A 72089-nucleotide genomic window follows, 5' to 3' on the forward strand; every position below is an offset into this window, starting at 1 on the left:
TTGGGGCATGGACTCTACAAGGTGTCGAAAGCAGTCCACAGGGATGCTGGCCAATGTTGACTCCAGTGCTCCCCACAGTTGGCTGGATGTCCTTTGGTTGGTGGACCATTCTTAATACACACGGGAAACTGTTGAGCGTGAAAAACCCAGCAGGGTTGCAGTTCTTGACACACTCAAACCGGTGTGCCTGGCACCTACTATCATACCCCGTTCAAAGGCACATCAATATTTTGTCTTGCCCATTCACCCTCTGAATGGCACACATACACAATACATGTCTCAATTGTCTCAAGGCCTGTCTCCTCCCTTTCATCTGCACTGATTGAAGTGCATTTAACAGGTGACATCAATAAAGGATCATAGCATTCACCTGGATTCACCTGGTCAGTCAATGTCATGGAAAGAGCAGATGTTCCTAATGTTTTGTACACTCAGTGTATAATCAACATAATCATTTCCTGTTGCTGCAGGATTATTTTCCTGCTGGAGCAAACTTTAAGATCCTACATCTGTTGTATTAACACCAGGTATACCCATAACCCTCCTCTCCTCTCATCAGGTATGGTCATATTAACACCAGGTATACCCATAACCCTCCTCTCCTCTCATCAGGTATGGTCATATTAACACCAGGTATACCCATAACCCTCCTCTCCTCTCCTCTCCTCTCATCAGGTATGGTCATATTAACACCAGGTATACCCATAATCCTCCTCTCCTCTCATCAGGTATGGTCGTGTCAACACCTGCCAGCGTCTGCTGGAGACCATCCCAGACTCCCGCCTGCTGAACGAGGGGGACGAGAGAGGCTTGACCCCGCTACACCTGGCCTCTGGAGGGGGACACACCAAGGTGGTGGACCTGCTGCTTCGTAAAGGAGCCCTCTTTCGCTGGTACCAACACTAACAACATCTGTACATTAATAGGCCTACTGTTCATAGTTATGAAGACAGTTGCTCTGGTTTTTTGGCACGGATTTTCAAATCAAATCAGATGTTATTTGCCACATGCGCCGAATACAACAGGTGTAGACATTACAGTGAAATGCTTACTTACAAGCCCTTAAACAACAATGCAGTTTATGATTTTTTTTTAAAAAGCAAATATTTAAAGAGCAGCAGTAAAATAAAATAAAAGTAGGGAGGTTATATACAGGGGGTACCGGTACAGAGTCAATGTGCGGGGGCACCGGTTAGTCGAGGTAGTTGAGGTAATATGTGGGTAGAGTTAAAGTGACTATGCATAAATAATAAACAGAGTAGCAGCAGCGTAAAAGAGGGGGATGGGGTGGGGGTGGGGGGGCAATGCAAATAGTCTGGGTAGCCATGATTAGTTGTTCAGGAGTCTTATGGCTTTGGGGTAGAAGCTGTTAAGAAGCCTTTTGGACCTAGACTTGGCGCTCCGGTACCACTTGCCATGCGGTAGCAGAGAGAACAGTCTATGACTAGGGTGGCTGGACTCTTTTTAGGGCCTTCCTCTGACACCACCTGGTGTAGAGGTCCTGGATGGCAGGAAGCTTGGCCCCAGTGATATACTGGGCCGTACGCACTACCCTCTGTAGTGCCTTGCGGTCGGAGGCCGAGCAGTTACCATACCAGGCGGTGATGCAACCAGTCAGGATGCTCTCGATGGTGCAGCTGCATAACTTTTTGAGGATCTGAGTACCCATGCCAAATCTTTTCAGTCTCCTGGGGGGGAATAGGCTTTGTCGTGCCCTCTTCACGACTGTCTTGGTGTGTTTGGACCATGATAGTTTGTTGGTGATGTGGACACCAAGGAGCTTGAAGCTCTCAACCTGTTCCACTACAGCCCCGTCGATGAGAATGGGGGTGTGCTCAGTCCTCTTTTTTTTCCCTGTAGTCCACGATCATAATTGGGTCTCTAACTGTTTGCAACCCACATTCAAGTCAATCTGTAAAGATTGTCTTAGGAGTTGGGTCACCAACATTTCTGTAAATGTCCCAAAAGTCCCAGGTTATCCAGAAATCCCAGTTGGAATATTACTAGAATCAGGAGGGAATAAACAGAAAATCTGGCAATTCTTCAACCAGGATTTATGGGAGACCTGTGAATTTTGAGGAAGTTAGTAGACCATAGAAATAGAATGAATAGAACTGGTGTCCCCATTCAAGTCAATGATGGCATAATGGGTTGACTGGCGGCAATTGCAGTTACCCATAACTCTGAGTATGGCTAACTGCATACTTGGAGTGTGTCTGAAAGTGGGCGTTGCAAAAGAAGTGGGTGGATCAACAGTGATCGGTGTGACATCAGTGGGTGGGTGCTCCATTCTTGGTTAGACCGGCCATAGCCAGGTGCACCGCAGGTCAGCTTAATATTTATATAATAGGTTAAGAGAACTAACGTAGCGGGTTACATTTACATTTACGTCATTTAGCAGACGCTCTTATCCAGAGCGACTTACAAATTGGTGCATTCACCTTATAGCCAGTGGGATAACCACTTTACAATATGTTTTTTTTTTTTTTTTGGGGGGGGTGGGGTAAGGGGGGTAGAAGGATTACTTTATCCTATCCCAGGTATTCCTTAAAGAGGTGGGGTTTCAAGTGTCTCCGGAAGGTGGTGAGTGACTCCACTGTCCTGGCGTCGTGAGGGAGCTTGTTCCACCATTGGGGTGCCAGAGCAGCGAACAGTTTTGACTGGGCTGAGCGGGAACTGTGCTTCCACAGAGGTAGGGGGGCCAGCAGGCCAGAGGTGGATGAACGCAATGCCCTCGTTTGGGTGTAGGGACTGATCAGAGCCTGAAGGTACGGAGGTGCCGTTCCCCTCACAGCTCCGTAGGCAAGCACCATGGTCTTGTAGCAGATGCGACCTTCAACTGGAAGCCAGTGGAGTGTGCGGAGGAGCGGGGTGACGTGAGAGAACTTGGGAAGGTTGAACACCAGACGGGCTGCGGCATTCTGGATGAGTTGTAGGGGTTTAATGGCACAGGCAGGGAGCCCAGCCAACAGCGAGTTGCAGTAATCCAGACGGGAGATGACAAGGGCCTGGATTAGGACCTGTGCAGCTTCCTGTGTAAGGCAGGGTCGTAGAAGGTTAGGATAATTAACGTGGCATGTTAGGAGAATGAGGTTAAGGTTAGGAAAAGGGTTCGCTAAAATGCTACAGTTGTCAACAATCGACTCGTTGTGCAGCCCAATCTGCCACTCAAAACAGTTGAGTGGCAACAAATCTGCCCAGTTAGCTGATTCGCTTTCCATACACCCACTTCTGTTGACAAGCCCACTTCATTTGAACAAACATTCTACATTACCACGGAAATGATTGCATCACAATACCAGGCAGCCATTGGGACTTTACCCATGAGTTCACCAGTCAAACAGCCAGGGTTAGGGGCTCCAGTCTCCATTCTATGCATTTGATTTCTATAGTTGCAACCCCACATAGGAGGATGTCAGTGTGGTATTGTAACTAAGTCCTGCTGTATTTGTCCTCAGTGCTGTCTGTATGTCTGTCTCTCTATTCCTTAGTGATTACAAAGGGTGGACCTGTCTACACCATGCTGCGGCGGAGGGGTACACTCGGACCATGAAGATCGTCCTGGCAACCAACATCAAACTACAGGACAAGCTGGACGAGGATGGGGTTCGGACAACCTTTATGTTTCATTCAGACAACCTTTATGTTTCATTCAGACAACCATTATGTTTCATTCAGACAACCTTTATCTTTCATTGTGTGTTTTGCAAAGTTCAGGACAAAACAATTTAGCATACGTAATTCAGTTTTTAACCACCATGTATACAAAATAAAACAAAACAATCATGATATGTAGCCTAGCCTGACATTCTAACAGCAATAAGCACCCTCTTTGGAAACAAAACTATTCTTCACATACTTCTTAATGAATGAATGGATAAACGTGCCTGGTGATTGTGTTGGTTTGGTGATGATTTGAATTCACAAATGGTGTTGTTGTTGTTGTTGTGATCAGAGCACTGCGCTGCACGTGGCAGCCAGGGAGGGCCATGTGGCTGCAGTCTCACTGCTGCTGCGGAGAGGGGCGGAGATCACCCTCAACAAGAACCACGCCTCCTTCTTCCACGAAGCACTGCAACATGGGACGAAGGACGTGGTTAACTCCATCATAGACAGTGACAGGTCGGTCCAGAAGACAAAATACTCTATCGATCCAGTCCACGGAAATTATTTATAATGTTCTTGGGTCCTTCCAGATAAAGATATGTTCATGTGTATGTGTTTGCTGTTTGTGTATTACAGATGTACTCACATCCTGAGGACGTTCAAACATGAAGCTGGCCAACGTTGTCCAGTGTTGGACCTGGTTGACTTGCTGCCAGAGTCTTGCAAGGTTTGCTCCGACTTTCTTGGTAAAATAGGGGTTAGTGATGATACGTTCGAGCATTGACTTTTTTAGGTAGGTGAAGGAAGAAAATATATTGAGAAAAGAGAGCAACGTAGCAATATGCCTACTGTATGTAGTTATCATGGGTGTCCTGAGAACAAATATATTATATCCCATTGCTGAAAACTAGAAGTTCAAGTTCTCAGTCAACTTACTTGATAAAATAAGGGTTCATGATAATATGCTTGTGCGTTGACTTTTGCAAATACATAAATGTGGAGGAAAATCCCAAGTGACCATTAGGTTAACCAGGTGATTAACCAGGTGATTAACCAGGTGATTAACCAGGTGATTTCACCTCATCTCCCTGTACCTGTTAAGCGCCTGCTGGACCGCTGCATCAGAGAATCAGACGACGACATCAAAAGTCCTGATTACCACGTGAGTATATTCTACACATTTAATACCAGGGATGCAAAATGACAGCAACTTGAAAGAAATTCCCTGGTTTTTCCAGAAATCCTGGTTGGAGGATTCCATGTTTCCCCTGCCTATTCCCTCTAAATTCCGGGAATCTTCCAACCAGTATTTCATGGAAAACCTGAACAGTTTTGGGAAAGTGAATGGAATTTTGCAACCCTACTGTACGATTGCAGTTTGGACATTTCTTACAATTTCAAATGTTTAAATTTTTTTAAATTTTGTGTAGATCGAGTACAATTTCCAGTGGCTTCAGGCTCCAATAGCACTGAAGAAGCATGCGAAGATTAACAAAAGCCTGAAGATCCAGCCTCTGGCAACTCTGAATGTAAGAACAATACACGTACATTACACTATTTTACCTCAGCTTTACTGTACAAAGCAAGCCTATACTGTTCAGAAACAGTGAGCTCCCGTGGCAGCGAGAGATCTAACGAGAACGAGTTTCACCTCGCTGTAAAACTGCCCGGTGAAGGTATATTAAGACAGAAATGTCGGGGGTACAAAAGATCCATTAACTGTTGGAAGCATCAAGATCACCAGTGTGCTGGAGTTTTCTTTTTAATTAAGAGAGAGATTATTATCCGATACAGTGATCCAAATAATCGCCAACCTGTTATTCTCTCTCTCAGGCCATGGTGAAATACAACCGCATAGAGCTCCTCTCACACCCCGTCTGCAAGAAATACCTGCAGATGAAGTGGTCAGTATTCAGAGTAATCTAGGACCCTGTTCCATATAGCAGGGGTCGGAACTGAAATTATTTCCCCAATCGTTTCGTTTTGAACAGAACCACCATTTTGTTCGTTCCTTTCCACTGTTCCGACCAGCAAAATAAAGTTATGAACTGGTTAGAACCCAAAAAAAAAAGTACAGGTTTAAATCAGTCCTTTTAAATCTAGGAAATCATTTTTTAAATTACATTTAGCTCATTAAACTACCTCAGCCAAGCTAGTTGTTTACATGCGTGATGGACAGACAAGTGTAGCCTATGGCGCAAGATGTGACTGACATTTTGAGGGTGGGTAGAGAGCGAGAGAGGGTTGAGGAGGAGGCTTGAAGAGCTGCGCATCTTGTTATGACATGTATTATCTGAATTAGGTCCACAGAATTATACCTAGGAGGAGTGGCTTCTATGGAGGAACTTTGAATGTCCTTTGAGCTAGCGAGCGAACAAGCTTGAGCTAGCTAACTAACAAGCTTTTGTGTGCAGAGCGGCACCAGAATTAAAAACACCTCTTACCTTTTTGTAGTTAATAAACTAGGACTATAGTATCCTTAACTAGCATTGAAAAAGTTAATCGCATTCTTCTCTAGCTAATAAAACATCTCCACATCTTCTGAATCACGATTATAACGTCAGTACAGTAGCCTATGCTTCGGAGGGGGGAGGGGCAGTTAGCCTAAACACGCACACACTGGCAAAGATTTTCAATTTGCAGGCAGACACTGGTTTTGCATAGGCGCTTTATTTCAATTTTTTGCGTGACTTTATGCCTGGAACGTTTTATTTATTTAGTATTTAACCTTTATTTAACTAGGCAAGTCAGTTAAGAACAAATTCTTATTTACACTGACGGCCTCCAAGAGGCAAAAGGCCTCCTGAGGGACGAAGGCTGGGATAAAAAATAAAAAAGTAGGACAAAACACACATCACAGCAAGAGAGACGCCACAACACTACATAAAGAGAGACACCACAACACTACATAAAGAGAGACACCACAACACTACATAAAGAGAGACACCACAACACTACATAAAGAGAGACGCCACAACACTACATAAAGAGAGACACCACAACACTACATAAAGAGAGACACCACAACACTACATAAAGAGAGACACCACAACACTACATAAAGAGAGACACCACAACACTACATAAAGAGAGACACCACAACACTACATAAAGAGAGACACCACAACACTACATAAAGAGAGACACCACAACACTACATAAAGAGAGACACCACAACACTACATAAAGAGAGACACCACAACACTACATAAAGAGAGACACCACAACACTACATAAAGAGAGACACCACAACACTACATAAAGAGAGACACCACAACACTACATAAAGAGAGACACCACAACACTACATAAAGAGAGACACCACAACACTACATAAAGAGAGACACCACAACACTACATAGAGACACCACAACACTACATAAAGAGAGACGCCACAACACTACATAAAGAGAGACGCCACAACACTACATAAAGAGAGACACCACAACACTACATAAAGAGAGACACCACAACACTACATAAAGAGAGACGCCACAACACTACATAAAGAGAGACACCACAACACTACATAAAGAGAGACACCACAACACTACATAAAGAGAGACACCACAACACTACATAAAGAGAGACACCACAACACTACATAAAGAGAGACACCACAACACTACATAAAGAGAGACGCCACAACACTACATAAAGAGAGACACCACAACACTACATAAAGAGAGACACCACAACACTACATAAAGAGAGACACCACAACACTACATAAAGAGAGACACCACAACACTACATAAAGAGAGACACCACAACACTACATAAAGAGAGACACCACAACACTACATAAAGAGAGACACCACAACACTACATAAAGAGAGACACCACAACACTACATAAAGAGAGACACCACAACACTACATAAAGAGAGACACCACAACACTACATAAAGAGAGACACCACAACACTACATAAAGAGAGACGCCACAACACTACATAAAGAGAGACACCACAACACTACATAAAGAGAGACACCACAACACTACATAAAGAGAGACGCCACAACACTACATAAAGAGAGACGTCACAACACTACATAAAGAGAGACACCACAACACTACATAAAGAGAGACACCACAACACTACATAAAGAGAGACACCACAACACTACATAAAGAGAGACACCACAACACTACATAAAGAGAGACACCACAACACTACATAAAGAGAGACACCACAACACTACATAAAGAGAGACACCACAACACTACATAAAGAGAGACACCACAACACTACATAAAGAGAGACACCACAACACTACATAAAGAGAGACACCACAACACTACATAAAAAGAGACACCACAACACTACATAGAGACGCCACAACACTACATAAAGAGAGACACCACAACACTACATAAAGAGAGACACCACAACACTACATAAAGAGAGACGCCACAACACTACATAAAGAGAGACACCACAACACTACATAAAGAGAGACGCCACAACACTACATAAAGAGAGACGCCACAACACTACATAAAGAGAGACACCACAACACTACATAAAGAGAGACACCACAACACTACATAAAGAGAGACACCACAACACTACATAAAGAGAGACACCACAACACTACATAAAGAGAGACACCACAACACTACATAAAGAGAGACACCACAACACTACATAAAGAGAGACACCACAACACTACATAAAGAGAGACACCACAACACTACATAAAGAGAGACGCCACAACACTACATAAAGAGAGACACCACAACACTACATATAGAGAGACACCACAACACTACATAAAGAGAGACACCACAACACTACATAAAGAGAGACACCACAACACTACATAAAGAGAGAGAGACACCACAACACTACATAAAGAGAGACGCCACAACACTACATAAAGAGAGACGCCACAACACTACATAAAGAGAGACACCACAACACTACATAAAGAGAGACACCACAACACTACATAAAGAGAGACACCACAACACTACATAAAGAGAGACACCACAACACTACATAAAGAGAGACACCACAACACTACATAAAGAGAGACACCACAACACTACATAAAGAGAGACACCACAACACTACATAAAGAGAGACACCACAACACTACATAAAGAGAGACACCACAACACTACATAAAGAGAGACCTAAGACAACAACATAGCATGGAAGCAACACATGACAACACAGCATGGTAGCAACACAGCATGGTAGCGACACCACATGACAACAACATGGTAGCAGCACAACATGACAGCAGCACAACATGGTAGCAGCACAAACATGGTAGCAGCACAAAACATGGTACAAACATTAGAGAATGTTATTGACCGGTTCCAATGCTTTTAAAATAACGTTTCTGTTCCGGAACAGTATGGATCACCTTCGTTCCAGGTTCCGTTCCTTGAAAAATGTTGTTCTTTTTCCGGTTTTCGGTTCTGTTCCCTGAACCGGTTCCAACCCTTGCTATACAGTACACTGATTTTTGACCACGGCCCATTAGGCTTTTATGATTCTTCTGTTCCCAACTGCAGGGTGGCCTACGGGAGCGCTGCTCACCTTCTGAACCTGTTCGTGTACCTGCTTGGCCTGCTTCCTCTCACCCACCTCATAGTGAGCCTGAGACCCAGCCTGGACTACACCGGCCCTGACAACACCACAGTTGTCGCTATGGTGCCCATTTCCTTCAGAGAGGTACCGCACGCTGATACTCGCTGCATGGCTGTCAGATTCCAGGTGCTGTGGGCTCCGCTGTGATGGTATGCGTGTGTGTCAGGAGGAATTGTAATGAAAGGAGCAGATGCTTTTGTGTTAACAAACAAAAGAAAGTGAGTGCATGGGGGAGACCTTGCCAAAAATGGATTGGCTAGTGAATAACACAACCTGTATCAATTTACTAGTGGGAATAAAAATGACCTGATTCTCACAATCGGCCTTAGTAAAGGTCTAGTGGTCAAACAGTTCAATGGAGGTGATTTGCATTATGCATTCGCTTGTATATTGTATATAAACAACACACTGTTGTAGAACAGGGTTTCCCAAACTTGGTCCTGGGGACCCAAAGGGTTGCACATTTTCGATGTTTACCCCGGCACTACACATCTGATTCGCTGAACGTTGCATCTGAACGCTGCTATAGAAAGACAGATTCCGTTTAGTCAAGGTTACAGGTTATTGAGGCGATTCGTACAGTACATTACAACTGTCCCTATGTATTGCACTATATATGCGCCATATGGGATGCAACCCGCAGGTCTCTGGTTAGGGCCCTTAGGTCTCTGGTCAGGGCCCGCAGGTCTCTGGTTAGGGCCCTTAGGTCTCTGGTCAGGGCCCGCAGGTCTCTGGTCAGGGCCCGCAGGTCTCTGGTTAGGGCCCTTAGGTCTCTGGTCAGGGCCCGCAGGTCTCTGGTCAGGGCCCGCAGGTCTCTGGTTAGGGCCCTTAGGTCTCTGGTCAGGGCCCGCAGGTCTCTGGTCAGGGCCCGCAGGTCTCTGGTTAGGGCCCGCAGGTCTCTGGTCAGGGCCCGCAGGTCTCTGGTCAGGGCCCGCAGGTCTCTGGTTAGGGCCCTTAGGTCTCTGGTCAGGGCCCGCAGGTCTCTGGTTAGGGCCCTTAGGTCTCTGGTCAGGGCCCGCAGGTCTCTGGTCAGGGCCCGCAGGTCTCTGGTTAGGGCCCTTAGGTCTCTGGTCAGTGCCCGCAGGTCTCTGGTCAGGGCCCGCAGGTCTCTGGTCAGGGCCCGCAGGTCTCTGGTCAGGGCCCGCAGGTCTCTGGTCAGGGCCCGCAGGTCTCTGGTCAGGGCCCGCAGGTCTCTGGTCAGTGCACTATATAGTGAATAGGGTGCCGTTAAGGACACAGCCAGTTTGCCTTTGACAAGTTTGTACTTTTCCACCTAAAATATTTGTGATTATTGTATATCATCATTTTATGTAGCCGACTGCCACAGCAGCAGAGAGTTAGAGTCAGTTCATGTGCATTGTCGCTGAAGTGCTTGCTACACACATGCAGTAATGTAAGGTTTGCTGCAGTAGTTTGTACATCGTATTTACTATTTCTAATTGCTACTAACCATCTTTTGCATCTCTATGTATCTTTTACCGGAAAACGGTTACATTTTTTTATTTTTTATTTTACCTTTATTTAACTAGGCAAGTCAGTTAAGAACAAATTCTTATTTACAATGAAGGCCTACACCGGCCAAACCCGGACGACGCTGGGCCAATTGTGCACCGCCCTATGGGACTCCCAATCACGGCCGGTTGTGATACAGCCTGGAATCGAACCAGGGGGTCTGTAGTGACGCCTCAAGCACTGAGATGCAGTGCCTTAGACCGCTGCGCCACTCGGGAGCCTTCTTCCCTTGATTTCCTTTATAAAGTGCAGCCAGGGATCGAACACCAGCCTGCTCTTACAACCGTCTCTGTTTCCACTTTGTATAACTAACTTTACCTGCGATATTCCTAACTCTATCAACTTCCGCACCAGCTCCTTCTCCCACCAAATAAAACTGACGTCAAGCTCCATTTAAGGGCATATTGTGACCAGAGTGTACCCCACGAGGGCACACATGCGCAGTTGTTACCCATCTCCACAAAATAATTATATAAAATAATCGCAAATGTTTTAGGTGGAAAAGTACACATTTCCTGACTCAAAACCGATAGTACAAAAATAGCTAAGTCGGCCGCAAGCTTTCAATAAAACAATGAATTTGTCCACAGTCGCGGATTTGTGAATCATGCATTCACTGACAACGGAGCAGAGCGGGGTCCTGCATCCAGCAATGTCATGAGTCACATGACCCGTTTTTGCAGCTGTCTCAGTTCTGCACTCCAGGGAGAGAGAGAGGGGGAGAGGGCAAACTCGTACTGAACTAGTTTCAATACATGGAATCACTTGAGAGTTTAGGTATTTTGGGTAAACTTCTCCTTTAAATCTGAAGACCTTTGACCTTTGTTGACCTTTGCCCCACAGCAAGGCTCCTTCCTGTTCAGCTGCATGGTGATGAACATTTATTCCATGGGGAAGGAAGTGATGCAGATGTACCACCAGGTAGACCTTCAGTTCAGGCAGACATACAGACCATCGCTGTTGATGGATCAGGGGATCTCTTATTTAGACCTGTGACCACAGTAAAGATGTGCAAAAGACGAACGTTTACAACTGCAATGATACAGGTTACTGGTGACTGGTGCCAGTTACTGCCTGTAACTTGCTAGTTGCTATTTATTGGTGGTGTCAAGAACATTGTAGGGCTTTTATGCAGAAGGCGCTGGTTAAACAGTGGACTATCGTCAGTTCTTCCGTGTGTGATCAATTGGGCTAATACAAAAGCAACAATCTTTGCAGCAGGCTTCATAATTTGAATACTCACTCAGCTCAAGTAAAGTTTTGTCAGTCTTGCATTAAAGTCAATTGGAGGCTCGTTCTAAAATGAGAGTTCCAGCCGTGTACCTGTTTTCTCTCCATAGCGTTTGAGTTACTTCAAGGACCCCTTTAACTGTCAGGACTGGGTGGTGGCGGCCATCTTCTCTCTTCTCTTCGTCATCCCCCTGTACTTCAACGCTGAGGGGTCCTGGCACTGGCAGGCTGGGGCAATGGCAGTCTTTCAATCCTGGATCTTCCTCCTCTATCTGCAAAGGTATTTACCAACTGTCCAAAACAATGTAGCTGACATTCCTCGGTCTAGACTCTAGACTGACAATAATGTTGTTGTTTTTTTGACTGTCGTTTTTTGACTATTGTAAGTGGTGCACAAATCAATGGAGTTACTTGATTGATTGGTTGACATATCAAATGTTTTTAAAATCCTTCCTGCGTTTACTCTGTCCAGGTTTGAACACTTTGGGATCTACGTGGTGATGTTTAACGAGATTGCGAAGACATTGTGGAAAATCCTACTGCTGTTCCTCTTTCTGATGCTGGCTTTCGCCTTGGTCTTCTACGCCCTCATGCTCAACCAGGTGAGAAGAGACATCAGAAACACTGGTCCCACTTTAAATGACACAACGTTTTTTTAAAGGTCAACTGCCCTTGACAACCAACTTCTCCTTTTTGATAACGGCCTCGATGTGGCATCGATATGAGTCAGAAACATTTATTCTAGTGTCAAAAATTGACTAAAAAAGTGTAATAGGATAATTTTGGTCATAAAGTCAGCCTTGTCCAAAACTGAGTTCTGTAAGTGAGTTCATCACGATTTACTGGAGGGTTTGGGATTACTTACATACCCACTTTTGCCAACGATGACCAATTGCCAAGAGACAACACGTTGTCAAGTCTGCATAGGGGTGCAACGCACGCATATTCTCTCGGCAAATGGTCCTCTGTAGCTCAGCTGGTAGAGCACGGCGCTTGTAACGCCAAGGTAGTGGGTTCGATCCCCGGGACCACCCATACACAAAAAAAATAATGGATGCACGCATGACTGTAAGTCGCTTTGGATAAAAGCGTCTGCTAAATGGCATATTATATTATTAAATAGGAGTGAAAATGGGCTTCCATAAACTTGGTGGAAACTTCCAATGCATTTCAACAATGTTGCCAGATGACCAGTAATGGATTACATCCGACACGGTCAGTTCTGCTGCCTGTCAACCGTCAAACCACTGGTGTTTGTGAGTACGTTAACTAAGTACATAGCTGGTACTAGCTTGCTAGTAGCTACTTTTGGTTATACAACATTTGATAATGCCAGCGAGCCAAGCTAGCTATGATACCACAGATGAAAGGAGAATGATACTGTAGCTAGCTAAATACATCAAGCTAACATGTAATGTGATTTAGAATGTCAGAGGAAGATGTGCTTAGCTCACATTAGCTAGATGCCATGCTAACAACAGCTAACTGTAGCCCATTGGCATTTAGAGTCAATACAGGTCAGGCACTTGGATACTATATAGATTGCAAGCTAATCATAGGATGTAGCCAGCTTGCTTTAAATCATTTTTCAACTCGAACTGGCTAGCTAATGTTAGAAAGTTATTTTTCTCGCTATATGTTTATTGAGTGATTATATATTTGATTTCATTCACAGGCTATGTACGGAACCTGGTGGGAACCCCTCTAGCATATCAGGAGCTGCCCAAGAAGACTGAGGCAGTAACCAGACACCAGACCCGCTTCAGAGTAATGGAGGACACCTGAATCAGGTTGGTCACATTTTGATCTGGTCAATGGTCAAAATACTATCTGTCCTGGAAATTACCTAACCGCCACTGATAATGTAATCAGTGCTGTGTGTGTGTATATGTGTGTCTTGTATCTTGTAAGGAGGTGCCCCCTTCCACTGTGCCAATGGACTACTCCAGGGCAGAGTGAGTTATGCCAACCAGTCAGTGCCATGCTGGCACGTGTCCCTTGTGAATTAGCTGTGAATCAGGATCTCTGATTGGCTATGTTCAACCGTGTATTTACTGTTGGTCTCCATGACTGTATGGTGACAGCTGGGTCGGATATATGAGGCTCCTTCATGACCAGTATCTGCTGTGACGAAAGGGGCCTGAAGCTGATCTATGCTTCCATGCCCATCAGGCAAACACTTCAGAAGGGACAAAAGGCGATTACTAATAAGCCGTGTTGTGTTGGAGACCACCTAAAGCGAGACCGATTCAAGACCAAGACCGGAGGGAGGGGGGGGGGGGGGGGGGACTAAGTCAAGACCGAGAGGGGGACGAGACGTCCGAGACCGAGTCAAGACCGAGAATCGAAAAATGCGAGTCCAATTCAAGACCATGACTGTAATTTTGTAAAATCGTCACCATAATAAATGTTCAAAATGTCCAGTATTTCTGTGTCCATATTTCAGAAGAACATTTGGATTCTTTAGACATTCAGAATGGTAAAATAATGCATGCGGAGGGTAAATTGAGCCACTACAAGTTGTTACTAACCCAAACACAGTGGGGAACAAGGAGGGCCTTCTACACTTTCAGAGAACGGCTAATGATTTATACAATTATACAAATTATTATATTATTTTCAATTATGTTCTGATTTAATCTCTTCAGTTTTTGTTAGAAAGGAAAAGGTTAACATTAAAGAGAAAACAAATATCCAATCAGGATTTTTCTTTGGTGGTCTCTGGGGAGATAAATCTAACTAGCTAAGTCAGCCATTGGCTAGGCCAACAGAAGCTTGATAGAAGGCATCTGTCATTCAACTGTTTTAGGGCAAAATGTTGGAGTGAGTGGAATCAGCCAATCACATTGACTTGAAATGGCCAACATTTCGAAAGGCCAACAGGTCACTGTGCAATAGAGAGCAGTAGTTTTCCCACGGTCTAGCTAGCTAGCTTTTGATGTAAGCTAGTTTGCAGCAGGTGTTATCGAAGAGGATGTTGTTGCGAATTTGTTAGCTTCTCCCTTTTCAAGAATAACTTCAGCAAGAAGTTAAGTTTCAAATGATCATCATCTGGTGAGTGGAACTTTGTTTTTTATTGCAGCTCACTTGCTGTTGTTAGCCATCTCTTGGAAAATAACTTGTGTGTGAAACATTGTTGCATTTAAACTTCAGATCACCGGTTACTTTGTGTGCTAAACGTGAAATGTGTTTTTGGGAAGTAATAGCTGTTTCTATTGGGAAATGTTTAGCCTAATGGTTGTGTTTTTGTATTCTTGTGATTGGGATCCACTGGCTTATTGTGTCTGAGTTGATGGACTGCTGTCTTTCCATCGGCCCTTTGCCTGGAGAAGTGGGTCCTGTGTGAAGGAAACACGGCCTATGTGAAAAATCTTGTTTTCCTATAGATTTTTCAGATATTCTCCAAACACTTTTTCAAATAAAGAAAACGACAAAGATGTTTTAAATCCACAACAAGCTTAAACCACATCAGGAGATCATTTTTGATGTGATGTTTTAAATCCACAACTAGCTTAAACCACATCGGGAGACCATTTTTGATGTGATGTTTTAAATCCACAACAAGCTTAAACCACATCAGGAGTTCAATAAATTGTGACAATAAAATAACAACAAAACTTATAAGCAGTAGAATGGCAAAAGTCTTACTAGACTTGATAAATATCCATCAAACAGGGTTTATTAAAAATAGACACTTACAAACAAATAAAAAAACATGTTTCAGTTCAATACAATACGCAAAAAAAATCTAGATTTATCAATAATGGCTGTTGATGCCGAAAAGGCTTTCGACCGTCTTGAATGGCCTTTTCTATTCAAAACTTTGGAAGCTTTCAACATTCCAGCTGAAATAATACATGTAAAACATATATATTGTGTTAATGTCCAAAAGCTAAAATATACACAAATAATACATTATCTGATGAAATTGCTTTAGAAAGGGGCATAAGACAGAGATGTCCCCTCTCCCCCTCCTATTTGCCCTGGCAATTGTACCACTTGCAGAAAGAATGAGACAGGACCCAAACGTAACAGATATCAGTATTGGTAAACATTAATCTAAACTAAACTTATTTGCAGATGATCTCCTGATATACCTGACCAATATTGAAAACTCAATGCCCCCTCTGCTAAAGATATTTTCAGAATACTCTAAAACCTCAGGATATAAAATTAATGTGGGAACAAATGAAATAATGGCAATAGGAAAATTAAAATAATAACTCATCTGACGATCTACAGATATCCTTAAGTGGACCACAACAAATATTAAATACTAAGAATAATTAATACAGTGGGGGAAAAAAGTATTTAGTCAGCCACCAACTGTGCAAGTTCTCCCACTTAAAAAGATGAGAGAGGCCTGTAATTTTCATCATATGTACACGTCAACTATGACAGACAAAATGAGAAAAAAATATCCAGAAAATCACATTGTAGGATTTTTAATGAATTTATTTGCAAATTATGGTGGAAAATAAGTATTTGGTCAATAACAAAATTTTCTCAATACTTTGTTACATACCCTTTGTTGGCAATGACACAGGTCAAACGTTTTCTGTAAGTCTTCAAGGTTTTCACACACTGTTGCTGGTATTTTGGCCCATTCCTCCATGCAGATCTCCTCTAGAGCAGTGATGTTTTGGGGCTGTCGCTGGGCAACACGGACTTTCAACTCCCTCCATAGATTTTCTATGGGGTTGAGATCTGGAGACTGGCTAGGCCACTCCAGGACCTTAATGCTTCTTACGAAGCCACTCCTTCGTTGCCCGGGCGGTGTGTTTGGGATAATTGTCATGCTGAAAGACCCAGCCACGTTTCATCTTCAATGCCCTTGCTGATGGAAGGAGGTTTTCACTCAAAATCTCACGATACATGGCCCCATTCATTCTTTCCTTTACACGGATCAGTCGTCCTGGTCCCATTGCAGAAAAACAGCCCCAAAGCATGATGTTTCCACCCCCATGCTTCACAGTAGGTATGGTGTTCTTTGGATGCAACTCAGCATTCTTTGTCCTCCAAACACGACAAGTTGAGTTTTTACCAAAAAGTTATATTTTGGTTTCATCTGACCATATGACATTCTCCCAATCCTCTTCTGGATCATCCAAATGCACTCTAGCAAACTTCAGACAGGCCTGGACATGTACTGGCTTAAGCAGGGGGACACGTCTTGCACTGCAGGATTTGAGTCCCTGGCGGCGTAGTGTGTTACTGATGGTAGGCTTTGTTACTTTGGTCCCAGCTCTCTGCAGGTCATTCACTAGGTCCCCCCGTGTGGTTCTGGGATTTGTGAACATTTTGACCCCACGGGGTGAGATCTTGCGTGGAGCCCCAGATCGAGGGAGATTATCAGTGGTCTTGTATGTCTTCCATTTCCTAATAATTGCTCCCACAGTTGATTTCTTCAAACCAAGCTGCTTACCTATTGCAGATTCAGTCTTCCTAGCCTGGTGCAGGTCTACAATGTTGTTTCTGGTGTCCTTTGACAGCTCTTTGGTCTTGGCCATAGTGGAGTTTGGAGTGTGACTGTTTGAGGTTGTGGACAGGTGTCTTTTATATTGATAACAAGTTCAAACAGGTGCCATTAATACAGGTAACGAGTGGAGGACAGAGGAGCCTCTTAAAGAAGAAGTTACAGGTCTGTGAGAGCCAGAAATCTTGCTTGTTTGTAGGTGACCAAATACTTATTTTCCATTATTGTGATTTTGTGATATTTTGATTTATTGTGATTTTCTGGAGAAAAAAAATCTCAATTTGTCTGTCATAGTGTACCTATGATGAAAATTACAGGCCTCTCTCATCTTTTTAAGTGGGAGAACTTGCACAATTGGTGGCTGACTAAATACTTTTTTCCCCCACTGTAAGTGACAACAAGATATATATATATATATAAATAAAGATAATTAAAAATAATAATAATTAATAAATCTTACAGCTAGAATAAACCTCTTTAGAATGGCATGGCTGCCAAAGTTTTTGTATTTATTTTAGGTAATACCAATTACCGCATCGAAGACATTCTTTAAACAAGTATACTCGGTGATAACTTACTTTATATGGGCAAATAAAATTCATAGAATAAAAAGAAAAGTTAAAACATCTTCCTAAGTCTGAGGGTGATTTTTAACCTTCCAACCTTGGTATTGTACCAACTCGCTACCCAAGGCTTTTACTTGTGACATATAGTTAAATCCACTAAAGAGGAACAATGGGTACATATTGAAGATGCGCATGCTCATCCCCAGAATCGTTTTACGTGTCTATTTTCAAAAGATAAAGCTTAGAACATTAACAACTTCACAGTTAAGAACACTTTAACAATATGGAAGATAATGAAACATATTCTACAAGAACCAAAATCACTCCCTTAAAACACAACCTTATGGAACAATCCTTGGATAGTTTTTCAGAATTCACTGATAAATTGGTCCACGTGGAAAACTAAAGACATAGAAACCGTATATGACTTGCTAACAGGAAATATATTTATTTCCATGACAGAATTAAAAAGTAATTTTGGACTGACCGATGTAGATAGTTTCAAATAAAACTTAACAGTTACATATCACATTATTTCTATTTGAAATATTTTGGACATCATAGCAACCTTGAGGGAATCCTATTTGAGTCAAAAAAGGATGCTCATATGATAGGGAAAATATACAAAACCTTGCAGACAGCATATCCAACTGACAATCTCTTAAAAAAAAAATATATATATATATATATATATATATATATATATATAACTATTGGAACCAAGACTTAAAAAGAACTGATGGCACAAGATGGAGGGCGTGTTGGAGCATAACTAACTAAATTACAGTTAACTAAAATGTACGCTTAATCCAGTAAAAACGACTGTATAGAATGTATTATACAAGATACAAAATTCACAATTTCTACAGCACAACGGCAGAGTCATGTCTTAAGTGTAAAACTAATAATGACTCAATAATCCATGCTTTCTGGGAATGCTATGAAGTCCGGAAGTTGTGGGCGGAGCTAGAAAGTTGTCTGTCAGAAGTATCACAATCCGTCTGTCTGCATATTTCAAGACATTGCATACGGGGGTGTAGTGAGATAACCAATCGGCTGGATGATTCTCTGCTCATCATTCAACTAGAAAAAACATATACTAAGAACTAGGAAATCAATCAATCTGCAATCATTAACACAATGATTTTATTATTTTAATATTGAAATAGCATGGGCGACCGAGGGAAAAAAACAATTGTACAATTTAAGGCCATGTGGCAAACAACAATGCAGACACTAGTTATGGAGCTGTGAGCAAAAAATTTTCTCAATACTTTGTTACATACCCTTTGTTGGCAATGACACAGGTCAAACGTTTTCTGTAAGTCTTCAAGGTTTTCACACACTGTTGCTGGTATTTTGGCCCATTCCTCCATGCAGATCTCCTCTAGAGCAGTGATGTTTTGGGGCTGTCGCTGGGCAACACGGACTTTCAACTCCCTCCATAGATTTTCTATGGGGTTGAGATCTGGAGACTGGCTAGGCCACTCCAGGACCTTAATGCTTCTTACGAAGCCACTCCTTCGTTGCCCGGGCGGTGTGTTTGGGATAATTGTCATGCTGAAAGACCCAGCCACGTTTCATCTTCAATGCCCTTGCTGATGGAAGGAGGTTTTCACTCAAAATCTCACGATACATGGCCCCATTCATTCTTTCCTTTACACGGATCAGTCGTCCTGGTCCCATTGCAGAAAAACAGCCCCAAAGCATGATGTTTCCACCCCCATGCTTCACAGTAGGTATGGTGTTCTTTGGATGCAACTCAGCATTCTTTGTCCTCCAAACACGACAAGTTGAGTTTTTACCAAAAAGTTATATTTTGGTTTCATCTGACCATATGACATTCTCCCAATCCTCTTCTGGATCATCCAAATGCACTCTAGCAAACTTCAGACAGGCCTGGACATGTACTGGCTTAAGCAGGGGGACACGTCTTGCACTGCAGGATTTGAGTCCCTGGCGGCGTAGTGTGTTACTGATGGTAGGCTTTGTTACTTTGGTCCCAGCTCTCTGCAGGTCATTCACTAGGTCCCCCCGTGTGGTTCTGGGATTTGTGAACATTTTGACCCCACGGGGTGAGATCTTGCGTGGAGCCCCAGATCGAGGGAGATTATCAGTGGTCTTGTATGTCTTCCATTTCCTAATAATTGCTCCCACAGTTGATTTCTTCAAACAAAGCTGCTTACCTATTGCAGATTCAGTCTTCCTAGCCTGGTGCAGGTCTACAATGTTGTTTCTGGTGTCCTTTGACAGCTCTTTGGTCTTGGCCATAGTGGAGTTTGGAGTGTGACTGTTTGAGGTTGTGGACAGGTGTCTTTTATATTGATAACAAGTTCAAACAGGTGCCATTAATACAGGTAACGAGTGGAGGACAGAGGAGCCTCTTAAAGAAGAAGTTACAGGTCTGTGAGAGCCAGAAATCTTGCTTGTTTGTAGGTGACCAAATACTTATTTTCCATTATTGTGATTTTGTGATATTTTGATTTATTGTGATTTTCTGGAGAAAAAAAATCTCAATTTGTCTGTCATAGTGTACCTATGATGAAAATTACAGGCCTCTCTCATCTTTTTAAGTGGGAGAACTTGCACAATTGGTGGCTGACTAAATACTTTTTTCCCCCACTGTAAGTGACAACAAGATATATATATATATATATATATATATATATATATATATATATATATATATATATATATATATATATATATATATATATATATATATATATATATATATATATATATATATATATATATAAATAAAGATAATTAAAAATAATAATAATTAATAAATCTTACAGCTACAATAAACCTCTTTAGAATGGCATGGCTGCCAAAGTTTTTGTATTTATTTTAGGTAATACCAATTACCGCATCGAAGACATTCTTTAAACAAGTATACTCGGTGATAACTTACTTTATATGGGCAAATAAAATTCATAGAATAAAAAGAAAAGTTAAAACATCTTCCTAAGTCTGAGGGTGATTTTTAACCTTCCAACCTTGGTATTGTACCAACTCGCTACCCAAGGCTTTTACTTGTGACATATAGTTAAATCCACTAAAGAGGAACAATGGGTACATATTGAAGATGCGCATGCTCATCCCCAGAATCGTTTTACGTGTCTATTTTCAAAAGATAAAGCTTAGAACATTAACAACTTCACAGTTAAGAACACTTTAACAATATGGAAGATAATGAAACATATTCTACAAGAACCAAAATCACTCCCTTAAAACACAACCTTATGGAACAATCCTTGGATAGTTTTTCAGAATTCACTGATAAATTGGTCCACGTGGAAAACTAAAGACATAGAAACCGTATATGACTTGCTAACAGGAAATATATTTATTTCCATGACAGAATTAAAAAGTAATTTTGGACTGACCGATGTAGATAGTTTCAAATAAAACTTAACAGTTACATATCACATTATTTCTATTTGAAATATTTTGGACATCATAGCAACCTTGAGGGAATCCTATTTGAGTCAAAAAAGGATGCTCATAAGATAGGGAAAATATACAAAACCTTGCAGACAGCATATCCAACTGACAATCTCTTAAAAAAAAAAATATATATATATATATATATATTTATATAACTATTGGAACCAAGACTTAAAAAGAACTGATGGCACAAGATGGAGGGCGTGTTGGAGCATAACTAACTAAATTACAGTTAACTAAAATGTACGCTTAATCCAGTAAAAACGACTGTATAGAATGTATTATACAAGATACAAAATTCACAATTTCTACAGCACAACGGCAGAGTCATGTCTTAAGTGTAAAACTAATAATGACTCAATAATCCATGCTTTCTGGGAATGCTATGAAGTCCGGAAGTTGTGGGCGGAGCTAGAAAGTTGTCTGTCAGAAGTATCACAATCCGTCTGTCTGCATATTTCAAGACATTGCATACGGGGGTGTAGTGAGATAACCAATCGGCTGGATGATTCTTTTCTCATCATTCAACTAGAAAAAACATATACTAAGAACTAGGAAATCAATCAATCTGCAATCATTAACACAATGATTTTATTATTTTAATATTGAAATAGCATGGGCGACCGAGGGAAAAAAACAATTGTACAATTTAAGGCCATGTGGCAAACAACAATGCAGACATTAGTTATGGAGCTGTGAGCATGTGGGTCTGGGCAGGGATGGGGGGTGTGAGCATGCAGGTCTGGGCAGGGATGGGGGGTGTGAGCATGCAGGTCTGGGCAGGTATGGGGGGTGTGAGCATGCAGGTCTGGGCAGGTATGGGGGGTGTGAGCATGCAGGTCTGGGCAGGGATGGGGGGTGTGAGCATGCAGGTCTGGGCAGGGATGGGGGGTGTGAGCATGCAGGTCTGGGCAGATGAGATGTAGTCATTGTTTGTGTGTGTCTGTAAGTTGTTGTTCGTATGTATAAGTTTGTATATGGAGTAATAAAATTAAAATGGGAAAAAAAAGGAAAGAAGAAAAAATATATTGAAAGAAACAAAACTAAAATATTGACACCATACAGAAAGGTATGACGACTGACATGTTTGGCAAGATAGCCCCAGCACCACCAGACAACATGTCGATAGGGTACAATATCTGTATTGGCTGTGAATGACAAAAGATGAAATAAAAGTGTCATATTTGCACGTTGTTATATTAGAGGAACTCTGCTTCTACAGTGTTATGTGAAGTATGCTCTATTCTACACCTGGTACACTTGAAAGTTATCAAAACACTTTGTTTAGAATATCTACATAAGTTCAGCAATTTCATTCTCATATGTCCCTGCAGGCTACTCGGTATGAGAAGAGGGCCATACCTGCTGGACCCATGGGTAGAAGCAAAGCTCGGTCATATCCAGGAAGGAGTGTCGTGCACATTTATATTTACGTCATTTAGCAGACGCTCTTATCCAACCCCTCCTGCCACCTGACTGAACCTGTCCATAACATTTACATTTACATTTACGTCATTTAGCAGACGCTCTTATCCAGAGCGACTTACAAATTGGTGCATTCACCTTATAGCCAGTAGTACAACCACTTTACAATGTTTGTTTTTACTTTTTATTTTTTAGGGGGGGGGGGGGGGGGGTAGAAGGATTACTTTATCCTATCCCAGGTATTCCTTAAAGAGGTGGGGTTTCAAATGTCTCCGGAAGGTGGTGAGTGACTCTGCTGTCCTGGCGTCGTGAGGGAGCTTGTTCCACCATTGGGGTGCATTACATTGATGGAATGGGACTTCATCACCCACTGGAGACTTGAAGACAGACGAATCCTTAGATTTTGGGCAGATAGACCATAGAAATCTAAATTCCATTCTAGTTCTGGTTAGACAGCTGAAGTTGTACTCTACACATAACATTATTTTTATTTGTTATGTAAAGTGTGGTATACGGTCTATAAGCACATCAATTAGATAGCTACAACAGAACATGTTTTGTCTTTAACGCAAACATCGATTTTAGTTGTATCTACACTCAAGCTGGGCGATGTTTGTGCAATGTCCACATGTAGCCTACACCTGTAAGGATATTAGTTCTGGGATTATGTCAACATGTAGCCTACACCTGTAAGGATATTAGTTCTGGGATTATGTCAACATGTAGCCTACACCTGTAAGGATATTAGTTCTGGTATTATGTCAACATGTAGCCTACACCTGTAGGGATATTAGTTCTGGGATTATGTCCACATGTAGCCTACACCTGTAAGGATATTCGTTCTGGGATTATGTCAACATGTAGCCTACACCTGTAAGGATATTAGTTCTGGGATTATGTCAACATGTAGCCTACACCTGTAAGGATATTAGTTCTGGGATTATGTCAACATGTAGCCTACACCTGTAGGGATATTAGTTCTGGGATTATGTCCACATGTAGCCTACACCTGTAAGGATATTAGTTCTGGAATTATGTCAACATGTTGCCTACACCTGTAAGGATATTAGTTCTAGGATTATGTCCTCATGTAGCCTGTAATCTGTAAGGATATTAGTTCTGGGATTATGTCAACATGTAGCCTACACCTGTAGGGATATTAGTTCTGGGATTATGTCCACATGTAGCCTACACCTGCAAGGATATTAGTTCTGGGATTATGTCCTCATGTAGCCTGTAACCTGTAAGGATATTAGTTCTGGGATTATGTCAACATGTAGCCTACACCTGTAAGGATATTAGTTCTGGGATTTGTCCCCCAGGACAGATCTAACAGCAGACGTGAGGAGAGACAAGAGCAGTTATAGAATATTGTGCAAGGTGTTGTAGAACGAGTGTCTTATGAAACTCATTCCAGTCACTAGCTCTTACTATCTAGCCTTAACTGATTAATATAGACATAGAAATATAATCTAGATAGGATCAGGGCTGTGGCGGTTAACGAAATTTCGTCAGCCGGTGATTTGTCAAGCAAATAACTGTCGGTCTCACGGTAATTGACGTTAATGAACATAAAAACATTTTAGCATCTCCTGGCTTCCACACACAGTCTACAAGCCATTGATGCAGACCTTTGGAACATCTACATTTAAAATAGTCTAATAAATCCATGTAATATAGCCTACACCTTCACAATAAATCCATTGTTTATTTTAGACAGGTCTAAAGAAGCATGATATGAAGTTAATGTAGTCCATTTCAGAAGAACAGAATAGCATACTCTTGAGTTGTCCTGATGTTAGTTCCTTATCTGGCTATGCGGTTAACAAAGAAATAGGTCCTCCTATATGCTTAATTTAGAGTTATTAATGTAACTTTAGTTGTTCTACAAACGTTGGGCTATATGTTTTGATTTTTAATACATTGTAAGACTGCATGATGCGACTTATGATCATTTGAAAAAAGTCACTTGAAAGGAATGAGCGCTGCTTTGTTTTTTTCCACAGGCTGAACACACTTTATCAGTCTCTCATTCACAACTTGACAAGCATAATGATGATGCCTCGAATTTCACGGTGGCGTCCCCTTTGTGTGGCCGTAATGCACCATAAAAGAATCCATGCCTTTTGCGGCCAGTGGCTGTTGTGCCCTTGGCCCGGAGTGCTGCGTTATCATAGGACGGCCAAGCTACGCTAGCTAGCTGCTGTCCGCTTGGATAAACACAAGGTCAGCGCAGGCTTTAGCCTACACCAGGGTTATTCAATTCCGGTCCTGGAGGGCCGAAACACTTCTGTTTTTTATTTCTACCTGGTAGTTAATTGCACTCACCTGGTGTCCCAGGTCTGAATTAGCCCCTGATTAGAAGGAGAGGATGAAAAACAGAGGTGTTTCAGCCCTCCAGGACCGGAATTGAAGAACCCTGGCCTACACATAGAACTGACCATGTTGAGATGGGCGAGTCAGTCAGGAGGGGAGAAGTCCTCAACTTCAAAACTTTGTTCTCTCCATAGCAAAGCTAGTTTAGCTTACCTGGCCGTATTACCTGGCCGTATTACCTGGCCGTATTACCTGGCCGTATTCACTACTGAATGGCAAAGACACACCCAAGAAACCCCCCACATCAAGCCACACCCACAAGACAACTCTTGTTTGCCTTCAGTCATGGCCGCTAGCATTTTCTTAATGAGCATGGATGGAAAAACAAATCAGGAAGTGCAGTCGCTCTTTAAGGCCTAATGACGCATTCATTAAACCCTTCATAAGGCCTACATAGTTCATTTTGTAATTTCATCAAATCAATGAAGATATCTGAGCTGGAAGTAAGACCTGCTTATGTTAAGTCCTCTGTCATCACATTTCTCTTGCTCTCTTTTGTTGTTTCAGAAAGAGTTTGAGCGACTGGACCTGTCTGTGGTCCAGATCTTTGTGATGATGGTCGGAGAACTGAATTACCAAAGCAACATTCTGGACAAATACCTAGACGACAAACTTCCATTTCCCTTCCTCACTTTCCATATGTTTGTGATGCTTGTTATCCTCATGCCCATCCTGCTGATGAACATGATGGTAAGCATCTCCATGACCTAAAGCGTGTCCAGCTCATTCACTGGAGGGACCAATGTCTCAGGGTTTTCACTCCTCCCGTGTACATGATTGGAACTCCCCTCACCTGGTTATTTAGGTCTTAATTAGACACAAATTGAAAAGAAATAACAAAAAACAGCACACACACGGCCCCCCTCCATGGAATGACCTTGACACCCCTGGTCCATCTCAACAGTCCAAAATGGCTTCCCTCTCCTTGTCTCCTTTCCTGTTGACGAATGGAAGGAAGGATGAGGCGAGAAAGCCACTTCAGATTATTGAAATGCAGCCTCACATTTCACAGGAAAGAGGGTTCTTATTTGGTTGTGTTGTAGGCAGGTCTATTGGGATGTCTTATCCTGGAGGCAAAACTGAGCTATTTCCACTAGATGGGTCAGCTGCAAAGTCAAAATTGGATATATTGTAAAAATTCATGAAAACAAAAACTAGCTTTTTGGTCTTCATTTAAGGTTAGGGTTAGGCATTAGGGTTAGCAGTGTGGTTAGGGTTAGGGTTAGGTTTGTATGACTTTGTGGCTGTGCCAGCTAATGACCACTCTGCAGAGCTGCCTCCATAAACAAGATTCATGACTAAAAACGCTAACCTACGTGTTGTAGATCGGTTTTGCGGTCGGAGACATCGCTGAGGTACAGAGAACCGCAGCTCTGAAGAGAATAGCCAGGCAGGTATGTAGCTGACCCTCAGTCCTTTTATTAAGATAAAATTACACACAGAATACATAACATCTAATGGATTCTTGTTCAGTGTGTTGCATCTTTCCTCAAAGTCCTCATTTTATCAAATCCCTTTAGATGTTCTTCACTGACGTGTATTGTAGTATTGTAAAGTTGTTCTGATGGGGTCAATATCACTTCATCATACTGTAGCTAATTATAGACTTCAAAATATTCCTTAACCTTTCTTCAATATAACAAAATGCCATTCTTCCTGATTTTGTTGACTGAAGGCGTTGATGTATTTATGTCAGATTGAGCTCCACACCAATCTGGAGGAAAAGATGCCATACTGGTTGTTGAAGAGAGTGGACCAGTCATTCATCACCATCTACCCCAATCACAAGTGCTCCAAGTTGGGTATGGCTCCTGGTTAGGGTTTCAAAACGCTGGTAACTTACCCAAAATTCCCAGGTTTTCCAGAAAACCTGGTTAAAACATTCGAGGAATCAGGAGGGAACAAGCAGGATTCTTCAACCAGGATTTTGGTCAAGTTACCGTCATTCTGCAACCCTATTACCTGGTGCTTACCAGTGATGTGGTGGAAAGAAAAAGGTTGGTAGGAATAAATGCTGATCACCGTTTGAGGTGAATAAAGCAATGCTCCCTGTCTTTTCAATGCATTTTTACGCTCGCACAAAATACAAAAAATTGTGTAAACAGCGTTCACCATCCCAGTGTGGAAACTAAAACAGTGTTCACCCTCTACCAACATAAGTGAATGGTGTGTAGATTGATGTCACCCTCCAATATCCCACTATAGGTGAATGGTGTGTAGATTGATGTCGATTGGTGTCTATGTCAATATAGAGATAGAGGTTGGTATATATATATACAGTATACTGTATATAGTGTATATATAAGACTTACTGTGCTCAATCTCTATGCTAAATAATAACAGAACTGTGTAGAAGGCAGGGTTTGGAGTGATCAATGGTTCCTTGTTCTTTTTTCAAAAGGCCTCAATACTTAATTATTTCTGGAGTCAAGGAGAAGCAAACGAAGTGCGTACTCGTCTAATGACCAACTCATCAAATTCAACCCCTGTCGAAGCTCAACTACGCAAACACAAGTACAGGTGAGTCGCACACACACACGATCAGAGATCTGGATTGTTTTGTATGGTGCGTCAGCAGCCTCTAGTGGTCTAATGTAAAAACCAGTGTCTCTCTTCGAGGTAGACTATAGCCACAGCACAGGTTGATTTGACCAAATGTTGCTTTTTATGTTTGACCTGTTTTTAAAAGCAACTCAGTTTGTAAGAAAGGGCATGTATGCTGTTAACACTAAGAGTATTGTAACTAAGCAGAGCAACAAGGAAAGCTTCCTTACTGTAACTAAGCAGAGCAACAAGGAAAGCTTCCTTACTGTAACTAAGCAGAGCAACAAGGAAAGCCTCCCTACTGTAACTAAGCAGAGCAACAAGGAAAGCCTCCCTACTGTAACTAAGCAGAGCAACAAGGAAAGCTTCCCTACTGTAACTAAGCAGAGCAACAAGGAAAGCTTCCTTACTGTAACTAAGCAGAGCAACAAGGAAAGCCTCCCTACTGTAACTAAGCAGAGCAACAAGGAAAGCCTCCCTACTGTAACTAAGCAGAGCAACAAGGAAAGCTTCCTTACTGTAACTAAGCAGAGCAACAAGGAAAGCCTCCCTACTGTAACTAAGCAGAGCAACAAGGAAAGCTTCCTTACTGTAACTAAGCAGAGCAACAAGGAAAGCTTCCTTACTGTAACTAAGCAGAGCAACAAGGAAAGCTTCCTTACTGTAACTAAGCAGAGCAGCAAGGAACGCTTCCTCACTGTAACTAAGCAGAGCAACAAGGAAAGCTTCCTTACTGTAACTAAGCAGAGCAACAAGGAAAGCTTCCTTACTGTAACTAAGCAGAGCAACAAGGAAAGCTTCCCTACTGTAACTAAGCAGAAACCTTGAGAAACCAGTCAGACTGCTAAAACCACACGTTTCTATATGTTCCAAACTGAAGGAGATACCCAATGTGTAAGTTTCTATGTTCAAAACCATATGTATATTTCCATATAATCCTATACAGACTAAAGGAGATATCCAGTGTGCTGGAGAAGCAGCACGACCTGATAAAGCTGATGATCCAGAAGATGGAGATCACCTCGGAGGCAGACGAACATGACGGGCCCACAGAGGTCAAAGGTAACAGGCAGAGGTCAAACTGGGGCCAAGCAAAGGGCTCCAACTGGATCCCGCTGATGAAGGTCCTCGAGCGCAAGAAAGTTTGAGTCCTTCACCTTACTGGTGACTAGGGTTGCAAAATTCCATTCGTCTGTTTTTCAGAAATCCTGGGTGGAAGATCCCCGGGATTTGAAGGGAATAAACAGGAAAATCAGAATCCTCCAACCAGGATTTGTGAAAACCAGGGGAATTTTGGGAAAGCCCAGAATTGCGCATCCTTATTGATGACCATCTGACAACTAAGATATTAATGCTAGTCAACATAAGCCATATTATTAAAGAATACTTAAAATACAGAAAATTGTCATCTTTATATATATACAATACTTGAACTGATATTGTTTTTAAAATGTACTGTAGAAAACTATGATTAGCATGAATGACTTATCAGTAGGGATACTAGTGCTGATGCACTTTTGATGATTAATTATGGAACTCTCTCTCTCTCTCTCTCTCTGCAAACGCTATACTTGTATTTTTCAATGCGTTGATAGATTTTTGTATGCATGTAAGAATAATTGCATGTGATTGAAATAATTTGAATATTCTCTGTATCTTTTATCTTATAGTCTGAAACGTATTGGAACTGAATGGTTGTATTTTGGATGGAACCAATAAAACAAAAATCAAACCATGCTTATATATGTGTGAGGAAATCACACGACAGAACTATTATCCACAAACTAGTCAGCAGCATAAACACATTTCTTATAGACCTAGTGTTGCAGAAATCTGATAACTTTTCCAAAATTTCCAGATTTGACAGAAATCCTGGTTGTAAGATTCCTGGAATCAGCATGGAATAAGCAAGAACTCTGGGAATCCTCCAACCATGATTTCTGGAAAACCTGGGAATTTTGGGAATTTTTGCAATCCTATAACACCCCAGAAACTTCCTCCAAAAGGGACAGGCCTTGGTTTTGTGTGTATAATGAGATTAGGGGGAAGCCCATGAGGAAGATATGGATATAGGTCAGCAGTCCTGTGTGACCGATGGGCCTTCTCCGGGCAGATTGAAAGAGGAAAGCCTTAAACCGATCCACACTAACCACAGCAGCCTTAAACAGATCCACACTAACCACAGCAGCCTTAAACCGATCCAAGCTAACCACAGCAGCCTTAAACCGATCCACACTAACCACAGCAGCCTTAAACCGATCCACACTAACCACAGCAGCCTTAAACCGATCCACACTAACCACAGCAGCCTTAAACCGATCCACACTAACCACAGCAGCCTTAAACCGATCCACACTAACCACAGCAGCCTTAAACCGATCCACACTAACCACAGCAGCCTTAAACCGATCCACACTAACCACAGCAGCCTTAAACCGATCCACACTAGCCACAGCAGCCTTAAACCGATCCACACTAACCACAGCAGCCTTAAACCGATCCACACTAACCACAGCAGCCTTAAACCGATCCACACTAACCACAACAGCCTTAAACCGATCCACACTAACCACAGCAGCCTTAAACCGATCCACACTAACCACAGCAGCCTTAAACCGATCCACACTAACCACAGCAGCCTTAAACCGATCCACACTAACCACAGCAGCCTTAAACCGATTCACACTAACCACAGCAGGAACACATTTACAATAACTCCTGAGAAGAGTATCTCTCTCTCCCTCTGTGTGTGTGTGTGTGTGTGTGTGTGTGTGTGTGTGTGTGTGTGTGTGTGTGTGTGTGTGTGTGTGTGTGTGTGTGTGTGTGTGTGTGTGTGTGTAAAGAAACACTGCTCTGCTGAGGGAACCTCTCAACACTTTCTTTTGAAGCGAGGGATGTGAAAAAGAAAAGAGAGAAAAATAGAAAAACCTTGTACAAACAAGATCAGATTAGCCTTTACCCAGCCCTACTCAAAACCCAACATGCTAACAGACTAGCCTTTACCCAGCCCTACTCTAAACCCAACGTACTAACAGACTAGCCTTTACCCAGCCCTACTCTTAACCCAACATGCTAACAGACTAGCCTTTACCCAGCCCTACTCTTAACCCAACATGCTAACAGACTAGCCTTTACCCAGCCCTACTCTAAACCCAACGTACTAACAGACTAGCCTTTACCTAGCCCTACTCTAAACCCACCATGCTAACAGACAAGCCTTTACCCAGCCCTACTCTTAACCCAACATGCTAACAGGCTAGCCTTTCTTTACACCAGCCCACACCCCCTGGCTCTCACCCAGCTCCAGTCTTAACCCAACATGCTAAAAGGCTAGCCTTTCGCTACACCAGCCCACACCCCCTGGCTCTCACCCAGCCCGGCTCTGAAGTGTGTGAGAATAGTAGCACTCAACAACTGTGTCAAGGCTCTGGAATTAGACCGGATTCTCACACGCACACACCCCCAAAACCAAAAGTGGTTCACACACAAAGTAGGCAAATACATGAAGACGTGTCTTTGGCAATTGTAATGAGTTTTTATCAGGAAAATAGTTCATTCAGATGTTTGGCTTACATCCTTCTACAGTGTGAAATGCTCAACATCTGTGTGTAGGGTTTCTCTTTGTCAGACCCCCTCGAACCAACCTGACCCTTAAACACAGAGTGAGTCCTCAAACCGGGATTGCTGTGAACCCTGGGAATGTTGGTAAAGGTACAATGTAACATATTAAGTGGTTTGTTAAAAAATAGATTGGTCAAAGCACAATACATCTTAAAGTTGACGACTAAACCATTTAAATCTACATCAAAAATAGCTTGGTCAAAGCGTAATAGCTACATCTTAAAGTTGACTACCAAACCATTTTAAATCTGGTCTCTAACACAGGATGACTCTGTTAAAATGAGTTGCAGATATCCTCCTCACTGATTCCATGGCTGGGACCTAAATGACACCCTATTCCCCATAGAGCTATTCCCCATAGAGCTATTCCCCATAGAGCTATTCCCCATAGAGCTATTCCCCATTGAGCTATTCCCCATAGAGCGAGCTATTCCCCATAGAGCGAGCTATTCCCCATAGAGCGAGCTATTCCCCATAGAGCGAGCTATTCCCCATAGAGCTATTCCCCATTGAGCTATTCCCCATTGAGCTATTCCCCATAGAGCGAGCTATTCCCCATAGAGCGAGCTATTCCCCATAGAGCGAGCTATTCCCCATAGAGCTATTCCCCATAGAGCTATTCCCCATAGAGCTATTCCCCATAGAGCGAGTTATTCCCCATAGAGCGAGCTATTCCCCATAGAGCGAGCTATTCCCCATAGAGCTATTCCCCATAGAGCTATTCTCCATAGAGCTATTCCCCATTGAGCTATTCCCCATAGAGCGAGCTATTCCCCATAGAGCGAGCTATTCCCCATAGAGAGAGCTATTCCCCATAGAGCTATTCCCCATAGAGCTATTCCCCATAGAGCTATTCCCCATAGAGCTATTCCCCATAGAGCTATTCCCCATAGAGTAGTGCCCTCTAAAAGAGAATAGGGGGACATTTGAAGACGCATCCCTTCTCTCTTATGGCCGTGCGTTTAGCTGTTGTCACACATCATTCGTTCCACCCTGCAGCTGTGAAACCACCTCGGTGACCATGGAAACCAAGAGTCGGTTGGTGGGAGGGAAAAACACAAAATGGCCACAGCTGATGTCATAGCCTGGGAATTGCACCTGTCTCCTCCATCTATCAGGCACACTACATCGAGTGGACTGGCCTGTGTCCCAAATGACACCCTATTCTGTTTACCACCCTACTGTCGATAGGGCTCTGGTGAAAGGTAGGGAATTTGAGACGCACAAAAGGGCTTCGATGGAGGTCACAACCTCTGAGAGACCATGTTGATGGACAAATGCTAAAATGTCCCCTTCAAGCCATGATTCCCATGGCCAAAACAATAAGCATGTAGTCATCCATTATCCGGATGGTTTGGGACCGTATTTGAGGGATTATTTAGAGTTATTATTGTTTTTTTTTACTTGACTAAATAGAGTAACAAATGATAAATGCATTCCACATGGTTTCAGATAGCCTTATGACGTCGCTCTCTGACTGGAATGAATGTGTGCATCCCAAATGGGCCCTGGTCAAAGGTAGTGCACTATATAGGGAATACACTCTCAGAAAAAAAGTTGCTATCTAGACCCTAAAAGGGTTATTCGGCTGTCCCCCTATAGCCTAACTCTTTCTATAATCCTTTTTGGTTCCGGGTAGAACCCTTTCCAAAGAGGGTTCTACATGGAACCCAAAAAGGTTCTACCTAGAACCAGAAAGGGTTCTACCCGGAATCAAAAATGCTTCTCCTAGGGGGACAGCCAAATAACCCTTTTGGAACCATTTTTTCCTAAGAGTGTATGGTGCCAGTTGGGACAGAGACAAAGTTGTGCTTGGGCTGAAATATGCTCCTTGTAGCCAATACCTTTTCAAGCTATTTTGAAAAATATGACAGTGAACCAGATGATACATAAATCCTATTATAAAAGATGAAATCCCAGCTTGCACTTCTCTGGTTGAGTCAGTGTGTTGAATCCCTGACCCGGTGGATGGATGGTCCTGGTGGAAGACAGACTGCAGGACAGACGGTCTACCAAGGACAGAGGAAGTCAATGTCTCACCATGATATACAGACATAGGGTCAGATGTTTTTTATTCCCAAAAAACGTTAACCTATTCATGTTTCACTATGTATAGCAGGGATGGGCAACTCCAGTCCTCGGGGGCCTGATTAGTGTCACAGTCTTGCCCCAGCCCCAGCTAACAAACCTGACTCCAATAATCAACTAACTAATCATGATCTTCAGTTTAGAATGCAATATGTAACTTTTTGAAGTAGTAGATCTGTTCTATGTGCCCTAATTTCTATGCTTCCCTTTCTTTGAATCTTCTACTTTAGGTTTTGTACTCTAGCTTCAAACAGCTAAAAAGACAATATCTTTGGTTATTGAAAAAAATATATTTCACAGCGGTTTAGATGGTACAATGATTCTTGCTTGTTTTGCCACATAAACTGAAATTAGGCTATAAGAATTTTAGCAACCAGGAAACAGCAGAGAGATTTCTGCTCATTGCACCTTTTTAAATCAGCTGTGTTTGCTAGGGATGAGGAAAAAGGGTGATACCACACCGGCCCCCTGAGGACTGGAGTGGCCCATCCCTGAGCTGGGTGTAGAGCAGAATCACAACGTGACGTACAGACATAGGGTCAGGTTTAGCAGTCGCTAAGTGAACAACCCCTATTCACTTGTCACTATGTTTAGCTAGATGCATAGCGGTATGATAGAGAATTACAGCAACACTTATTCACTTGTCACTATGTTTAGCTAGATGCGTAGCGGTATGATAGAGAATTACAGTTAATAACACCTCTATTCAGGATTTAGATTGGAGCTATTGTGAAGGGAAGGGAATTGAACACTCTACATTCAACTCAGCCATCAGGTCCAGAATAGGAGGAAGCGTCAGAGAGTAGGATCAATTCCCCCCTGTCCATGTCTAATCTTATTAATCTAATTAAGCCTAATCTTATTCTTTACAATCTAAAAGGCAAAACCGATCCTAGATCAGGCTTTATGAACACGGGCCCAGAATCAGGAACGTGTCATGTTAATGTTCAAGGGTGAGCTGGACAAACGATATTCCCGAAGGTCCCTGCTGATGGGAAGTTTTCATGTGGAAAACGGTCCCTGCTGATGGGAAGTTTTCATGTGGAAAACGGTCCCTGCTGATGGGAAGTTTTCACGTGGAAAACGGTCCCTGCTGATGGGAAGTTTTCATGTGGAAAATGGTCCCTGCTGATGGGAAGTTTTCATGTGGAAAACGGTCAGAGAATAAGTAGGGTTAACGGAAGCATGGGAATGGTCCTGGATTAAGGAACATTCCTGACCAATGAGAGAGAGGGAAATGTGAGAAATACAAAGTGGAGGGAGAGAGATGGCAGGAAACGTATGCCCTCTCATTGATACCATGAATGAATATGTGTGGTGACCTTGGAGACAAAAGGACAACATGACTGTATATAGGCCTAAAGGGCAGGAATAGGGTTGACAATATTATTTTTGGGGGGGCTACCGGAATTTTACAAACTCTAAAACAAATGTTTACACTAACACTGTGTTGCTCTGTGAAGTTCCTATGTTCCCAATGGAACGCTCTGTCACAAGAGGCAATTCACTGGTACATTGGAGAAAATAAAGGAACTGACAGCAACCACTCACATAGGCTTAATTAATGAATGGTGTGTCTATGAATTCATCCGACTGTATTTTAACCTATACAAGTACAGATAAATTAGATCCAGATACAGTGGGGAAAAAAAGTATTTAGTCAGCCACCAATTGTGCAAGTTCTCCCACTTAAAAAGATGAGAGAGGCCTGTAATTTTCATCATAGGTACACGTCAACTATGACAGACAAATTGAGAAAGAAAAATCCAGAAAATCACATTGTAGGATTTTTAATGAATTTATTTGCAAATTATGGTGGAAAATAAGTATTTGGTCACCTACAAACAAGCAAGATTTCTGGCTCTCACAGACCTGTAACTTCTTCTTTAAGAGGCTCCTCTGTCCTCCACTCGTTACCTGTATTAATGGCACCTGTTTGAACTTGTTATCAGTATAAAAGACACCTGTCCACAACCTCAAACAGTCACACTCCAAACTCCACTATGGCCAAGACCAAAGAGCTGTCAAAGGACACCAGAAACAAAATTGTAGACCTGCACCAGGCTGGGAAGACTGAATCTGCAATCGGTAAGCAGCTTGGTTTGAAGAAATCAACTGTGGGAGCAATTGTTAGGAAATGGAAGACATACAAGACCACTGATAATCTCCCTCGATCTGGGGCTCCACGCAAGATCTCACCCCGTGGGGTCAAAATGATCACAAGAACGGTGAGCAAAAATCCCAGAACCACACGGGGGGACCTAGTGAATGACCTGCAGAGAGCTGGGACCAAAGTAACAAAGCCTACTATCAGTAACACACTACGCCACCAGGGACTCAAATCCTGCAGTGCCAGACGTGTCCCCCTGCTTAAGCCAGTACATGTCCAGGCCCGTCTGAAGTTTGCTAGAGTGCATTTGGATGATCCAGAAGAGGATTGGGAGAATGTCATATGGTCAGATGAAACCAAAATATAACTTTTTGGTAAAAACTAAACTCGTCGTGTTTGGAGGACAAAGAATGCTGAGTTGCATCCAAAGAACACCATACCTACTGTGAAACATGGGGGTGGAAACATCATGCTTTGGGGCTGTTTTTCTGCAAAGGGACCAGGACGACTGATCCGTGTAAAGGAAAGAATGAATGGGGCCATGTATCGTGAGATTTTGAGTGAAAACCTCCTTCCATCAGCAAGGGCATTGAAGATGAAACGTGGCTGGGTCTTTCAGCATGACAATGATCCCAAACACACCGCCCGGGCAACGAAGGAGTGGCTTCGTAAGAAGCATTTCACGGTCCTGGAGTGGCCTAGCCAGTCTCCAGATCTCAACCCCATAGAAAATCTTTGGAGGGAGTTGAAAGTCCGTGTTGCCCAGTGACAGCCCCAAAACATCACTGCTCTAGAGGAGATCTGCATGGAGGAATGGGCCAAAATACCAGCAACAGTGTGTGAAAACCTTGTGAAGACTTACAGAAAATGTTTGACCTGTGTCATTGCCAACAAAGGGTATATAACAAAGTATTGAGAAACTTTTGTTATTGACCAAATACTTATTTTCCACCATAATTAGCTAATCAATTCATTAAAAATCCTACAATGTGATTTTCTGGATTTTCTTTTCTCATTTTGTCTGTCATAGTTGACGTGTACCTATGATGAAAATTACAGGCCTCTCTCATCTTTTTAAGTGGGAGAACTTGCACAATTGGTGGCTGACTAAATACTTTTTTCCCCACTGTACAACAATGCTAATTTTCTTGAAGCAAATAACAAGTAAAAACATGCAGGCAAAAGGTGCTTCAGTAGAGTCCTAATAATGCGTCCCAAATCATACCCTATTCCCTATTTAGTGCACTACTTTTGTCCAAGGCCCATAGAGATCAAGCTAAGTGGTCAAAAGTAGTGCACTGTGTAGGCAGTACGGTGCCATTTTGGAAGTGGGACGCAACTCTGGTGCGAATTAGACATCCTCCATTCAGCTGTCTGGATGCTGTGGAGAGCAGTGGTGTACAGTAGCTCTCCTCCCTCCCTCCCTCCCTCCCTCCCTCCCTCCCTCCCTCCCTCCCTCCATCCATCCCTTTCTCTTTCTAGTGAACTTGGCATGACCCCACCACCAGAACGGAGCATGGATCTCAGCTGCGCCGTTAGATAATCGCTGGCCCAAAGTTACTGTTGTAATAAAAATCACAATTTCACCCTAACCACGGGGAATGACTAGGCCTACTCATAGCTGTCAGATGTACTGGGAATATTCCTTAGAACATGGAGGAGTATTCTGACTGTGCTGCCGTGGCAATAGGTTATCTCCGCTAAACTTGGGAGAGAAATTGTATTTTTTTTTTTTTATCTGAGTCCAGATAAGTAGTTAGGGGCAACTTCAGCCTCGACCTGAAAGGTGGGGTTGAGGAAGGGTTGCACTGCTTAGGAAGGGAAACAAGGATAGGAAGCATCCCAAAATGTCCCCCCCATAGGGCTCTGGTGAAAAATAGTGCACTATATAGGGAAGAAGGTGCCATTTGGGACGCAAACCAATGCTGCATCCCCATCCCCTGAGAAAGTGGAGGGTCCCCCCCCCCGCCACGCCCCTGTCATGCCAGCGCTCCAGATGTCATGGGAAACGCTGACAGCTGTGACCGAAGCATGTGGGCAGCGTGTGAAAGGACACTACATCTGCAGAAACCCTATCCCTCTGTGAAAACGCACACAGGATTAGCCACTTTTGATAAGGTCTTCGGACATTTCAATTCACCAAAAGGGAACAGGATGTGTGAGAGAGGCACACTCGACCCAGTGGATCGTGCTGTAGACTGCCATGTAGCTAGCATGAGGAGGAGAGGATGACAAAACTTTTTCTGTGAATGAAGTAGTCTGCTGTAAAAATAAAATGACTGTTTACAAGACAATGCGATAGCTGATTTAATAATAATAATGTGCCATTTAGCAGACGCTTTTATCCAAAGCGACTTACAGTCATGCGTGCATACATTTTTGTGTATGGGTGGTCCCGGGGATCGAACCCACTACCTTTTTATTTATATATTTTTTTTATTTCACCTTTATTTAACCAGGTAAGCCAGTTGAGAACAAGTTCTCATTTACAACTGCGACCTGGCCAAGATAAAGCAAAGCAGTGCGATAAAAACAACAACACAGAGTCACATATGGGGTAAACCTTGGCGTTACAAGCGCCGTGCTCTACCAGCTGAGCTACAGAGGACCACATGATTTACATGGGTGAATGAAGTAGTCTGCTGTAAAATAAGAGACAATAAGATAGCTGATTTACATGGGTGCGTCGCCTGGTCAAAAGTATTTCACTATATAGGGAATAGGGTGCCTTTTGGGACACTAAAATGGTACAGTAGGTTTTCGCTTTGCCCCTGACCCAGTAGATAAAAATCAACCTCAAATGTAACCTTATCATTACACTACAGTGCAGTAGGTTACAGTGTGTCCTTAGATCAGGGGTTTCCCAAACTCGGTCCTGGTCATACATTGTTTATCGATGACTAATAAGTATCAAAGAAGTAACTAGTCATCCCCACAGTATGCTGGATGAGAGGTCCCTCTGGTTTGGCGAGAGAGCGAGAGAGGGGGGGGGGGGCTTTTCCTGAAAACACTGTCGCCCTGCTAATTCCAGGACACTTAAATTAGCCGGGTGAGAGAGCGGGCAGGTTTCAGTTTTACAGAGACTTGCTATAGAGAAGGTAAGAGAATACACACTTAGTTCTGAACTAAACTTTAGATCTACTGGCATGGAACAATGGCTATATTCCTAAACTAGGAATGACATACTGAAATCTGAGTATGAGATGGATCAACTATAGGGACTTTTTTAAATATGTTTTATTTTATTTTAATTTTGGTTGAAGAAGCAGCCTTCACACTCCTGGAGCAGAAGAAGTGGAACATCTATTTCTAAACCACCTATACACAGACACAGCATCAAAGTAGAGAGTCTATTGTTGAGGTAGTTCAATCAGTTATATCTCACCTGTACCTCTCCAGTGACTCCTCTGTCCTGCTACAGGGCACAGGTGAAACTGACAGACATGTCCACCGGCTCAGTAAGCGATGGAGAGGACATTGAGACGCATCACAAACGGACAGATGCACCGTTCGACAGCAGCAAAACCAAACGGAACATTGCACAGAGCCACTACACTTCCGCCGAGTACTCAGACAACGAGTTCGGTAACGATGGCAGTTATGAAGTCAAGACCAAGCGAGCGCGCGTCACTGCTGCCGGAGGAAAACAACTTGTGAAGGGGCGGCAGACGCAAAGGAATGCTGCAAACGCCAGAGAGAGGGCGAGGATGAGGGTGCTGAGCAAAGCGTTTACCAGACTGAAAACGAGCTTGCCGTGGGTACCGGCCGATACCAAGCTGTCCAAACTGGACACGCTGCGTCTAGCATCCAGTTATATTTCACACCTCCGACAGCTATTACAAGACAACGTCTTCGAGAGCAGCTTCGTACACCCTGTCAACCTGGTATGAAGCATTATATTATTAAACTTGACCCTGTAAACTTGACCCTGTAAACTTCGGTATGAAAGACACACATTTACATTTTTACATTCACATTTTGGTCATTTAGCAGACGCTCTTATCCAGAGCGACTAATTCAATTGTGTGTAGAAAAATGTGCAGTGTAAAGTGTGTAGAAAAATGCAACAAACAAATGATGTAGCTATGCATGTTTTTCAACTTTTGCAAGTTGCATCCATTGCCTTTTGATTATGCTGTGAAACGGTGTGGTGAGAGTCAGACCATTTATGACCCATAATGACAATGTGGAATTATGTTTTCAGAAATGTTTACAATTTAATTAAAATTGGAAAAGCTGAAATGTCTTGAGTCAATAAGTATTCATTACACCCAGTCACTTCAAAGATACAGGTGTCCTTCCTAACTCAATTTCAGGAGAGGAAGGAAACCGCTCATGGACGTCACCATGAGGCCAGTGGTGACTTTAAAACATTGAAGATGGATCAACAACATTGTATTTACTCAACAATACTATCCTAAATGACAGAGTGAAAATAAGGAAACTTGTACAGAATAAAAATATTCCAAAACATCCATCCTGTTTGCAATAAGGCACTAAAGTAATACTGCAAAAAAATTGGCATAGAAAGTAACTTCATGTCCTGAATACAAAGCATTATGCTTGGGGCAAATCCAACACATCACTGAATACCACTCTTCAAATTTTCAAGCATGGTGGTGGCTGCATCATGTTATGGGTATGCTTGTCATCGGCAAGGACTAGGGAGTTTTTTAGGATAAAAATAAATGGAATAGAGCTAAGCACAGGCAAAAAATCTAGAGCAAAACCTAGTTCAGTCTGCTTTCCACCAGACACTGGGAGACAAATTCACCTTTCAGCAGGACAATAACCTAAAACACAAGGCCAAATCTACACTGGAGTTGCTTACCAAGACAACATGGGATGTTCCTAAGTGGCTTAGTCACAGTTTTGACTTAAATCGGCTTGAAAATCTATGGCAAGACTTGAAAATGGCTGTCTAGCAATGATCAACAACCAACTTGACAGAGCATGAAGATTTAAAAAAAGAATAATGTGCTAATATTGTACAATCCAGGTGTGCAAAGCTCTTAGAGACTTACCCAGAAAGACTCACAGCTGTAATCACTGCCAAAGGTGATTCTAACATCTATTGACTCAGAGGTGTGTATACTTATGTAAATAAGATATTTCTGTTTTTCATTTTCAATAAAGTTGCTAACATTTCTAAAAACATGCTTTCACTTTGTCATTATGGGGTATTGTGTGTATATTAGTGGGGGAGGGGGAAGTATTTATTCCATTTTTAATTCAGGCTATAATACAACAAAATGTTGAATAAGTAAATGGGTATGAATACTTTTTAGCAGGCACTTTAGGCTAAGATACCATAATAACATGCCTATAAATAAAATAACATAATTAATAAAGAACGTATGATCCCTATTCCTGCTGCTTTTTTTTTTTGCTATATGTATTCACATATCCTGTGTATTTATTACATCTATCTCTCCGTCTGTCCACAGACTTGGCCATTTGTTGTAGGTAGATCAGAGGACAACAAGGACATCTCTACAGACAGACTCTGTGGCGCTACATCATAGGACAGGAGGGACTGTCTCTCTGCTGGGACTGTCTCTCTGCTGGGACTGTCTCTCTGCTGGGACTGTCTCTCTGCTGGGAGTGTCTTCTTCTACCACTACAGTACTGCACTATATAGGGAATAGGGTGGATGCCATTTGGGACAAATTCCAAGTATTTTTTTTGTCCTATGTCTAATAATATTAGGCTATTCCATATCGGTGATTTCTTTATGGACTTTTATGGATCATTTTATTGTCTTAGATTGGCAGGTTGATGTTGCTTTCATATCCAGTCCAGACAGTGATGAGGAAACAGGACAGTGGAAAAATAAGACTAACAGCATTGATCTCTCTCCCTCTCTCTCTCTCTCTCTCTCTCTCTCTCTCTCTCTCTCTCTCTCTCTCTCTCTCTCTCTCTCTCTCTCTCTCTCTCTCTCTCTCTCTCTCTTTCTCTCTCTCTCTCTCTCAACTGAAAACAACAGTGACAACAATAACAATAGTAGATGTAATACTAATTAATATGTAAAACAAATAAATAAACATTAAAATGGCTGGTGCTCTACACTGAGTGTACAAAACATGAAGAACATATTCCTAATATTGAGTTGCACCCCCCCTTTTGCCCTCAGAACAGCCTCAATTAGTCGGAGCATGGACTCTACAAGGTGTCGAAAGCATTCCACAGGGATGCTGGCCCATGTTGACGCCAATGCTTCCCACAGTTGTGTCAAGATGGCTGGATGTCCTTTGGGTGGTGGACCAATCTTGATACACATGGGAAACTGTTGAGTGTGAAAAACCCAGTAGCGATGCAGTTCTTGAAACACTCAAACCCGGTGCACCTGGCACCTACTACTATACCCCGTTCAAAGTACTTAAATATTTTGTCTTGCACATTCACCCTCTGAATGGCACACATACAAAATCCATGTCTCAATTGTCTCAAGCCTTAAAAATCCTTCTTTAACCTGTCTCCTCCCCTTCATCTACAACTGATTGAAGTGGATTTAACAAGTGACATCAATAAGGGATCACAGCTTTCACCTGGATTCACCTGGTCAGTCTATGTCAAGGAAAGAGCACTCAGAGTATATTGTCTATGATTTATAATCCATGGAGAGAATAGTACATGATGTTTCCTCCCTTAACTTGTCATACTGTGCTGCCAACTCTATCACATCACATCAGACCTTTCTCCCAAAACTATACAAAGTTGATCTTTGTTTGATTGTTTTGTGAATGTATAACTTTTCATTTTGAATTTAGGGAAGAAGGAGTCTCTAATTAATATATGGGGCAGGTGATTAGAAAGTGTTGTTCATTTTGAGCCTGTCCTCTCTTGCTAACCACGCTACGATCACTATTTTCGGTATTTGGTTAAGGTTTTTCTTTTGTTTGGGGTCTTTTACACAGGTTAAGTATTCAGCTAAAGTGAAGTCTCTTTCAAATGTTCGACAGCGTTCCATCTTTTCTCTGACCTTCGACCTCACTCCGCCAATAGTTGATGTATCTGTTCTCATTATTCACCTGTAGCTGTTTACATTTTGCCCTTGGAGCCAGATCACTTGTGTTCATTTCAATCTTGTGTTTCTGGGCCAGTTTTGTTAAGGGGTCACAACTCTCTGGGTGGAGATTGTTGTCCATAAATGCTCTTTGTTTTGTACGACCGTTCATTTGATTGGGCTACGGGCACCCAGAATTTGCCTGCCCTTTTTATCAGTGGGCAGTAGAAGAGGTAGTATTGCTAGTTCTGCCCTGCATGCGTGGTTAGTGGAATTTCTGTGTACATGTAGGATGTTTTTGCTAAATTCAAGGGGCAGTTTTTCTGTGGGTGTTTTGTAACATGATGTGTATTTTGACTGTAATAGTGGGCCCCATATTTCATACAGGAGTATTGGTTGGATTATGCAGTCAAATATTTGTAGCCAGATGTTGATAGGAGGGTTAAATGTGTCTATTGTTTTTATTTATTGAGTAGTATGCTCTCCTTGCTTTCTCTGACAGTGTTTTGATAGCAGTGTCAAACCGCGCTGATGTTAAGACTGAGGTAGGTGTAATCAGTGGTGTGGTCAAGTTTGGACTCTCCTAGGGTGAACTGGTATTTATTTCCTTGAAACCTGTTCTGTTGGAGACATCTAACACTGACAGGTTATGATGTAACCCCCGTTCTGTTGGAGGCATCTAACACTGACAGGTTATGATGTAACCCCCGTTCTGTTCGAGCTGTAGATCGCTACAACTGTTTTGCAAATTCATCAATATAGATATTAAACCATGTCGGGCTCAGATTGGTGACCCCTTGCCCATGTGTGAATTTTTTAAAACATATTTATTTTAATTGTACATTGATTTAATAACTTTATAGGTTCTTTCTCTAATTCCACTTTGTGTGAGTTTGAGAAAGAGTCCTTTATGCCAGATGGCAGGCCAATATTTGACCCTTGGTGGATTGATAAGGGTGTAGATGTGGTCAGATGTTATTTGTTTCGGTAGGAAGCCAATTTGACATGCACTTAAAACACTGTTTTCATTGACATGCTCTTAAAACACTGTTTTCATTGACATGCACTTAAAACACTGTTTTCATTGACATGCACTTAAAACACTGTTTTCATTGACATGCACTTAAAACACTGTTTTCATTGACATGCACTTAAAACACTGTTTTCATTGACATGCTCTTAAAACACTGTTTTCATTGACATGCACTTAAAACACTGTTTTCATTGACATGCTCTTAAAACACTGTTTTCATTGACATGCACTTAAAATACTGTTTTAATTGACATGCACTTAAAACACTGTTTTCATTGACATGCACTTAAAACACTGTTTTCATTGACATGCTCTTAAAACACTGTTTTCATTGACATGCACTTAAAACACTGTTTTCATTGACATGCATTTAAAACACTGTATTCTAGTATTTATTATACTGCGGAAACCTCCCCTAGATTGCTGGTCATGCAGGCACTGCAATACTTTTTAGGGTCATATTTGTCTTCACTTTTGAATATGGTTCTTTATTCCATATTTCTGGAAAGTATCCTACATTCAACACCTCGCTCTTCTCTCTCTCTCTCTCTCTCTCTCTCTCTCTCTCTCTCTCTCTCTCTCTCTCTCTCTCTCTCTCTCTCTCTCTCTCTCTCTCTCTCTCTCTCTCTCTCTCTCTCTCTCTCTCTCTCTCTCTCTCTGTCTCTCTCTCTCTCTCCAGAGTAGGCTATTCGCTTTGAACTCTATTTCTAGTTTTAATGCACTGAGGAGAGTCTTTGTGAGCGTGTTCATCATCTTATAATAAATCTGCCGATAAGAGTCCAGAATGGCCACCTTCTTCAAAGCGACAGAGGGGACACTCTTAAAGCAAGATATGAGAAAGGTCTATTTGGAAGAGGAAACAGCTGTTTTTATATGGTTGTTTCATTGTTATGCGGCGTCTGTTCTGTTAGTGGTCCAAGCACAGTCCTCTGTGTTTTGTTATTTTAAACCATGCCGTAAATAGTACCGAACAATAATGCTTTACACTAGATGCAGTTTTGTGTTTTATTTCCATTCATGTGGAGAACAGAGAATAAGGAACTATATCATACAGTTACAGATTGTTGATGTCCAATACCATACAGACTCCCAAGAGATATTGCAATTTCCAGTGTCCAATAGTGATAACCATTAGCTAGATATACAGCGGGTGGGGTTGGCACTTTCCCAGTGTCAGTTCGCCTGTGTGAAAGAGTTAAAGTCTTCCAATCTGAGTTATATTTGTTTCACGTAATAAAAGTACCTTCATGCTGTCACAGTACATCTGTGCATTCAACCGTTCTGCAATCAATTATATCCTCCCAAAGCCTTTTAGACGCAGCCCAGTTTCACGGACTACGACAGAGGGCACTCTCTATCAAAGAGTTATCCACATTGTCTGCGTTCCAAATGGCACCCTATTTCCCTTTAGCCTGTTCTGCACTACTTTCAACCAGAGAGACGATATGGATCTAGTCAAAAGTAGTGCACTTTAAAGGGAAAAGATTTGGTACACATACCCATCATGGTTATTATATCTTATGGGACCAGCTAGACACATAAACCCATCTATCTTGAAGTGGGCCCTAGGTTTCATTTAATAGGTGGAGTCTATGATGATGATGTGGTGAGGTCTATGATGATGTGGTGAGGTCTATGATGATGATGTGGTGATGTCCATGATGATGATGTGGTGAGGTCTATGATGATGATGTGGTGAGGTCTATGATGATGTGGTGATGTCCATGATGATGATGTGGTGAGGTCTATGATGATGATGTGGTGAGGTCTATGATGATGTGGTGAGGTCTATGATGATGTGGTGAGGTCTATGATGATGATGTGGTGAGGTCTATGATGATGATGTGGTGAGGTCTATGATGATGTGGTGAGGTCTATGATGATGTGGTGAGGTCTATGATGATGATGTGGTGAGGTCTATGATGATGTGGTGAGGTCTATGATGATGTGGTGATGTCCATGATGATGATGTGGTGAGGTCTATGATGATGATGTGGTGAGGTCTATGATGATGTGGTGAGGTCTATGATGATGTGGTGATGTCCATGATGATGATGTGGTGAGGTCTATGATGATGATGTGGTGATGTCCATGATGATGATGTGGTGAGGTCTATGATGATGATGTGGTGAGGTCTATGATGATGATGTGGTGAGGTCTATGATGATGTGGTGATGTCCATGATGATGATGTGGTGATGTCCATGATGATGATGTGGTGAGGTCTATGATGATGATGTGGTGAGGTCTATGATGATGTGGTGAGGTCTATGATGATGTGGTGAGGTCTATGATGATGATGTGGTGAGGTCTATGATGATGTGGTGAGGTCTATGATGATGATGTGGTGAGGTCTATGATGATGTGGTGAGGTCTATGATGATGATGTGGTGATGTCCATGATGATGATGTGGTGAGGTCTATGATGATGATGTGGTGAGGTCTATGATGATGATGTGGTGAGGTCTATGATGATGTGGTGAGGTCTATGATGATGATGTGGTGATGTCCATGATGATGATGTGGTGAGGTCTATGATGATGATGTGGTGAGGTCTATGATGATGATGTGGTGAGGTCTATGATGATGTGGTGAGGTCTATGATGATGTGGTGATGTCTATGATGATGATGTGGTGAGGTCTATGATGATGATGTGGTGAGGTCTATGATGATGATGATGTGGTGAGGTCTATGATGATGATGTGGTGATGTCCATGATGATGATGTGGTGAGGTCTATGATGATGATGTGGTGAGGTCTATGATGATGATGTGGTGAGGTCTATGATGATGATGATGTGGTGATGTCCATGATGATGATGTGGTGAGGTCTATGATGATGATGATGTGGTGAGGTCTATGATGATGATGTGGTGATGTCCATGATGATGATGTGGTGAGGTCTATGATGATGATGTGGTGAGGTCTATGATGATGATGTGGTGATGTCTATGATGATGATGTGGTGAGGTCTATGATGATGATGTGGTGAGGTCTATGATGATGATGTGGTGATGTCTATGATGATGATGTGGTGAGGTCTATGATGATGATGTGGTGAGGTCTATGATGATGATTTACATGTACGTCATTTAGCAGACGCTCTTATCCAGAGCGACTTACAGTTAGTGAGTGCATACATTATTTTTTATTTTTTCATACTGGCCCCCCGTGGGAATCGAACCCACAACCCTGGCGTTGCAAACGCCATGCTCTACCAACTGAGCTACATCCCTGCCGGCCATTCCCTCCCCTACCCTGGACGACGCTGGGCCAATTATTCGCCTCCCCATGGGTCTCCTGGTCGTGGCCGGCTACGACAGAGCCTGGATTCGAACCAGGATCTGGCCTTAGACCACTGCGCCACTCGGGAGGTATGTGGTGAGGTCTATGATGATGTGGTGATGTCCATGATGATGATGTGGTGATGTCTATGATGATGTGGTGAGGTCTATGATGAAGTGGTGAGGTCTATGATGATGATGTGATGTATATGATGATGTGGTGAGGTCTATGATGATGATGTGGTGAGGTCTATGATGATGTGGTGATGTCCATGATGATGATGTGGTGATGTATATGATGATGTGGTGATGTCTCTCTGGGTGTTACAGGGACTGGGTGTATAGGATACAGGATTAATTGCAGTGAGATAGCCTATTGATTCTGAGTGTTCTCATGTTGCAAAATACACACACATACAAGATTAAAGGGTGATTGTCCCTGACCAATCATGTTATCAGAATAAAATGTGCATTACTACAATTATTTTTATACCAGCAATCTGCGATTTGCAAGTATTTTACATAGTCCCCCCCCCCCCTCTATCTATCACCTTCTCCCTCCCTCCCTCTCTCTCTCGCTCTCTCTCTCCCTCTCTCTCCCACAGTCCTTCTGACTAGGTCACAGTCCTCCTGACTAGGTCAAAGCACTCCTGACAAGGTCACAGCCCTCCTGACTAGGTCACAGTCCTCCCGACTAGATCACAGTCCTCCTGACTATGTCACAGTCCTCCCAACTAGGTCACAGCCCTCCTGACTAGGTCACAGTCCTCCCGACTAGGTCAAAGTCCTCTTGAGTAGGTCTCAACTCTACTGACTAGGTCACAGCCATCCTGACTATGTCACAGTCCTCCCAACTAGGTCACAGTCCTCCTGAGTAGATCTCAGCTCTCCTGACTAGGTCACAGCCTTCCTGACTGTGTCACAGTCCTCCCGACTAGGTCACAGTCCTCTTGAGTAGGTCTCAGCTCTACTGACTAGGTCACAGCCCTCCTGACTATGTCACATTCCTCCCGACTAGGTCACAGTCCTCCTGAGTAGGTCTCAGCTCTCCTGACTAGGTCACAGTCCTCCGAATAGGTCTCAGCCCTCCTAAGTAGGTCTCAGCTCTCCTGAGTAGGTCACAGCCCTCCTGACTAGGTCACAGTCCTCCCGACTAGGTCACAGTCCTCCTGAGTAGGTCTCAGCTCTCCTGACTAGGTCACAGCCCTCCTGACTAGGTCACAGTCCTCCTGAGTAGGTCACAGTCCTCCTGAGTAGGTCTCAGCTCTCCTGACTAGGTCACAGCCCTCCTGACTATGTCACAATCCTCCCGACTAGGTCACAGTCCTCCTGAGTAGGTCTCAGCTCTCCTGACTAGGTCACAGCCCTCCTGACTAGGTCACAGCCCTCCTGACTAGGTCACAGTCCTCCCGACTAGGTCACAGTCCTCCTGAGTAGGTCTCAGCTCTCCTGACTAGGTCACAGCCCTCCTGACTAGGTCACAGTCCTCCTGAGTAGGTCACAGTCCACCTGAGTAGGTCTCAGCTCTCCTGACTAGGTCACAGCCCTCCTGACTATGTCACAGTCCTCCCGACTAGGTCACAGTCCTCTTGAGTAGGTCTCAGCTCTCCTGACTAGGTCACAGCCCTCCTGACTATGTCACAGTCCTCCCGACTAGGTCACAGTCCTCCTGAGTAGGTCTCAGCTCTCCTGACTAGGTCACAGTCCTCCGAATAGGTCTCAGCCCTCCTAAGTAGGTCTCAGCTCTCCTGAGTAGGTCACAGTCCTCCTGACTAGGTCACAGTCCTCCAGACTAGGTCACAGTCCTCCTGAGTAGGTCTCAGCTCTCCTGACTAGGTCACAGCCCTCCTGACTAGGTCACAGTCCTCCTGAGTAGGTCACAGTCCTCCTGAGTAGGTCTCAGCTCTCCTGACTAGGTCACAGCCCTCCTGACTATGTCACAGTCCTCCCGACTAGGTCACAGTCCTCTTGAGTAGGTCTCAGCTCTCCTGACTAGGTCACAACCCTCCTGACCATGTCACAGTCCTCCCGACTAGGTCACAGTCCTCCTGAGTAGATCTCAGCTCTACTGACTAGGTCACAGCCCTCCTGACTAATACACAGTCCTCCCGACTAGGTCACAGCTCTCCTGACTAGGTCAAAGCCCTCCTGACTATGTCACAGTCCTCCCGACTAGGTCACAGTCCTCTTGAGTAGGTCTCAGCTCTCCTGACTAGGTCACAGTCCTCCTGAGTAGGTCTCAGCTCTCCTGACTAGGTCAAAGCCCTCCTGACTATGTCACAGTCCTCCCGACTAGGTCACAGTCCTCTTGAGTAGGTCTCAGCTCTCCTGACTAGGTCACAGTCCTCCTGACTAGGTCTCAGCTCTCCTGACTAGGTCACAGCCCTCCTGACTAGGTCTCAGCCCTCCTGAGTAGGTCTCAGCACTCCTGACTAGGTCACAGTCCTCCTGAGTAGGTCACAGCCCTCCTGAGTAGTTCTCAGCTCGCCTGTCTAGGTCACAGCCCTCCTGACTATGTCACAGTCCTCCCGACTAGGTCACAGTCCTCTTGAGTAGGTCTCAGCTCTCCTGACTAGGTCACAGCCCTCCTGACTATGTCACAGTCCTCCCGACTAGGTCACAGTCCTCTTGAGTAGGTCTCAGCTCTCCTGACTAGGTCACAGTCCTCCGAATAGGTCTCAGCCCTCCTAAGTAGGTCTCAGCTCTCCTGAGTAGGTCACAGTCCTCCTGACTAGGTCACAGTCCTCCCGACTAGGTCACAGTCCTCCTGAGTAGGTCTCAGCTCTCCTGACTTGGTCACAGCCCTCCTGACTAGGTCACGGTCCTCCTGAGTAGGTCACAGTCCTCCTGAGTAGGTCTCAGCTCTCCTGACTAGGTCACAGCCCTCCTGACTATGTCACAGTCCTCCCGACTAGGTCACAGTCCTCTTGAGTAGGTCTCAGCTCTCTTGACTAGGTCACAACCCTCCTGACCATGTCACAGTCCTCCCGACTAGGTCACAGTCCTCCTGAGTAGGTCTCAGCTCTACAGACTAGGTCACAGCCCTCCTGACTATGTCACAGTCCTCCCGACTAGGTCACAGTCCTCCTGAGTAGGTCTCAGCTCTCCTGACTAGGTCACAGTCCTCTGAATAGGTGTCAGCCCTCCTAAGTAGGTCTCAGCTCTCCTGAGTAGGTCACAGTCCTCCTGACTAGGTCACAGTCCTCCTGACTAGGTCTCAGCCCTCCTGAGTAGGTCTCAGCACTCCTGACTAGGTCACAGTCCTCCTGAGTAGGTCACAGCCCTCCTGAGTAGTTCTCAGCTCGCCTGTCTAGGTCACAGCCCTCCTGACTATGTCACAGTCCTCCCGACTAGGTCACAGTCCTCTTGAGTAGGTCTCAGCTCTCCTGACTAGGTCACAGCCCTCCTGACTATGTCACAGTCCTCCCGACTAGGTCACAGTCCTCTTGAGTAGGTCTCAGCTCTCCTGACTAGGTCACAGTCCTCCGAATAGGTCTCAGCCCTCCTAAGTAGGTCTCAGCTCTCCTGAGTAGGTCACAGTCCTCCTGACTAGGTCACAGTCCTCCCGACTAGGTCACAGTCCTCCTGAGTAGGTCTCAGCTCTCCTGACTTGGTCACAGCCCTCCTGACTAGGTCACGGTCCTCCTGAGTAGGTCACAGTCCTCCTGAGTAGGTCTCAGCTCTCCTGACTAGGTCACAGCCCTCCTGACTATGTCACAGTCCTCCCGACTAGGTCACAGTCCTCTTGAGTAGGTCTCAGCTCTCTTGACTAGGTCACAACCCTCCTGACCATGTCACAGTCCTCCCGACTAGGTCACAGTCCTCCTGAGTAGGTCTCAGCTCTACAGACTAGGTCACAGCACTCCTGACTATGTCACAGTCCTCCCGACTAGGTCACAGTCCTCTTGAGTAGGTCTCAGCTCTCCTGACTAGGTCACAGTCCTCCTGACTAGGTCTCAGCTCTCCTGACTAGGTCACAGCCCTCCTGACTAGGTCTCAGCCCTCCTGAGTAGGTCTCTGCACTCCTGACTAGGTCACAGTCCTCCTGAGTAGGTCACAGCCCTCCTGAGTAGATCTCAGCTTGCCTGACTAGGTCACAGCCCTCTTGAATATGTCACAGTCCTCCCGACTAGGTCACAGTCCTCTTGAGTAGGTCTCAGCTCTCCTGAGTAGGTCACAGCCCTCCTGACTATGTCACAGTCCTCCCGACTAGGTCACAGTCCTCTTTAGTAGGTCTCAGCTCTCCTGACTAGGTCACAGCCCTCCTGACTATGTCACAGTCCTCCCGACTAGGTCACAGTCCTCCTGAGTAGGTCTCAGCTCTCCTGAGTAGGTCTCAGCTCTCCTGACTAGGTCACAGCCCTCCTGACTAGGTCTCAGCCCTCCTGAGTAGGTCTCAGCTCTCCTGACTAGGTCACAGTCCTCCTGAGTAGGTCACAGCCCTCCTGAGTAGTTCTCAGCTCGCCTGACTAGGTCACAGCCCTCCTGACTATGTCACAGTCCTCCCGACTAGGTCACAGTCCTCTTGAGTAGGTCTCAGCTCTCCTGACTAGGTCACAGCCCTCCTGACTATGTCACAGTCCTTCCGACTAGGTCACAGTCCTCCTGAGTAGGTCTCAGCTCTCCTGAGTAGGTCTCAGCTCTCCTGACTAGGTCACAGCCCTCCTCAGTAGGTCTCAGCCCTCTTGAGTAGGTCTCAACTCTCCTGACTAGGTCACAGTCCTCCTGACTAGGTCTCAGCTCTCCTGACTAGGTCACAGCCCCCCTGAGTAGGTCTCAGCCCTCCTGAGTAGGTCTCAGCTCTCCTGACTAGGTCACTGCCCTCCTGAGTAGGTCTCAGCTCTACTGACTAGGTCACAGTTCTCCCGACTAGGTCACAGCCCTCCTGAGTATGTCACAGTCCTCCTGACTAGGTCACAGTCCTCTGAATAGGTGTCAGCCCTCCTAAGTAGGTCTCAGCTCTCCTGAGTAGGTCACAGTCCTCCTGACTAGGTCACAGTCCTCCCGACTAGGTCACAGTCCTCCTGAGTAGGTCTCAGCTCTTCTGACTAGGTCACAGCCCTCCTGACTAGGTCACAGCCCTCCTGACTAGGTCACAGTCCTCCTGAGTAGGTCTCAGCTCTCCTGACTAGGTCACAGCACTCCTGACTATGTCACAGTCCTCCCGACTAGGTCACAGTCCTCTTGAGTAGGTCTCAGCTCTCCTGACTAGGTCACAGTCCTCCTGACTAGGTCTCAGCTCTCCTGACTAGGTCACAGCCCTCCTGACTAGGTCTCAGCCCTCCTGAGTAGGTCTCTGCACTCCTGACTAGGTCACAGTCCTCCTGAGTAGGTCACAGCCCTCCTGAGTAGATCTCAGCTTGCCTGACTAGGTCACAGCCCTCCTGACTATGTCACAGTCCTCCCGACTAGGTCACAGTCCTCTTGAGTAGGTCTCAGCTCTCCTGAGTAGGTCACAGCCCTCCTGATTATGTCACAGTCCTCCCGACTAGGTCACAGTCCTCTTTAGTAGGTCTCAGCTCTCCTGACTAGGTCACAGCCCTCCTTACTATGTCACAGTCCTCCCGACTAGGTCACAGTCCTCCTGAGTAGGTCTCAGCTCTCCTGAGTAGGTCTCAGCTCTCCTGACTAGGTCACAGCCCTCCTGACTAGGTCTCAGCCCTCCTGAGTAGGTCTCAGCTCTCCTGACTAGGTCACAGTCCTCCTGAGTAGGTCACAGCCCTCCTGAGTAGTTCTCAGCTCGCCTGACTAGGTCACAGCCCTCCTGACTATGTCACAGTCCTCCCGACTAGGTCACAGTCCTCTTGAGTAGGTCTCAGCTCTCCTGACTAGGTCACAGCCCTCCTGACTATGTCACAGTCCTCCCGACTAGGTCACAGTCCTCCTGAGTAGGTCTCAGCTCTCCTGAGTAGGTCTCAGCTCTAAACTAGGTCACAGCCCTCCTCAGTAGGTCTCAGCCCTCTTGAGTAGGTCTCAGCTCTCCTGACTAGGTCACAGTCCTCCTGACTAGGTCTCAGCTCTCCTGACTAGGTCACAGCCCCCCTGAGTAGGTCTCAGCCCTCCTGAGTAGGTCTCAGCTCTCCTGACTAGGTCACTGCCCTCCTGAGTAGGTCTCAGCTCTACTGACTAGGTCACAGTTCTCCCGACTAGGTCACAGCCCTCCTGAGTATGTCACAGTCCTCCTGACTAGGTCACAGTCCTCTGAATAGGTGTCAGCCCTCCTAAGTAGGTCTCAGCTCTCCTGAGTAGGTCACAGTCCTCCTGACTAGGTCACAGTCCTCCCGACTAGGTCACAGTCCTCCTGAGTAGGTCTCAGCTCTCCTGACTAGGTCACAGCCCTCCTGACTAGGTCACAGCCCTCCTGACTAGGTCACAGTCCTCCTGAGTAGGTCTCAGCTCTCCTGACTAGGTCACAGCCCTCCTGACTATGTCACAGTCCTCCCGACTAGGTCACAGTCCTCTTGAGTAGGTCTCAGCTCTCCTGACTAGGTCACAGTCCTCCTGACTAGGTCTCAGCTCTCCTGACTAGGTCTCAGCCCTCCTGACTAGGTCTCAGCCCTCCTGAGTAGGTATCAGCTCTCCTAAGTAGGTCACAGTCCTCCTGAGTAGGTCACAGCCCTCCTGAGTAGGTCTCAGCTCGCCTGACTAGGTCACAGCCCTCCTGACTATGTCACAGTCCTCCCGACTAGGTCACAGTCCTCTTGAGTAGGTCTCAGCTCTCCTGAGTAGGTCAAAGCCCTCCTGACTATGTCACAGTCCTCCCGACTAGGTCACAGTCCTCTTGAGTAGGTCTCAGCTCTCCTGACTAGGTCACAGCCCTCCTGACTATGTCACAGTCCTCCCGACTAGGTCACAGTCCTCTTGAGTAGGTCTCAGCTCTCCTGAGTAGGTCTCAGCTCTCCTGACTAGGTCACAGTCCTCCTGAGTAGGTCTCAGCTCTCCTGACTAGGTCACAGCCCTCCTGACTAGGTATCAGCCCTCCTGAGTAGGTCTCAGCTCTCCTGACTAGGTCACAGTCCTCCTGAGTAGGTCACAGCCCTCCTGAGTAGTTCTCAGCTCGCCTGACTAGGTCACAGCCCTCCTGACTATGTCACAGTCCTCCCGACTAGGTCACAGTCCTCTTGAGTAGGTCTCAGCTCTCCTGACTAGGTCACAGCCCTCCTGACTATGTCACAGTCCTCCCGACTAGGTCACAGTCCTCTTGAGTAGGTCTCAGCTCTCCTGACTAGGTCACAGCCCTCCTGACTATGTCACAGTCCTCCCGACTAGGTCACAGTCCTCTTTAGTAGGTCTCAGCTCTCCTGACTAGGTCACAGCCCTCCTGACTATGTCACAGTCCTCCCGACTAGGTCACAGTCCTCCTGAGTAGGTCTCAGCTCTCCTGAGTAGGTCTCAGCTCTCCTGACTAGGTCACAGCCCTCCTGACTAGGTCTCAGCCCTCCTGAGTAGGTCTCAGCTCTCCTGACTAGGTCACAGTCCTCCTGAGTAGGTCACAGCCCTCCTGAGTAGTTCTCAGCTCGCCTGACTAGGTCACAGCCCTCCTGACTATGTCACAGTCCTCCCGACTATGTCACAGTCCTCTTGAGTAGGTCTCAGCTCTCCTGACTAGGTCACAGGCCTCCTGACTATGTCACAGTAATCCTGACTAGGTCACAGTCCTCCTGAGTAGGTCTCAGCTCTCCTGAGTAGGTCTCAGCTCTCCTAACTAGGTCACAGCCCTCCTCAGTAGGTCTCAGCCCTCTTGAGTAGGTCTCAGCTCTCCTGACTAGGTCACAGTCCTCCTGACTAGGTCTCAGCTCTCCTGACTAGGTCACAGCCCCCCTGAGTAGGTCTCAGCCCTCCTGAGTAGGTCTCAGCTCTCCTGACTAGGTCACAGCCCTCCTGAGTATGTCACAGTCCTCCTGACTAGGTCACAGTCCTCTGAATAGGTGTCAGCCCTCCTAAGTAGGTCTCAGCTCTCCTGAGTAGGTCACAGTCCTCCTGACAAGGTCACAGTCCTCCCGACTAGGTCACAGTCCTACTGAGTAGGTCTCAGCTCTCCTGACTAGGTCACAGCCCTCCTGACTAGGTCACAGCCCTCCTGACTAGGTCACAGTCCTCCTGAGTAGGTCTCAGCTCTCCTGACTAGGTCACAGCCCTCCTGACTATGTCACAGTCCTCCCGACTAGGTCACAGTCCTCCTGAGTAGTTCTCAGCTCGCCTGACTAGGTCACAGCCCTCCTGACTATGTCACAGTCCTCCCGACTAGGTCACAGTTCTCTTGAGTAGGTCTCAGCTCTCCTGACTAGGTCACAGCCCTCCTGACTATGTCACAGTCCTCCCGACTAGGTCACAGTCCTCCTGAGTAGGTCTCAGCTCTCCTGAGTAGGTCTCAGCTCTCCTGACTAGGTCACAGCCCTCCTGACTAGGTCTCAGCCCTCCTGAGTAGGTCTCAGCTCTCCTGACTAGGTCACAGTCCTCCTGAGTAGGTCACAGCCCTCCTGAGTAGTTCTCAGCTCGCCTTACTAGGTCACAGCCCTCCTGACTATGTCACAGTCCTCCCGACTAGGTCACAGTCCTCTTGAGTAGGTCTCAGCTCTCCTGACTAGGTCACAGCCCTCCTGACTATGTCACAGTCCTCCCGACTAGGTCACATTCCTCTTGAGTAGGTCTCAGCTCTCCTGACTAGGTCACAGCCCTCCTGAGTAGGTCTCAGCTCTCCTGACTAGGTCACAGTCCTCCTGAGTAGGTCACAGCCCTCCTGAGTAGTTCTCAGCTCGCCTGACTAGGTCACAGCCCTCCTGACTATGTCACAGTCCTCCCGACTAGGTCACAGTCCTCTTGAGTAGGTCTCAGCTCTCCTGACTAGGTCACAGCCCTCCTGACTATGTCACAGTCCTCCCGACTAGGTCACAGTCCTCCTGAGTAGGTCTCAGCTCTCCTGAGTAGGTCTCAGCTCTCCTGACTAGGTCACAGCCCTCCTGACTAGGTCTCAGCCCTCCTGAGTAGGTCTCAGCTCTCCTGACTAGGTCACAGTCCTCCTGAGTAGGTCACAGCCCTCCTGAGTAGTTCTCAGCTCGCCTGACTAGGTCACAGCCCTCCTGACTATGTCACAGTCCTCCCGACTAGGTCACAGTCCTCTTGAGTAGGTCTCAGCTCTCCTGACTAGGTCACAGCCCTCCTGACTATGTCACAGTCCTCCCGACTAGGTCACATTCCTCTTGAGTAGGTCTCAGCTCTCCTGACTAGGTCACAGCCCTCCTGACTATGTCACAGTCCTCCCGACTAGGTCACAGTCCTCCTGAGTAGGTCTCAGCTCTCCTGAGTAGGTCTCAGCTCTCCTGACTAGGTCACAGCCCTCCTCAGTAGGTCTCAGCCCTCTTGAGTAGGTCTCAGCTCTCCTGACTAGGTCACAGTCCTCCTGACTAGGTCTCAGCTCTCCTGACTAGGTCACAGCCCCCCTGAGTAGGTCTCAGCCCTCCTGAGTAGGTCTCAGCTCTCCTGACTAGGTCACTGCCCTCCTGAGTAGGTCTCAGCTCTACTGACTAGGTCACAGTTCTCCCGACTAGGTCATACCCCTCCTGAGTATGTCACAGTCCTCCTGACTAGGTCACAGTCCTCTGAATAGGTGTCAGCCCTCCTAAATAGGTCTCAGCTCTCCTGAGTAGGTCACAGTCCTCCTGACTAGGTCACAGTCCTCCCGACTAGGTCACAGTCCTCCTGAGTAGGTCTCAGCTCTCCTGACTAGGTCACAGCCCTCCTGACTAGGTCACAGCCCTCCTGACTAGGTCACAGTCCTCCTGAGTAGGTCTCAGCTCTCCTGACTAGGTCACAGCCCTCCTGACTATGTCACAGTCCTCCCGACTAGGTCACAGTCCTCTTGAGTAGGTCTCAGCTCTCCTGACTAGGTCACAGTCCTCCTGACTAGGTCTCAGCTCTCCTGACTAGGTCTCAGCCCTCCTGACTAGGTCTCAGCCCTCCTGAGTAGGTCTCAGCTCTCCTAAGTAGGTCACAGTCCTCCTGAGTAGGTCACAGCCCTCCTGAGTAGGTCTCAGCTCGCCTGACTAGGTCACAGCCCTCCTGACTATGTCACAGTCCTCCCGACTAGGTCACAGTCCTCTTGAGTAGGTCTCAGCTCTCCTGAGTAGGTCACAGCCCTCCTGACTATGTCACAGTCCTCCCGACTAGGTCACAGTCCTCTTGAGTAGGTTTCAGCTCTCCTGACTAGGTCACAGCCCTCCTGACTATGTCACAGTCCTCCCGACTAGGTCACAGTCCTCTTGAGTAGGTCTCAGCACTCCTGAGTAGGTCTCAGCTCTCCTGACTAGGTCACAGTCCTCCTGAGTAGGTCACAGCCCTCCTGAGTAGTTCTCAGCTCGCCTGACTAGGTCACAGCCCTCCTGACTATGTCACAGTCCTCCCGACTAGGTCACAGTCCTCTTGAGTAGGTCTCAGCTCTCCTGACTAGGTCACAGCCCTCCTGACTATGTCACAGTCCTCCCGACTAGGTCACAGTCCTCTTGAGTAGGTCTCAGCTCTCCTGACTAGGTCACAGCCCTCCTGACTATGTCACAGTCCTCCCGACTAGGTCACAGTCCTCTTTAGTAGGTCTCAGCTCTCCTGACTAGGTCACAGCCCTCCTGACTATGTCACAGTCCTCCCGACTAGGTCACAGTCCTCCTGAGTAGGTCTCAGCTCTCCTGAGTAGGTCTCAGCTCTCCTGACTAGGTCACAGCCCTCCTGACTAGGTCTCAGCCCTCCTGAGTAGGTCTCAGCTCGCCTGACTAGGTCACAGCCCTCCTGACTATGTCACAGTCCTCCCGACTAGGTCACAGTCCTCTTGAGTAGGTCTCAGCTCTCCTGACTAGGTCACAGCCCTCCTGACTATGTCACAGTCCTCCCGACTAGGTCACAGTCCTCCTGAGTAGGTCTCAGCTCTCCTGAGTAGGTCTCAGCTCTCCTGACTAGGTCACAGCCCTCCTCAGTAGGTCTCAGCCCTCTTGAGTAGGTCTCAGCTCTCCTGACTAGGTCACAGTCCTCCTGACTAGGTCTCAGCTCTCCTGACTAGGTCACAGCCCCCCTGAGTAGGTCTCAGCCCTCCTGAGTAGGTCTCAGCTCTCCTGACTAGGTCACAGCCCTCCTGAGTATGTCACAGTCCTCCTGACTAGGTCACAGTCCTCTGAATAGGTGTCAGCCCTCCTAAGTAGGTCTCAGCTCTCCTGAGTAGGTCACAGTCCTCCTGACTAGGTCACAGTCCTCCCGACTAGGTCACAGTCCTCCTGAGTAGGTCTCAGCTCTCCTGACTAGGTCACAGCCCTCCTGACTAGGTCACAGCCCTCCTGACTAGGTCACAGTCCTCCTGAGTAGGTCTCAGCTCTCCTGACTAGGTCACAGCCCTCCTGACTATGTCACAGTCCTCCCGACTAGGTCACATTCCTCTTGAGTAGGTCTCAGCTCTCCTGAGTAGGTCTCAGCTCTCCTGACTAGGTCACAGCCCTCCTCAGTAGGTCTCAGCCGTCTTGAGTAGGTCTCAGCTCTCCTGACTAGGTCACAGTCCTCCTGACTAGGTCTCAGCTCTCCTGACTAGGTCACAGCCCCCCTGAGTAGGTCTCAGCCCTCCTGAGTAGGTCTCAGCTCTCCTGACTAGGTCACAGCCCTCCTGAGTATGTCACAGTCCTCCTGACTAGGTCACAGTCCTCTGAATAGGTGTCAGCCCTCCTAAGTAGGTCTCAGCTCTCCTGAGTAGGTCACAGTCCTCCTGACTAGGTCACAGTCCTCCCGACTAGGTCACAGTCCTCCTGAGTAGGTCTCAGCTCTCCTGACTAGGTCACAGCCCTCCTGACTAGGTCACAGCCCTCCTGACTAGGTCACAGTCCTCCTGAGTAGGTCTCAGCTCTCCTGACTAGGTCACAGCCCTCCTGACTATGTCACAGTCCTCCCGACTAGGTCACAGTCCTCTTGAGTAGGTCTCAGCTCTCCTGACTAGGTCACAGTCCTCCTGACTAGGTCTCAGCCCTCCTGACTAGGTATCAGCCCTCCTGAGTAGGTCTCAGCTCTCCTGACTAGGTCACAGTCCTCCTGAGTAGGTCACAGCCCTCCTGAGTAGTTCTCAGCTCGCCTGACTAGGTCACAGCCCTCCTGACTATGTCACAGTCCTCCCGACTAGGTCACAGTCCTCTTGAGTAGGTCTCAGCTCTCCTGACTAGGTCACAGCCCTCCTGACTATGTCACAGTCCTCCCGACTAGGTCACAGTCCTCTTGAGTAGGTCTCAGCTCTCCTGACTAGGTCACAGCCCTCCTGACTATGTCACAGTCCTCCCGACTAGGTCACAGTCCTCCTGAGTAGGTCTCAGCTCTCCTGAGTAGGTCTCAGCTCTCCTGACTAGGTCACAGCCCTCCTGACTAGGTCTCAGCCCTCCTGAGTAGGTCTCAGCTCTCCTGACTAGGTCACAGTCCTCCTGAGTAGGTCACAGCCCTCCTGAGTAGTTCTCAGCTCGCCTGACTAGGTCACAGCCCTCCTGACTATGTCACAGTCCTCCCGACTAGGTCACAGTCCTCTTGAGTAGGTCTCAGCTCTCCTGACTAGGTCACAGCCCTCCTGACTATGTCACAGTCCTCCCGACTAGGTCACAGTCCTCTTGAGTAGGTCTCAGCTCTCCTGACTAGGTCACAGCCCTCCTGACTATGTCACAGTCCTCCCGACTAGGTCACAGTCCTCCTGAGTAGGTCTCAGCTCTCCTGAGTAGGTCTCAGCTCTCCTGACTAGGTCACAGCCCTCCTGAGTAGGCCTCAGCCCTCCTGAGTAGGCCTCAGCTCTCCTGACTAGGTCACAGTCCTCCTGAGTAGGTCTCAGCTCTCCTGAGTAGGTCTCAGCTCTCCTGACTAGGTCACAGCCCTCCTGAGTAGGCCTCAGCCCTCCTGAGTAGGTCTCAGCTCTCCTGACTAGATCACAGTCCTCCTGAGTAGGTCTCAGCCCTCCTGAGTAGGTCTCAGCTTTCCTGACTTGGTCACAGTCCTCCTGAGTAGGTCTCAGCCCTCCTGAGTAGGTCTCAGCTCTCCTGACTAGGTCACAGTCCTCTTGAGTAGGTCTCAGCCCTCCTGAGTAGGTCTCAGCTCTCCTGAGTAGGTCTCAGTCCTCCTGACTAGGTCTCAGTCCTCCCTGAAGTCCCTACTACCCTCTCCAGATGGTATGTTAGTTAGGCTATCCCACAGTCAGTCCCAGTCCAACCATAATACACCACTTCAACAAACTCTTTGAACCTTAGTCAGTGTTCCAGGCCTGAATTAAACTCAGCCTACGTAAAAAACACTGCACCCAAACATGACAGGGATCTCTTGATCTACCAGCAGTTTATTTGGTATAATCCCCAAATTATACATGTTGGGACGCATACAAATACGAGCACACACACACACACACACACACACACACACACACACACACACACACACACACACGCACAGTGATAATTAGAACTATTGCAGACTTAGGAGAGGAAAAGAGAAGAGAGGAGAGAAGAGAGAAATACTTGATCGGGCTCCTGGAGGATTGCAGCTGTTGGGTGGTTGGTGAGTTTCCCAGGGCTGTGAACCGGTCCCATGGGACAGATGAGGCACTCTACTGGGCTTGGCCAGCTAATGAGCCAGCCTCTCACATTCACCCCCTGGTTCTTCCTCACACCAACCATCCACAGTGGATATGTATAATAACAAGGGAAACAAAGCTAGATGTAACTATGGGATTTACATTAACCTCCTGAGTGGCGCAGTGGTCTAAGGCACTGCATTGCAGTGCTAGCTGTGCCACTAGAGATCCTGGTTCGAATCCAGGGTCCAGGGTAGGGGAGGGAATGGCCGGCAGGGATGTAGCTCAGTTGGTAGAGCATGGTGTTTGCAACGCCAGGGTTGTGGGTTCGATTCCCACAGGCAGACAGTATAAAAAAATAAAAAATAATGTATGCACTCACTAACTGTAAGTCGCTCTGGATAAGAGTGTCTGCTAAATGAAAAAATAAAAATAAAAATGAAATGGGGTTGCTATTTAATCAAGATTTTTATAGGCATCACCACCAAGCGTCAACAGGTCCTCATCTGCATTGAGGCATCACCACCACCAAGCATCCACAGGTCCTCATCTACATTAAAGTTGCATCCACTTTTCAACCTAATTTTTCAGTATCTCCAGCACCACCGGCAGGGTGGGAAAATATGTTTTGGGTCCACCAGCCACAGTGGCAGGTAGATAAAACACATCTACCAGACAAAATTGGTTTTTCGCCATAAGGGGGGTCATGTTTTTTTTCAATTTCAGTCAGGGGGAGGGTTTACATTTTTAATTTTTTTAGTCCAGGGGAGGGTCATGTAATTTGTAATCGATTAAATGTCATATTGCTCAGGGTTTGAGAATACGTTTCTTATTATAGTATCTCACGTGTGCCCGATGATGCCACTTATCCCTGATTCCCTGCTGGGTGCCCAATTTCAAGTGGGCCTATTGTGGTGTCAATAATATTATCCATACAGTGCCTTTGCAAAAGTATTCATCCCCCTTGGCGTTTTTCCTATTTTGTTGCATTACAACCTGTAATTTAAATGGATTTTTATTTGGATTTCATGTAATGGACATACACAAAATAGTCCAAATTGGTGAAGTGAAATGAAAAAAATAGTAAAGGCCCCATATTGATCGGTGCCTTCAAATCTTTGTTGTGACTTACTACCATATATGGGCATACGAATTTATAAGGGCAGGGCGAGCCGATTACCTCATTCCAAGATGGCTGCTACCTACATTCCGGTTAGCATTGTGAAGCATAAAGGAAATAAACATGGAATACGTTGATACACACCGAAAGCCGGGACTCCACAGATCATGAAGAGGTCTTATTTGTCTGCCTGTGACCTACTGTTATTGATCACCAGCCCAGAGAGTCAAAATGTTTATTTTACACAACGTTTTCACCAAACAGCAAACATCTTGCAAGGTAAGCTTAGATTTGGTCTGTGTTTGAGATATAGCTACAATCCTTAGGTTGGTAGGAACAAATCTAGCCTATTGCCAATGTTATCTGATGATGTATGACTTAATGGCAGCATCGAATGTCAACCGAGTGACTATATCTTTGCGCATCAAAAATAAGACGTTGCTGAAGGCATCCACTACACAGGGGATTGGCTACTATGGCACCTTGACAGTCTTGTAGCCAATGAGAAGCTTTCCAGGCATATGCAGTTGACCTGGGTTGGACAAAGCAAGACCTAGAACCTTTTATGCGTAATGCGAACTATTGCTACCTGGCTCAGAGACGAGACGCACCGAACACGCTACGTTGCATTGTAAACAGATTTCATCGCTTTAGCATAAAAGATGGCTTCTAAAGGGGTGTAAAAAAAGTTAAAAACTAAGAATATTGAACAGGAAGCTAAAAAGAAGGCAGCTATGAATAAGTATACCAACATAGAAGCTTTGAATAAAATACTGGAGTCGGACTCGGATCAGGGGAGCGATTTGGACAACGAGGATTTCGACTTGGCTGACGAAGAAAATTATTTTCATTACTATATATAGCTAAAATGTATTTCATTTTTAATAAGCTTTGGATTTAGTTTACATAGGCCTATGTAACAGGTCATTTCAATGTTATATAAGTAGTTATTGCCTATGTTTCATATTAGTTCACTGTTTGCTGTTCTAAGTTTCATCCTTGTAACTTTGGAGACGCCACTAATCTCTCATGGCCATTGTTTATTTGTGGTTCTCACCTCTGCCTTTGTCTCCAAAGTGTTTCTGTTTGCATTGTGTGTGCTTCACACCTTCTATGTAAGTCACTGTACAGATAAAGTTCAGGCTTGGTGTTTTTTCTTTACAGTAATGTCGTTTTGTAAATTTAGTCAACTGTAATTCTGTGTGTCTTACAACAATATATCCCTTAATTTTTTTCACCACAGAGTGGAGGATGCAGAGGATTTGGATGATGACGTTTGGGAGCTACCCCTCCTCAGCAAGCGCCCCCGCCGGTCAAGGTCTTCATCCCCCCCCACTGCTATGTCAATCACCCCGTCTGTTTGTTCTACATACACTACTCCGCAAATTTTTATTTATTTTTATTTATTTTTTTATTTTTTTGTCATTTAGCAGACGCTCTTATCCAGAGCGACTTACAGGCGCAAAGACCCCACTCCTCTTCAACCACCCCCACTGCAGGCCCTGGCACCACTCCCCTCTCTCTTTCTGCAAGTTCATCTGGAGGTGTGGGGGCAGGGAGGAGATCTAGGCCTCAACAGAGGAGAGGGAGAGGGAGAGGAAGCAGCACAACAGAGGAGAGGGAGAGGAAGCAGCACAACAGAGGAGAGGGAGAGGGAGAGGCAGTGGAAGCAGCACAACAGAGGAGAGGGAGAGGCAGTGGAAGCAGCACAACAGAGGAGAGGGAGAGGCAGTGGAAGCAGCACAACAGAGGAGAGGGAGAGGGAGAGGCAGTGGAAGCAGCACAACAGAGGAGAGGGAGAGGCAGTGGAAGCAGCACAACAGAGGAGAGGGAGAGGCAGTGGAAGCAGCACAACAGAGGAGAGGGAGATGAAGAGGCAGTGGAAGCAGCACAACAGAGGAGAGGGAGAGGGAGAGGCAGTGGAAGCAGCACAACAGAGGAGAGGGAGAGGCAGTGGAAGCAGCACAACAGAGGAGAGGGAGAGGCAGTGGAAGCAGCACAACAGAGGAGAGGGAGAGGCAGTGGAAGCAGCACAACAGAGAAGAGGGAGAGGCAGTGGAAGCAGCACAACAGAGGAGAGGGAGGGGGAGAGGCAGTGGAAGCAGCACAACAGAGGAGAGGGAGAGGGAGATGCAGTGGAAGCAGCACAACAGAGGAGAGGGAGAGGCAGTGGAAGCAGCACAACAGAGTAGAGGGAGAGGGAGAGGCAGTGGAAGCAGCACAACAGAGTAGAGGGAGAGGGAGATGCAGTGGAAGCAGCACAACAGAGGAGAGGGAGAGGCAGTGGAAGCAGCACAACAGAGGAGAGGGAGAGGGAGAGGCAGTGGAAGCAGCACAACAGAGGAGAGGGAGAGGGAGAGGCAGTGGAAGCAGCACAACAGAGTAGAGGGAGAGGGAGATGCAGTGGAAGCAGCACAACAGAGGAGAGGGAGAGGCAGTGGAAGCAGCACAACAGAGGAGAGGGAGAGGCAGTGGAAGCAGCACGACAGAGGGAGATTAAACTGAGGACAGGTGGCACACGGTCCTTGAAGATGAGGAGGAGACAGAACAATTTAGGTTTAAACCCCAACGACCTGAAGGCCCACAGTTGGTTAGTGATGAAAACATACACCCCCTTTCAGCTGTTTCAGCTGTACTTTACCACCGCTGTACTGGGAACACTAATTAGTCATACCAACAAGTATGGGGACAAGAAGCAGCAGGGGGGAAGGAAGAAGTCCTGGAAACCTGTCACCATGGGTGACATGCTCAACTACGTTTCCTTGGTGATTTACATGGGACTGGTAAAGGTTTCAAGACTAGTTGACAACTGGAGCAAGTCCCGACTCTATCAGTTGGAGTTCCCCACCTCCATCATGAGTGAAAACCGATTCTTGGCCATCAACCGTACTCTTCACATGAGTGACCCACAGAGGGATCAGGAGAATGTCCAGAAGAAGAGGACTGCAGGGTATGATCGTCCTGTAAGAGTCAAGACCCATATGAGAGTTGTTTATACGAACGAGACATGACATGATGGATGCATGCAAAACGTGCTTAGTTATGACTGTCATTCAGCTGATGGACATCCCCGTACTTGGCAGTGGGTACAAGCTCTTTGTGGACAATTTTTATACTGGTCCCTAGCTTTTCATAGACCTCTTGAAAAAGAAAATAGGGTAATGTGGTACCATTCGTCCTAACAGAATCGGTTTCCACAAGACCAAGGTAAACCACATGACAAAGACAGCGGAGAGAGGGACCATACGTTGGATAAGGACTAACAAGACCCCCCACTCAAGGTGAGCGCCACTATCCAACACACATGCCAAAAGACAAAAAGACTGAACTGCAAGCATTGCACAAAACACAGGGGGGGAAAAAAGGGTGAAATGCCAGATCTTCTGTCCGAAATGCCAGTTCCCTTTTTGTTTCCTGGCAGAGAGGGACTGCTTCAAAGACATATCACGACATGCACAAGCTACGGTGAAAATGAAATCTAATAATCTACACCTGGTGTGTAAAACGAACACGATGCCATTTTGTAAATAGTTCCGCTTATTTCTATTTTTGCACCTTTTTTAGTGAAGGACACGTGCATAACCAAGTTTGTGTTTGATAAGACATTTGAATATATATTTTTTAATGTATATCTGTTGCTTTTATATTGTTTTTGTAAACAGTTCATTTGTATGTGGGACCAATACATTGGATATGCCTAGGCTAAACGTTCAGGCACTTTGGAGAGGATGAAAAAACACTTTTATATCCCCTGTATGTCCCCCGACACCACCACAATGTTTGAGAGAGGTTGGTGTTGTAGAAATTTAGTTTTTATAGTGAACAATAACTTTTAGGCACATCCAGTGTGCAAAAACAGTGCAATTACCACATTCTGACACTTTGGAGAGGTTTAAAGGACACTTGAATGTACCCTGGATACCCCATAACACCACCACAATGTTTGAGTGAGGTTGATATGGTAGAAATTGTGATTTTATACTAAACAAATAGCATTTAGGGATTGCAAATATGTAATAGCACTGGAATTATCTAATTTAGACATCTGCCACTTTGGCGAGGTTTAGGGACACTTGGAAACGTCCCGTGACCACACCTGACACCACTTACTGTTACCGTGGTAACTTGGGCAGTCGCTTGTCTGTGTTGAACAAAATCTCAGACTGCATGTCTTCCTAGCAGAAGACAGTTGCAGCAAACTCAAACTAAAACTGGAAAAACAACAGAACAAGAGAACAAAGTATTTTTTAGTTTAGTAGCCATTCTTGTCAATTCGACCAACTTCTACATGTGGCCTTTGTAGAAGAAAAACTGTTCCCAAATGCTCTGTGTGACCACCCACCAATATTTCTATGACAGCATATTGGATCTGTCATTCATATTCCTATCCATCCAGTTCAATGTAACAGCGATAAGTTTAGGCTACTACATGATACTCTACTGTTCCCTGTACCCATCATGAGGTTGCTACAACCTAGCCTATGAATTAAAGTTTACAACGTAGGTGCACAGGTCGAGAGACAGATTTGAGGTGACAGACAGTGACACATGGACAGACAGGGACACATTCAATACCGCCTTGCACACTCTTGCCTGCATCTAGCTGATCTAGGGTGTAATCATTAGTCCAACAGTTGCAAACAAGAGTTTCTGTTGGACAAATTCAGGTGTAAACACAGTTCACTTTCATAGCAGCCGCGTTGTATTCCTTCTCGCATCTATGCGCTCTCCTCCTTTCACCTTTTCCCTTCGCTTGTGGACTTCAATGCACAACACATCAGCTGTATGTGACCAGGCGAAAAAACTTTTCCAAGCCAAACCATATCAAACCTGCTACACACAGCCTACATCGTTGTCACCATTTTATCTAAAGTAACGTCATTGTCAGCATAGCTAATATAACTAACGAGTTAGTAAACCCGCTACAATCACGCAGTAACGTTACAGTGTACAGTCAGTAAGCAGTTACACCGGCGGGCCCCGGTGGCAATACATTTGTAAAACCAAAACCTTACCTTGACTTGGAAGAGTTCCAGTGTTGTGTTGGATAGTCATAGCCAGCTAGCTAACATAGCATCCCTCTGTTTGAGCCGGTTGTTTGAGTAACTAAACTAGCTAGCTGCATTTGCTAGCTATGTAAGTGAAACTGAAAGTGTAAAATTAATTACGAAATCTCTCTCTCAATTTCTCTCTTGCTTCTCCTTCATTTTGGAAGAAACTAATTGAAAAACTGTTCAACTACTGTCTTTCTCTCTCTTTGAGTAAACTACTCACCACATTTTATGCACTGCAGTGCTAGCTAGCTGTAGCTTATACTTTCAGTACCAGATTAATTATCTGATCCTTTGATTGGGTGGACAACATCTCAGTTCATGCTGCAAGAGGACGTTGGAGGACGTCCTCTGTAAGTTGTCATAATTATTGTGTAAGTCTATGGAAGGGGGTGAGAACCATGAGCCTCCTAGGTTTTGTATTGAAGTCAATGTACCCAGAGGAGGACGGAAGCTAGCTGTCCTCCGACTACACCATGGTGCTATCCTACAGAGTGCTGTTGAGGCTACTGTAGATCTTCTCTGCAAAATAGTGTGTTTTAATCAATTATTTGGTGACGTGATTATATTTAGTATAGTTTTATCTAAAAAGGATAACTTCTTTAAAGTTTTACCATTTTTATTTTTATGAAATTCAATGAGGAGGATGGTTCTCCCCTTCCTCCTCTGAGGAGCCTCCACTGTTATACATACTGTATGTTGAAATGGCCTTTTCTATGATCTGTGGTTTAAAAAAAGAAGAAAAAAGGTCCTGAAAAAAATGCTTATCTGTGACATCACAGGGTAGCATTAAAAGTAAGAAAAACAATGATTTTCAAAACCTGGAAGGAGTTTCGAGCCAGAGGAAGGCTATTTTCTTGCTCCCCACATCACCGTTTTTAAAATGTTTTAACTTTTGATGGTGGGGTCATCAGGTGGAACTTTTTAACCTGATATTTTTTTTCTACAAAATGTATGTAGATATGTAGATATTGGTATTGTGCTGGAGATAATGAATATGAGGTTGAAACGTGGTGGAGTTGCCCTATTATAAAGAATAAAGGCTGCAGTAATTAAGGGAATCTTATGAAGCCATGTGGCTTGGTTTTCCATATAAATAAAGATTTACATTTTGACCTTTTATTCATTTAGATCCTAACAGACGCTCTTTTCCAGCCCAAAATAGCTAGATGCAAGTGTCTGGGATGTACTATAAAAGGACCTGTCAGTACTATAGAAAGACCTGCCAGTACTATAAAAGGACCTGTCAGTACTATAGAAAGACCTGCCAGTACTTTAGAAAGACCTGCCAGTACTATAGAAAGACCTGCCAGTACTATAGATGGACCTGCCAGTACTATAGAAGGACCTGTCAGTACTATAAAAGGACCTGCCAGTACTATAGAAAGACCTGCCAGTACTATAGAAAGACTTGCCAGCACTATCGAAGGGCCTGCCATTACTAAATAAGGACCTGCCAGTTTCCTTACAATGCAGTTTGTCATTAATCAAAAATGACTGTCACAGCCATGTATTTGTCTGTCTTTGGCAATGCTATTATTTACAGGGGCTGAACAGTTTCTCTAGACCCACAATGTTGCCAATGTTCCGGAATATACAGTACTAGGCCTGGGACCGAATGCCTTCCAAACTGCTATAACAGCACCATCTAGTGGAAGAGGTAGCTCCGGCAAAGGGGAAATATCCTTTTCCACCTGTATGACATACTTTTTACAGCCAGGACCCCGAGTCAGTTAACCTAAAGAGGAGTGCTAATATAAACAGATAAAACAGCCTTTCCTTACCTCGTAAAATAAGATAGCAAGATGATCAACTACCTTGTTGAGCAATCAGGTGTTGTGATGTTGTCCTGCTGCTGTGCTGAAACAAAATCCTGCATATTCCTATACAGAGCCAGGGCAAAGATGTTTGAACACTGTAGTAGTGACCCAGTGGCATGAAAATGGGATTGAATGCATCTATAGAGATATTTATAAAAGGAACCAGTAAATACTCTTTGATAGTCCCTACACCCAAACGAGGGCATTGCGTTCATCCACCTCTGGCCTGCTGGCTCCCCTTCCTCTGCGGAAGCACAGTTCCCGCTCAGCCCAGTCAAAACTGTTCGCTGCTCTGGCACCCCAATGGTGGAACAAGCTCCCTCACGACGCCAGGACAGCGGAGTCACTGACCACCTTCCGGAGACATTTGAAACCCCACCTCTTTAAGGAACACCTGGGATAGGATAAAGTAATCCTTCTAACCCCCCCCTTACCCCACCCCACTCCCCCCCAAAAAATAATAATAATAATAATTGTAAAGTGGTTATCCCACTGGCTATAAGGTGAATGCACCAATTTGTAAGTCGCTCTGGATAAGAGCGTCTGCTAAAGGACGTCAATGTAAATGTAAATATTACTTTTGTATATTTCTTAGCCAGTAGTTCTGAAAGTAGCCTTCACGAGCCAAAAGTGGTCCCTGAAGATTGAGTACTACGTCACAAACGTGCAGATATGTGCGCCACGTCATTGCTCTCTCTCTCTCTCACTCTGTGTGAATCTTGCTAGCTGTCACTCAAATTGCGAGGGGCTGAAGCTCATTGGTTAAGACTCTAATTGCTAGGGGGATGGTCCACGTGGGGGGAAATCAAATCAAACTTTATTTGCCACATGTGCCGAATACAACAGGTGTAGACCTTACCGTGAAATGCTTACTTACAAGCCCTTAACCAACAATGCAGTTCAAGAACAAGTTAAGAAAACATTTACTAAATAAACTAAAGTAAAAAAAACTATAAAAAGTAACACAATAAAATAAGAATAACGAGGCAGAGGGAGGTGTTTAGGACCCTGGACTTCCTGACGGGCCGCCCCCAGGTGGTGAGGGTAGGAAACAACACATCCGCCACGCTGATCCTCAACATGGGGGCCCCTCAGGGGTGCATGCTCAGTCCCCTCCTGTTCTCCCTGTTCACTTATGACTGCATGGCCAGGCACGACTCCAACACCATCATTAAGTTTGCTGATGACACAACAGTGGTAGGCCTGATCACCAACAACGACGAGACAGCCTATAGTGAGGAGGTCAGAGACCTGGCCGTGTGATGCCAGGACAACAACCTCTCCCTCAACGTGATCAAGACAAAGGAGTTGATTGTGGACTACAGGAAAAAGAAGAGGACCGAGCACGCCCCCATTCTCATCGACGGGGCTGTAGTGGAGCAGGTTGAGAGCTTCAAGTTCCTTGGTGTCCACATCACCAACAAACGGACATGGTCCAAGCACACCAAGACAGTCGTGAAGAGGGCACGACAAAACCTATTCCCCCTAAGGAGACTGAAAAGATTTGGCATCGGTCCTCAGATCCTCAAAAGGTTCTACAGCTGCACCATCGAGAGCATTCTGACTGGTTGCATCACTGCCTGGTATGGCAACTGCTCGGCCTCCGACCGCAAGGCACTACAGAGGGTAGTGCATACGGCCCAGTACATCACTGGGGCCAAGCTTCCTGCCATCCAGGACCTCTATACCAGGCGGTGTCAGAGGAAGGCCCAATAATTGTCAAAGACTCCAGCCACCCTAGTCATAGACTGTTCTCTCTGCTACCGCACATCAAGCGGTACCGGAGTGCCAAGTCTAGGTCCAAGAGGCTTCTAAACAGCTTCTACGCCCATGTCATAAGACTCCTGAGAGTTTGCCCTCCTCTCTGCCAATAACAGCTAGTTTTCAGGTTACATATCCCTCCACTCCAATTAGGCCCCTCACTGAGGCCATTCCCAGATAGTCCTGGCAAAATTCTTGCTTGGGAAATTGCTTGTTGCTAATAAGCTATTTTTTGTTTCTTTTTGACAATTATAATTGAAAACAATCACAGTAAGGTACTTACTTAATTGTTACCCAGAAATGATTTGATATTTGTCACGTCTCCTCCCGTTGCTCCCCTCCGGCGCTCTGATTCGCCGGTCTACTGAGCCACCGGTCTGAGCGCACCACCTTGGCAATCACAGGAATGGAAACCCAACGCACCCTAATCACCTCCAGCGCACCTGCGCCTCATCATCTCATCACCACCCCTATAAAGCCCTGGACTGTTAGTTCATTGTTGTGTGTGATTGTTTAGCTTCGTGTCGTTTACTCTCTCTTTGTTATTTCTCTTTCTCATTATTAAGTAAACCTTGACCTTGTTAATTCCTGCGTCTGCGTCCTGCCTCTTCGTATATCAGTACTCATCACAGAATCCCACACCTCACGAAAATGGATGCAGCAGGAGTTTCCCAGTGCCTCGACCAGCAGCAGCAGCAGCTTGCCCAGTTGAACGTCGCCATGCAGGAAGTGCTCCAAACTCTGCATAATCTGCCCAGCGCTCCGGTTCCACCTCAGGGAGCGGCGAATGCACCCAATCCACCTGTTCCCGTGCTATCACCCACTTCTGAGGGAACCCTCGCCCTACCGGAGCGCTATGACGGTAAAACTACTAAATGTAGCGGCTTCCTGCTACAGGTTTCCCTTTATCTGGCGCGTCAGCCTGGGGCATGTCCATCTGACCAAGCCAGGATAGCGCTGGTGATTTCGCTACTTAAAGGAAAGGCACTGGATTGGGCCACGGCAGTCTGGGAAGGAGAGGAGGCAGTGGCGCTTCCCTACCCCACCTTCCTCGCTCAGTTCAGGGCGGTGTTTGATCATCCCACGGAGGGAAAGGATGGGGGTGAGCGTCTCCTCCAGCTACAACAGAGAGAGAACAGCGCACGGCCTTCAGGAGAGGCTTACGGGCGGACATTAAGACGGAACTCGCATGTCGGGACGACGAGATGGACCTTGATACCCTCATCACCACGTCCATCCGTCTTGACGACATGTTGAGAGAGAGACGGCGTTCCCAACACCTCCCAGAGCCTCGACGCTCACCCCATCTGACCTATGGAAGCCGTCCTGCCTCAGAGTCCTCACCATGGAGGTGGGCAGCACCCCCTACACCACCACAGACCACAGATTTCCTGGCAGCTCCCTGTCTAGGCGGTATGACTCCCGTAGCCGCTCCGTGAGTGTTACGTCATCTCCTATCACAAAACCATTGTTTTTAGTTCCCATAACGGTGACTGGTTATTCCTTCTCTTCCATTTCTACTGCAATGATATATTCCGGATCAGCGGGGAACCTTATAGATAGGAGGCTGATCTCTGAATGGGGGTTGCCCACTGTGTCAGTGCCATCTCCGCTACACGTCACCTCACTGGACAATAAACCCCTTGGATCAGACACCATTACGCACGTCACTCTCCCCATCACCATCACCATTCCCACACTACCGGAGCACCACGAGGAGCTGTCATTCCACATCGTCACATCACCCCTTCACAGGATCGTCTGTGGATTGCCCTGGCTCAGACTACACAACCCCACCATCAATTGGATCACCAAGAGGATCACAGCCTAGTCCACCTCA

The 72089-nt window shown here is 45.2% G+C and overlaps 2 protein-coding genes across 2 annotated transcripts; both read left to right on the forward strand.

Annotated features, from left to right (window-relative positions):
- Positions 1–728: 728 nt before the first annotated feature.
- On the forward strand, positions 729–28940 carry LOC311114177 (transient receptor potential cation channel subfamily A member 1-like; the record flags this gene model as incomplete). Its single annotated transcript, XM_084189451.1, has 16 exons — positions 729–893; positions 3492–3606; positions 3956–4122; positions 4243–4333; positions 4709–4768; positions 5037–5135; positions 5440–5510; positions 9135–9294; positions 11566–11643; positions 12063–12232; positions 12425–12554; positions 25756–25938; positions 26574–26642; positions 26945–27045; positions 27667–27768; positions 28739–28940. Coding segments are annotated over 16 exons (1963 nt in total), but the record flags the coding sequence as incomplete, so codon positions are not given.
- Positions 28941–39054: 10114 nt separating this feature from the next.
- Positions 39055–41136, forward strand: LOC311114175 (musculin-like; the record flags this gene model as incomplete). The annotated part of the gene is made up of 2 exons (XM_084189449.1): positions 39055–39495; positions 41059–41136. 2 exons carry the CDS (start codon positions 39055–39057, stop codon positions 41134–41136), a joined length of 519 nt encoding a protein of 172 aa, XP_084045575.1.
- Between the last annotated feature and the right edge of the window lie 30953 nt (positions 41137–72089).

This window comes from Coregonus lavaretus, assembly GCF_964263955.1.
Source record: "Coregonus lavaretus genome assembly, contig: HAP1_SCAFFOLD_455, whole genome shotgun sequence".
NCBI classification, from domain to species: domain Eukaryota; kingdom Metazoa; phylum Chordata; class Actinopteri; order Salmoniformes; family Salmonidae; genus Coregonus; species Coregonus lavaretus.